The sequence below is a fragment of the Amblyomma americanum genome, chromosome 4 (assembly GCF_052857255.1).
Source record: "Amblyomma americanum isolate KBUSLIRL-KWMA chromosome 4, ASM5285725v1, whole genome shotgun sequence".
NCBI lineage: Eukaryota > Metazoa > Arthropoda > Arachnida > Ixodida > Ixodidae > Amblyomma > Amblyomma americanum.
In genome coordinates this window covers 164,766,178-164,827,125 of record NC_135500.1, presented here as the reverse complement: position 1 = coordinate 164,827,125, position 60,948 = coordinate 164,766,178, and the positions used below count along the sequence as shown (strand labels likewise).

General features: G+C 46.4%; 3 protein-coding genes across 4 annotated transcripts; all 3 read right to left on the bottom strand.

The window, feature by feature from the left end:
- Nucleotides 1-229: 229 nt before the first annotated feature.
- On the bottom strand, nt 230-16,608 carry LOC144128615 (phosphatidylinositol 4-phosphate 3-kinase C2 domain-containing subunit alpha-like). 2 transcript variants are annotated; one of them, XM_077662148.1, is made up of 3 exons: nt 16,385-16,608; nt 15,735-15,886; nt 230-6,711 (listed from the first exon to the last, which is right to left on the bottom strand). In XM_077662148.1, exons 2-3 carry the CDS (start codon nt 15,835-15,837, stop codon nt 1,898-1,900), a joined length of 4,917 nt encoding a protein of 1,638 aa, XP_077518274.1. In that variant the 5' UTR covers nt 15,838-15,886; nt 16,385-16,608; the 3' UTR covers nt 230-1,897. The 2 variants fall into 2 exon arrangements, with proteins under 2 accessions (XP_077518274.1, XP_077518275.1); XM_077662149.1 differs by lacking the exon at nt 15,735-15,886 and having other exon boundaries at nt 16,385-16,601.
- Nucleotides 16,609-24,941: 8,333 nt separating this feature from the next.
- On the bottom strand, nt 24,942-27,577 carry LOC144129901 (uncharacterized). Its single transcript, XM_077663960.1, has 2 exons — nt 27,101-27,577; nt 24,942-26,173 (listed from the first exon to the last, which is right to left on the bottom strand). Exons 1-2 carry the CDS (start codon nt 27,575-27,577, stop codon nt 25,229-25,231), a joined length of 1,422 nt encoding a protein of 473 aa, XP_077520086.1. The 3' UTR covers nt 24,942-25,228.
- A 14,395-nt stretch (nt 27,578-41,972) lies between these two features.
- On the bottom strand, nt 41,973-54,575 carry LOC144130431 (uncharacterized). Its single transcript, XM_077664352.1, has 3 exons — nt 54,462-54,575; nt 46,602-47,027; nt 41,973-43,715 (listed from the first exon to the last, which is right to left on the bottom strand). The coding sequence occupies exons 2-3, from the start codon at nt 46,989-46,991 to the stop codon at nt 43,377-43,379; spliced, it is 729 nt and encodes a 242-aa protein (XP_077520478.1). The 5' UTR covers nt 46,992-47,027; nt 54,462-54,575; the 3' UTR covers nt 41,973-43,376.
- Nucleotides 54,576-60,948: the final 6,373 nt, after the last annotated feature.

Here is a 60,948-nt window from a genome sequence, read left to right as displayed (position 1 = left end):
CATGGACTCTGATATTACCAAGCCCCCTTCCATTCACAGAACAGGAAGCAGTTCCCTCTTTGGGCTTGTCAAATGATATGCTATATGTCAAGCTCTACAATTTGACTTCAGTTCAGCAGTTGTATTTCATATGTCATGAAGAGATCATCAAATTACGCTGAACTGCTTATTTAACTGACGACAAAGCTATTAATGCAAACAACAGAGTAACAACAGGCTGCGCAAGTGCTGCTTGTAGCAGAAAAATTTTATTGACATATTTTACTATAAAAAGTATAGGAACACAGATTGGAGTGCAGAAACAATGCTGAGTAACATGAGTTCCTGACTTTTAATGGCTCCGCAGTGCAGATGAAGGCACTTAGTACATGATTACTACCAAAAATATTTAGTCATAGAGCACGGTAAAATTTTACTCAAACAAGAAGCGACGCCTGAAGACAGGAATGAATTTTATAATGCAGCAAGGAAACCACAACTGAGAAGATAATGCAGGTCAGTGGCAATTTCGTATCCTTGCACAGTAATTGATGGCCTTGCATGCAATATAACCCGATGCAAACAATGGAAGCAAAGCTTAGATGTGGACACCCAGCGAATATAGCTGTGGGAGAATGCACACACTGTGTATAACATATGCTACTTATCACATGCGTTTGTGACGAGACCTAATTCAGCTGGATGTGCACACAATATTTGTGCTCAGCAGACTCGCTGCAAAAGTAGTGAGAGTACAAATCAGTTTTGAGAAGTAGCAAAGTACGTTATACGCATTCGTAAAACATGGTCTAGGACTGACATTAGAAAGGCTCCATTCATAGCAGTCTCTGCAAAACGGTGTGCTGAACTTAGTGTGCAACATTGCAGCACTTGACTCAAAGAACAATTTTGTGAAAAATTCTGCACCTGCCTCGCTTTACATGAAAAATGAGCAATGCTAGTGCAACCATCCGTGAAGCTGCGTAGACACAGACACCATCTGCGGGGGAAACACTGAGAAACAAGCCACAAAACACATTTGGATGACTACATACGAAAAATAGTGTCTCCACAATTCTTTGTACATAGCAAAATAAAAAAGAAATAAGCAGCATTAAACTGCAAAAATAGCTTATTTGGGATTCAGCTTTAATACTACAAGGAAGAGAGGAGGAATGAAACTTCAGTTGAATAATATAGTTGCCTCAGTTGCCAAATTACAAGTAAACTTTTAGGAAATAAAATGTTAGTAAGTGACTGTTACAAATGAAAACAAGGCAAAAGTTATATGGTAAATAGCAAAGGCTAAAAAAGACGGAAGGATACTTCTACTATCATAAGAGACCTGTATTAATAGGAGATGTAAAGATGGCTCAATGAAAAAGTCAAAAGTCACCCGATGACTTTTGTAGAAAAATAGACTTTAGTACAACACTGTACCCCTTGAACATCAGCCACAGCACTCCTGGCAAAACACACAAGACATGAGCACAAACAGGTCACAGAAAACCACAGGTCACAGAAAACCAACAAGCAATACCATGCGATGTTATATCAGCAATGATTTGTGAAGTGTAAAAAGTGAACCTCAGTGGCATTCATATAGGAAAGATGCTTTGCAGACAACAGTGAGACAGAAAATGATGCTGCTACATGAAAGAAAGCACTTGCTGTATGCATCAATGATTATATTAAGTTTTGCTACCTTTACTGTACACAGCTCTGTCCACATGTCTGGTTGTCTCCATGATTGAACATGACTCAATCGGGCAATACATAGTTCTGTAGCGCTCTCAATATTTTGAAAACGGCACACAAGCTCTAACATACACCTAAATACAGCACTGCTCTCAGTTCTGTGATCCCACATTTGTACAGAAGAAAAAAAAAAGAAAACACCACGCGAAATGCTGATGCATCAATGCCACTTGTACCTCACGGCATTCAGGTGGTACCAATGTGTGCTCTCCCTAGTAAGGTCCATGCGTGACAGATCTATGATGGCAGCTCCCAGAAACTCATTTTCCTGAACTCTGTCATGGTCCCAAGCAGACACCTCTAAGACCCGTTGTGCCACCAGACCAATTGGGAAGTTGTACCCAAGCATCTCCATGAATGTTGGGTGACTGTTTTTGAACACCACCTTGGTCTTCCTCTTGGTCACTTTGTCTGGGTCCGGGTGAAGGTAGGTCTTGATATAGCAGTCTGGCAGCGACTTGCGTTCACAGGCCAGGTTCTCTGCATGCATCACCATGATGGAGAGGCAGCCAGCCTTGTACATAATGGACAGCTTTATGCGGCCGACAATGCCTCTTGACAAGTTGACCCTCTGACTGATCTGGCGCATGTGGTCAATCTCACTTTCGTCTTCCGCCATGCCCTCTTGGTCTCGAAGCAATGGGTGGAAAAAGGTGTATATCAAGCTGCAGTGGGACACCTCTTCGGCCATCTTGGTTAAAGAAGCAAGGAACACATCCAGCTCCTGCATCCTCTTCTGTGCCACTTCTCGCGTGTTGCTGCGGCCCACAAGTGAGCCCTTTGGCAGTGGATAAAACTTGGCCAAAGGAAACACACGGACCAGCTTTTGGTACAACTCCAGGAATTCGGGGTAAGTTCGGACAACGTGCATGGGTTCCACCTGACATTCCCGGCCTACTCGGACTACGTATGTGTAGTGCTTCTCGGGCTCGTAGCACTTGCGGTAGCACACCACTTTGAGGGAGACAATTTTTCCGTCAGTGTCCTTGGTGAAGGTTCGAGGGACAAAAGAGAGTAGCAGCCCGTCGTTGTGGTCCCCAGTGAACCGAAGCTGGGCTATGTTGTGGATGAAGAAGTTGAGCTGAGTGAATCGAGAGCGCAAGCTTTCCTCGATGAGCCTGGTGAAATGAGCTGTTGCTTCACCCTCCGAGCTTCCCAACAACAAGGACTTCTGGACAAAGTTTACAGCATCTGCCGTGACTCCTGGCACTCCAGAAGTGACCATCAACTCGAAGAGAGTGATGAAAATGTTGCTGTTGCGGCGAACGATATTGAAGGCTTCACAGCACAAGTCAATGAAGTGCTGGAATTTCTTGGTGGGTTTCTCGCCACCGTTGATGACATACACCATGTCAGAGGTGAGCACGAAAGGTGCCCTGTCCCGCCTGAAGTTGCCAAACATCTGTGAGTCACCCAGGAATTTTCCGAAGTCAATGTGAAACATGTGGCCAGATGCCTTCAGCATGATGTTGTCATTATGCCTATCACAGATGCCAAGGATGTAAGTGGCAACGCAGTAGCCTGCGCAAGAAAAGGTGAAGTTTTCCACTGCTTGCTGGTACTCCAGTTCAGAAGTGTTGTGCCTCTGCAGCCACTCGGCAATGGGTCTGTCCTTGAATGAACCCGTGAGTCCATGTTCGGTCTGGATCCTTCTAAGTGTCTCGGCTTCGGTCACCATTTCAACCATGCCCTTCCTGTTGCCAGTGGCAACACAGTTAAAGGTTATGATCTTAAGGTCTAGGCCTTCTTTCAGCCAGAACTTGTCCATGATCCTTATCATTTGGAGGGTTAACATGTCCTGCCGAAGGTCATCCCCTACCTTGTAGATTACCTCAATGGGCTTCGCTCCTAGCTCTGCACTCCTGTAGACAATTTTCAGTGGCAATGTATTAGAAGTAAAGTAGGAGCAAGACTTGACATCCACACCACACACTTCCATTGCAGGGTTCAGAGGTAGACAGGAAGGGTTGTCTTCTATCATGCTGTGGATCTGTGCCATGTCTTGCAAGAGCTTGTCCAGGCGCAGTGATTCGCGGGTATCTTTTATGCCTTCTGCAATGATACACAGCTGATTCAGGTGCTCTTCTTGCTTCTCTATTATGTCTCTGAAAGACCTGCCAACAATGACTAGCAATGTTTGAACCACAAGCTTCATTCGCTTCAGCGTGAGTGGATTGTCCATGTTTTGTCTGAGCAACCAAAACATCTGGTGCGCCACGCGAACACTTGTCAAAGAGCGCTCCAGAAGGAACCATGTGATGGGTGCATCTTCCCATGTCTCATAACGCAGTGCCTGGATCAGCTGAGGGAGGTGATCACAGAGCTCGTCACTGCCAATGTCCTTGATCCACTTGACGGCTGTCTTGCGCACTTCATAATCAGGAAACAGAGGCAGCAACAATGTCAGTGCGTTGATGGGAGAAGGAGGACGCCACTCTGTCAGAAGGAAGTAAAGGTCTGGTAGAAACGGCCAGCTCCAGCTATGGGCAGATAGCAGTACTTTTGGTAGGAGGTGTGGAACTTCAAGGATGTAGTGACGGTGGTCCCAGAAAAACTTTTTTTCTTCGGGGCTTGGCACAGTGAGAGGGTCCTTCTCGAGCACATCAGAAAGTTCTTGGATCACCACACTGTCAAGAGCGTAAGTGGTCGCTTTGCAAGTAGTGATGCTGTCCCCCGGTACCTCGGGAAATACTACGCAGCAGTCAAACTCCGGGAATTGCAGACGAAGGACTGGACACGAAAACGCATCATTGCTCTGCGGGGGACCACTGTTCTCATCGACTTCTGGTGACCAAAACCCGAGAAAAAGACTCCCCTGAAGTAGCTCACGTTGGCTGTTAAACAATGCCTGTCCAGTCCATGCTAAGAGTACACGCTCGGACGCTGGTGTCTCCGGTGGCCTGTTCTCGGCTGACGGCTTGACACCAAAAAGAGCAAAGTATATAGCAGCTTCTCGTGGAAGGTTCCGCATAAATACGCTCAGCTCAAGCCATTCATCAAAAACAATGAGCTCAAAGAAGTTGCGACTTGCCTTCACACTGCGAGTTTCTCCCTGGCACAAAATATGCGAGCCATAGCGAAGCTCACAAGCTATGATGAACTGTTCATAGTCAGAAACCCAATGTGGCTTCAGCTGATGAATGCTGCCTACATTCACAAGAAAAGTGTCATGGAAAGTTGTCACAGGCCGTACTTCATTTCGTGCTTGGGTTTCATTCAAAGGAGCCAACATGAAGTCGACGCGAAAGCTGCGGCAATAGATTTTGACAAGAGTGCGCAGAGCAGACTGCAGCTGCAAAAGGGAGTAGAAAACAACTTCTGCCACACGGTCACAATTTCCAGGAGTGGAGCATGGCGTTTCGTCTGCCTCCACATAGCTGTCGTGGAACCCGTTCATCTCTGGCATCTGACTACAGATGTGCTTCAAGCCTTCAACAGCATGCACAACTTCCACCACCTCGATCCTTGACAGTGTGGAACAGATGGCCTTAACTGCTTGGATAGCTCCATTTGGTTGCAGACAACCGGCTGATGCTGCTGACTGCACTTTCTTGGCTTCTTTGAGGAAAGTTTCTAGCAATATAGAGACTGAATCATAAGAGACCTGGCCAGAAGGCTGTGGAAGAAGGCTTGAAGCCTTTACTTCGAAGAACTCACTATCGTCCCTTAAGGTCCGAGCCCATGGTTTTTTGAGGTCTCTAACGTCCATCAGAGTAAGGCAAACTGGCTTCATGAACTTGCAGCACTGGTGAATGTACTCATACTCTTTGAGTGTAGAGTCAGGGGTAAGGTACTCTGCGAGCCCCTTAACTTTGAGTACGAAACTTTCCAGCACAATATCAGCTAAATCGTCTTTCAAAGAGCATATTGTATTGCTGATAACATGCTCTACGCTGGTCCCCACATCGCATGTGAAGCAGAACGGTCTCTCTGAAAAACTTGTTGTAACCTCCAATTTTATGCTAAGACTCTTCCCCCACTTGTTTTCCAAAGTGGGACTGACCACAAGGCCGGCATTAGTGTGATGGTCGTCATATGTGAACTCTGACCTCAGCTGCTTGGCCTTAGCCCAAAACGCCTCGATCTCCTCCCCTTGTGAAACATCGTGACGGATCACTTTCAAAGAGCCCAGGTTCATGCTCGGGCCTTGACTCTGAGATTGAGCAGTCTGTGCCGAGGCAAGCTTTTCAGCAACAACAGGGCTTCTACTCGCTGGTACAGTCGGTGGCGGCGGCTGCTTTTGCACCTGTGCTCCCTGCTTAGGTGGTATCTGGGGAGCAGATTCCACCGCTTCTGCTTTCTTCTCCTCTGAAAGTTCTTTGGTCACAGGCTCCTCAGAACGTAGGAAGTCTTCCAATTCATTTTCTCGCAGCGGATCAAACAGGTCAAGCAAGTCGTCCAATGAATTGCCCGATTTCCTGAGGCTTTCGCGCTTCCTCGCCAGCTCAGCATCCCCGCTCAAGTCGATGAGGTTGTTGTCTTGTTTCTTTCGAAGCATGCTGAACATGCTTTTTTCAACCTCCGTCCGAGAGAGCACAGTTGAGACGTGGCTAGCTGCGTGGATAGGAGAGGGGTTGCAGCTGGAAGACAGGTTGTTGAAGTTGGGGGCTGAGTTGTTGTGGGTCATCTCAGTGCCCAGGACTGGGCCAAGGCGGCTTGGAAACTGGCCAGCAGCTCCGAGCAAGAATGGCTGACAAGCAAGCTGGGTGGACACGAGTGCACTGGCCGTTGTGAGCGAATGGTGCCTCAATGTGGTACTTCTGGAGGTCGCACCTTCGAGGAAGAGGGCCTCTATCGACTTAATGCTAGTTTTGGCATCCCCTTCTCCACCGCCCTGACGGTGCATGAGCTTGAGGTAATCTGAGCTAGTCCAAGTTGATGTAGACGACGGCGCCGGAGGTACGGATGAGAGGTCAGCAGCACCGTTGCATTTCCCAAAAAAGACACTTCTACGTGGTGGCAAAGGAGGTGGCCCTGGAATTAGAAGAGAGATAGGGGTTGCATTAATAAGGATGCACTGCATAAGGATCATACTACTTTTGTCACAGTTACAGGACACTAATTTTAGTCTGTTAACACTTATAGTGGGCATAACAGCCTTTAGCCATTGTGTGTTTGTCTGTCTGAAGCCTGCTTTGTGGCAGGCTACTCACCTGACCACTGGTTGGGAGGCAACTAGCCTAGGTGTGTGTATTGTGCATACAAGGAAAGGGAAAAGAGGGAAGCAAACAGTCACCGAAACCAAGAAGTGTAGGGGATGTTTTCTTTTTAATTTGTGGTGTTGATCAATTAGATTTACAGCATTTATCGCTTATTATTTGAAAGCTGAAGAAAAACAACTAAACAACCAAACCAAGCCGCTGGGATCTGAACTCATGAACCTCTGAATTTCACGTCTGATGCTCTACCAACTCAGCTACGGAGACGGCTGTCCATTCTTCTGCTTTCTGGGGTATTTAAGTGTAGTGTAAAGGAACCTTGAGAGCGTTCAACACTACCACCCTCGTCCATAGCGGCGGACGTAGTACATGTTTGTACCACTGCGAGTGCCATGTGAAATGTGATCGAATGGTGATATATATATATAGACCAAAAATATTGAAAACATAAAAACAACAAGAAAAGGAGACCAACATTTGAAACCATTTATTGACGTTTTGGCCATGGAACAGGGTTAAATTAATTATGCTCAGGAAGAGCAACCTGGATCTCAACCCAACCCAACCAAACCAAGTCCCATCAATGGCAGCACCTGCCTTCGCAGGGCAGTGGTGCATCACTTAACTGTTGCATCACTGCACCAACAGTGGTATGAGGACTACCAGGGATCTATGAATTTAAAGGAGAGAATGTCGAACTCCATGTATATGAGCATTAACCCATTATCACTATCTGAACGACTGCCATCCGTGAACACTAGATCTGAACACCGGAATCGAAGTGAGAACCAAAGTACTAGCGCACCTAATTTGCATTTGGCCTCATCACGCAAATTGACCAACATCTTTTTCTGTCGTTTTATCAGCCCACTATAAAGTATAGCACTCTAAATAAAAAACGAATTTATGTTGTAGCAGAACCACTCACTATTGACTGGTATTTAACACTCTTTGTACAACTGGCAAGTCCAGCTCATCATTTTTTTAAGTTCTGAACACTAATCCAGCCTTGAAATTTCCCTCTCTTTAATTAATCCTAACACTGCTTTAATCCCAGCAATGCTAACAATTAAAGGGTATGAGGAGGACGAGGAGGATAAAGAGGAAAAGCAGGCAGAAAATTACATAGATCAAAATACACTGAGACTGCATGGACCTGCATGAACAAGTAGTGCACGAATGTAGTGCCAGTGCACCATAATTCTGAGATTGACGATGAACTATACGACCATTATACTTATGTCTCATTCATGGCTATGGTATTCTTTGAAAAGGCCCTGAAAAATGTCCACTGGAATGTTGATTTCCATGCCATTTATGCATGCAGTTCCTTCCTTTTACTACAAAAGCAATGCTACAATCACCCCCCCCCCCCCCCCCCCCCACCTTGGAAACCTGACTTCTGTTGAGCCCAAAAGAAGAATCTCCACCCTCCAGAAGCACCACCTGCCACCGAACCAGCTGCCTGCACCCTCCACAAGGCTTGCAACCATTAGAAGTCCACCAGACATGGCAGTAATTAAATTACTGTAATGAAATTACAGCAATTAAAGTACTTTTATCAGTAAGTTGCAATGTAATTCATTACTTTTCTGGACTGGTAATTTAGTAATGTAATGAACTACTTTGGAGCAGTAATTTCATAGCAAAAGTAATTAATTACTTTTGCTGAATAATGAGCCCGTGCTTCTCCTTGTATCTGCCATGCTTTGGCCTTGCGTTTGTAGGGTTGAGCGTCTACTGAGCAAGAATAAATTGTGAAGGGCATTTAAGACTATTTCCATGCTTTGAAGACGAAAGACTATTTCCATGCTTTGAAGACGAAAGACTATTTCCATGCTTTGAAGGTGGAAACATTCATTTTTAATTTATATTTTCCTTTCTTTCGAATGACACAGCCACTCATTAGCATAGTCATAAATAAGACAACGCATCCATTAACCATTATTCGCCAAGTAGCAACATGGTTTTGTGGCCCATGGGTTGCGTGCTCGCCTCGCAATCTTAAGGTCCTTGGTTAAATTCTCTGCACCTTCGGAGGAAGCCTTTGTCTTCACTGATGACGTCACTGGAGGTTGTGGACCACTTTTCCTGGACACTGACAACGACACTAGGTATCATTGCTAATGGTCCATATAAGGCTTTCACCTTAAAAACGCTCAACCAGCAATAGCCAGCACTCCAGGGAAGCGGCGCACGCGGATGAGAGGAGATGTGCACGCAGGCGTCAGCGCTGCCTTTGAGAACAGTCGGTGTAGCAGCCACAAGACTGCTATATGCACTGCATACGGTCTCACACGCAAACGCGCCGCAGGGCCACCAGGAGTGCTCCATGACCATGGCACCTTCGCGCAGACGCACTGCGAGTTCTTGAGCAAGTACTTCCCTCCAGGTTGCTCCATAGTAAACTGTCACATCGCTGCACTGACAAGAAGTCTCAACTGACATCGTATAAGAAAGCTGGTTGTGAGTTTTCAGGAAAATTAGCTTTTGTGGAAGCCCTATTTTTAACTCAATGGAAACGTAGGCAGCTGCGTCACCGCGAGATGAAATTTATATCCGCCAACTTGCCTTCAGAACAAATCAAATGAACAGCAGAACTGGCAGCTTCACTGCACCCCAGTGCACTTCCGGGACGATGAGCGTGAACAAGCAGTCAATGCACTTCTGCTGTTTACGCGGACGACAAATTCTTCAAAGTAAGGATGGTGGAACCATATTACGCATTGAACGATGCACTTCTGATTGAAGAGTGATGTGAGAAAGACCTCCTCTACGTCAGCGAAGCGGCTGTTCAATGGACTAGGGCTGCTTTTCTTTAAAGAGGGGCAAAATATTTCCGATGCCTACTCTGAAGATCAGTGTGAAAATTTTGCAGGAACTATGACTAATGAACAACTTTTTTATAGCGTCAAAACTAAAAAGTAATTTCAAAGTAATTTTCATTACTTAAGGTAAGTAATTGTAATGTAATGTCATTACTTTTTGAAACCAGTAATTTGTAATGTAATTTAACTACTTCTGCAAGATTTCTAGGAAAGTAATTAGCATGTATGAAGCCTACACCATAGTGTAACGGAAAAGTGTCAGTGAAATCGAATTTAAAGATGCAGTGGTAGAGCCAACTTCAATTAAACATGACATTTATAGCTTATTTGAAGACTAATGAAAAGGAAGGAGCTGTTGGAATGCCATACACTAAAAGCATTGCAAGACATGGTTTGAAAAAATTCAGAAACCTTTAAATATCTTTCCAATATATACATATTTTTTCCAATATTAAGAGCAGTTAAATTTAACATAGTAATAACTGTAGAAGAATAATGAAAGGGGGTACAAAATGGGTTTCAAGTCAATCAGTTGACCTCAGGAAGGCAGTGGGCACTGAAATATGACACTTTCATAAAATGCATTTGCCTAGCTGGGCGTTAAGACTAATGCACTCATTCTGTAAAAAAAATTTCACAACCACACCAAGTTTGCAAAAATGTCATTTGTGCAGAAGGCCTCCAGAGGGCAAAAGCCAATACCATTTTAATAAACAGTCATGTCACATTAATACAACCTTGGTTAATATGAATGTCTCGAATTGCGGAAAATTTTCTGGAGACCAAACTTTTTCAATGTATTTATGCCTAATCAACACGGAAACTTGCTCTCTAGAGACGACAGAGACTAGGTTGGGCAGGAAAAGTAAAGAAAAATAAAGTGCCCGGCCCGCACCACCAGAAGGCACCACAGTAAGGGAGAAATGTATGAAGCCTACTGCGGCTCACATATTTTCGTCCCGTTAATATGGACAGTGATGAGAATAAAATCCCGAGTGCCTCTGCCAGATGTTCAGTCCCTTGTATTTTGAGGGCAGAACATCACCAAAAGGCAGTGCGGATGTGCAAATGCTGTAGTATTGGCCTTTTTGTCTGAGTGTCTCTTCATGCTTTTCAGTGGCTAGGTGCCCGGTCGAAGCGCCTCACCATTTGCCAGAATGCATAAATGGCTGTGAAAAAATTTTTTTGTGCGCTACTTTGAAAACAACATTCAGCAGCTGTAAGCTGAGTGAGTACACAGTTCTTGGGATGCGAACAGCCGTAGCAGGGGAGACTTCCTCACACCCAGAGGCCATCACGCGTCTCATGAACCACTAGGCATTCCAAATGTGCTAAAACCTAGAACCATGTGATTATAAAGATAATGGTGATCCATATAATGCACCTGGAGCTTCCAGAGTTCCACTTCACTGCTTGCCTATATGCAGAAAAAAAGTCCGTAATTATAAAGCGTTTAGTGCGGTATAACTACTGTGAACATATTCTGATTTTGGGCATATGTACATATGTCCTTGAAGCCTGCCTGCACGAGGGGTGTGGGCAAATTACCCAGTGTGTACACATGGCAGGCCTTCACCTGGGTAAAAGGTACGCCTGGGTGAAGGCATTCAAGGTAAATGCCTTCAGGTTTGGCTTGGTTTATGCGGGTTTAACGTCTCAAAGCGACTCAGGCTATGAGAGACGCCGTGGTGAAGGGCTCCGAGAATTTCGACCATCTGGGGTTCTTTAACGTGCACTGACATCGCACAGCACATGGGCCTCTAGAATCTCGCCTTCATCGAAATTTGACCGCTGCGGCCGGGATCGCACCCGCATCTTTCAGGGTAAAGGCCTTTAGCACGTAACGACCTTAATTGCCCATCGTAACTAGTACTACTGCAGGATATTTTGCACTGAGCCATGCTAAACCGTCTGCTAATTTTTTTTTTCTCTCCACGATATCTTATTGTAGACGCCTCGCTTTACATAAAGGACATTTTTGCTTGCGAACCAAAGTGTTCATATTAACGAGGCACAGCTGTATTTGCATTACAGTAGAATCAGTGGCGCAGAGAAGCAAGCACCAACATTTCTAGTAGAGCATGCAGTAACATACTGTTGGGAGCCAAGCAGCAACTAAACTTTAAATTGTGGGATTTTAATGTCCTGAAGTGACACATGGGCCGAAGGGACACTGTAGTGGAAGGCCGAGGATTAATTTAGACCACCTCGGGTTCTTTCCCATGTGCTGACATCACACCGCACACAGGCGTCCTTTTGTATTTTGCCTACATCGAAATATGGCTACCATGATCGAACTAGTGATCTTGGGATCAGCAACCAAACGCCAAATGAGCCACTGTAGCGGGCGACACCAAAGTTAACTGGTAAGAATATCTACTAGATATAATAAAATGAGCATCTACTCTGTGAAGGTAATGAAGGCCTGCTCTTTTCTTTCCTTCATATTCCAAACTATTACAGTTCTCGGTACTGTGAAAGCACTGCCAGCAGTACTTCAAGTTTCCACACAAAATAAAATGAAACACGCTCTCCAATCTCCTTTTCCCATCTATTCCATTTAGCATAAGTCATTTTCTGTGCAGCAAGCTGGTGAAATTTTCTGGGAACCACAGTCTTTGACCAGGCTCTAGTTTTGCTGCCTGACAAGGGCATGGGTCTACTGCAGACCCAAACCAGCGCTGGTTACCACTCCAGCGTACTTCTCATAGTTGCATAAGACGCGTGAAAACTATGCGTATTAACTAGGACATTAATATGTCACCAAACCCAAGCAACAGTACACTGCAAACGAGCACAAAATTCATTATCGAGCTTAGCTTCTTTTGGTTGTGTCCTGGCATCACGTTGTAAACTTGACAAATATACAGGAAATCTGTAGGCAGCATCCATAGGAGAATCACAGGCCAAAATATAAATATTAAAGCAGCTGACCACCATGCACTACAGAAGTAGGGATACGAATCTTCAGGTCCTGTTATTTTTTTTCTAACAACAGCGTGGAGGACTTGGGAATGATAGAATTGAAGATATAGCTCCAGTGAGTTTTACACGACTTATTAGAGCACTGTTTTTCGCCCCCAGCTTCAGTTTTTGAAGGGCTCGAACAATAATTACACATTCACTGCTCCATCCTCAGATGCACCTGGCACATGCTTCTCTCAAAAGGCAAGATACAATGAAGTCAGTTGTTGACCCTTTTGACTGATTGGCCCTTCCGAAGAGTATGCTGCAAGGCACAGATTCACATTGTGTCCTCAATAAATATTTTGTCAGTTAAGTCCTCGCTCAGTTCAAGCCACAATCAACATGCCTTATACTAATGCAAGCCAGCAGTTTTTTTCTTTTTGCACATATCGCTTTGTCTTTTTTTTTTTTGCTGGCAGATTTGTCAAAACAACATCAGTTCGATGTCCAATGCAGATTGCTTTCACGGACGCTGAAAGTAGGTTACAGAGTCCCTAAGGGAGGGCATACCATCACATTGATAGAGCGAAATTAACAAGGCAACGTCCTTGCTAACAGTAGCTTGCAGACAGCAAATTAAGCACTGAAATACTATGTGTTCATTACAGAAGCCTTTATTAATGCAGTAAAAATTAGTTTGTTTTTGTAACAGCTATTTATGTCTCCATCAGAGCCCAATCTTGAAGTGCCCTTTACAGTTTTGAAGCTTATTGTGTTGCCGTGATCACAGCAAGTATGATGATCAATAGCTGAAATTTCACTGCTGCAAAATTCAACGAAATTTTGGGTGCATATACACATGCATCCAAACATACTAAAGTATGTGAACACCTTTTCAGGAGCCAAACCATGTAAGAAACCCCCCTTGGTCTTCTGTACTTGTGATAGCAGGGTTCTTCAGACAATATAAAACTTTTTTTATGCCAACTTCCTGGATTCTGGCATACAATGGTCGCGACCATGACAATCTCACACTAATGAAATCTGCAAACCAAAATCTGGAATATCATAACTCTAACTCCTTGTGCAGCATTGCTTGTACATATGGTTCATGACAATTTTTTTTTTTTTTCTTGTAGCTCATGTGAATGCATGCCATTACCCCAGATTAATCAACAGCCTCTACACCCGCAGAATTCAAAGCTAAAACAAGTCACAAAACCTGTTAAGCTGACGGTACTAATACTAGCCATCCAGACGCAACCGAAACAAAGTGACAACCGAAAGTGCAAGTACAAGCAATATGAAAGGGAATGTGTCAGCCCATGGAAATGCGGGCCTATAGGGAACGTGGGACTTTCATAAGCATTGGGGGGTGTGCCCTGTTGTGCTATCGAGTAGCCTACTTTACGAAGTAGTATGGCAGTTATGCATGTGTAAGTATTATGTTTTGTGCACACACCAGTTTTATAACTGAAGGCACTGCTCCAAAAATTTGAATCGTGGCCCACTGCGATAGCAACAGAGTATGTTTCCAATGTTTAGAAAAGTGTACAACAGCTGTATCTTACCGGTACTCACCTACGAGGCAGAAACGTGGAGGCTAATGAAAAGAGTTCAGCTTAAGTTAAGAACAACGCAGCGAGCCATGGAAAGAAAAATTCTAGGTGTAACGTTAAGAGACTGGAAGCGGGCAGAGTGGGTGAGGGAACAAACTCGGATTGACATCCTTGTCGAAATCAAGAGGAAGAAATGGGCTTGGGCAGGGCATGTAACGCGAAGGCAAGATAACTGCTGGTTCTTAAGGGTAACGAAGTGAATTCTAAGAGAAAGTAAGCCTAGCAGGGGTGGCAGAAGGTTAGGTGGGCGGATGAGATTATGAAGTTTGTAGGGAAAAGGTGGATGCAGCTGGCAAAGGACAGGGTTAAATCGAGAGACATGGGAGAGGCCTTTGCCCTGCAGTGGGTGTAGTAAGGCTGATGATGATGATGATGATGATGATGATGATGTTTAGAATGGCCACAAGCATGTAATCGGCCCGCAGAGTGACAGGCTTCATATTGCTTCTACCTGTACAAAAAATGTGTTTACAGAACAGTTCCATGGGTAATTTAAGATATGAAGTACATAATGTGACCATATTAAAGCCAATGTAGCAAACAAAATGAGCTTATAACAGCAATGTCGGGAGCACACGGCCACAGACGAGTTACTGTGGTGAAAGCCCATCTTGGTTTACCCATGGAGATGAAAAGCACGTCATCATATGTGTATGTGCATGCATCCACTGTTTATTTAAAGTGTTTGCTGAGGTCAGCAACCCCTATAACATAAGCTAGCTTAATATGCAGCACGCACAAAAGCTTTTGACACTGTATGCACACAGCAACAATAAATGCAACATGCCCACAGTAAACAGGAGGCTTCTAGCATCAGCCAGTGGTCACCAGATGGACCGCAAACAGCCAAACTAGACACAGGATGCTTAACTGGTGCCAGATGCCCATCACCAAACAGCAGGCAAATTGAGGTCTCCCAGCCTACCAGCGCCTAAAGCAACACACCCAGCCAGCAAGCACAGGTCTGTACATTCGCAAAGCAAGAAATTCAGGCTGAACTCCGCTGATGGCTATCCCGATTCTCTCTGGTTCAAAAGGCACTAAATTCCTCTCGCTATTTTTTCTTCACTGTGTAATGAGGTGTTAAGTTATGCTAATTGATTTGTACTTCAAATAGAGTGCAAATGTATGGACGATCAGTGCCTATAGTGCTTTCTTGCTCTTTTTTTTTTATTTCGCGTATGCCTTTCAGACGCCAAAGGAATTAATGCAATGCAGATGTTTATTTGCGCGACTATTTACAAACTGTGATTAAGTTTTAAGGCCTTCTGCGCTGTACTGTCACACTTCAAAAGAAGGAAGGATCCGCATAGTGCAAGTGTGCTTGTACGCGCTTTGAAAGAACGGCACATTAATACTTAGAGGGAACACTGCGGCACCGACAACGCCGGCGGTAGTACTTAAGTAGCTGTTGACATGTGAACACACCTGTTGTCACAGCTGCCACCGCGACACATCGCTTGTACGCAGAACAGCGGACTCACCCGCTAGCGAAAACATCGCCGACGTCCCCGGCCCTCCGACATTCGCGGAGAACGCCTTCGGTGGGAGGTTCGGCGGAGGAAAGTCTCGGCCCCCGTCAGCCATAGCATCGGCATCGGCCGCTCACATAGCGAACGCCATGGCTCACCTCTGCCTACAAAGCAAAGCACACCGGAATCAGCGAAAGCTTTCATGAACCCTGCTTCCCACAAAATTAACTCAGGCCAGACCACTACCGGACAGTTTCATTCACCTCCCCTTGCGCGCGTAATGAGCGGCAAAAAGACAACGAAACGGACGAACGACACCAGTCAACAAAGAGCTGCGAGTGACCTAGGGCGCGAAGGTGAAGATAAGCTCAAATTCCTTGATAATATTTCGTAATTCCCGGCGAGATGATCGTGAGGGCAGAGTTTCATACGATATCAGCAGCTGAATGAACTATGCATATGCGATGGACCGCGACAGCACCAAGCGGCATCTCACATGACGCACAACAGGCTACAGAAGCGCACATGGCTAGAAAATCCGGATATACGATAGAGGCAGGGGCCACACAGTGACATGGCGCTGTGGCGGCAGTAATCAAATGAAAGGCATCACCGCAGCATGACACGCAAGTGCGTTTTGAACTTAGAAAAGCTAGGCTTACATCTTGAGAGACACGGTCCTCCGCTGAGCAAAGAGCCGAGCTCGGCTGCGTAAATGCGACGACGAGGTGTCAGCCGAACTCCGTCTTCATCACAGACACATCACATGTCTATAAAACTTCCAACCACGCTTCAATCGGCTGGTGTTCAAAAGCGTTTAAACACATCAATGAGCCGACAGCGACCACAACACTCCCCACAATAGCAAATGTTACTGACGGAAAAGTTGCAAAAACAACAAAAGAAACGTGGTGCCCATAGTGGCCAACAGAGGTTGTGATTTCTGCTAAACAAAGACGCTGAGCAGTTTGTGTGGTGTAGTAGAAGAAGGGCGCTCTTCCCCTTGCCCTTCGTTTGGAGATGCTTACGTACCCGACTATCGAAGACATCTGCGGCATATTTGCAGTCACTGCCCGAACCGCGATTAAAAATAACCAACGTGATAAATGTAAAAACAATAAACGAGTAATTTTTTTAATGGTCTGTAAGAAGAAGGGAACACGTAGGTGGCGACATTCAGCGCGGCAAAATTTTCTTCTTAATTGCAGCTTTTAGCATAGTTCGGCACAGAATGTCAAATCCCGAACACGGAAGTGGGCTCAGGGGTCTTTAGAAAGGTAAAAGCTGTAAAAGCGTTGAAGAAAACTGAAAGAAGGGCAGACTACAAGATTTAGTTGCACGTTTTCGTCTTGCATAGTAGTGATCGATGCGTAAGACGCCACATGATATTCGCCTACGACCACGGAGGAAGGAAAGAACTATCTCCGTGGCTACGACCGACAAATACTTCATATTTGAATCTCGTCTCTCACCTGTTTCAGTTTCAGCATCAGAGCGGCGTCATATGTACAGTGAGGCAGGAAGAAAACTGCAAAATAATGCGTGCTTCTTCACTCGTTGTGATTCCGGCTCTTGAGGCAGGCCAATTTTGGCGTTGCAGTGAATTAAAATGAGGAAGTGACCATTATATCGCAGTTTGTCTTTCATGCACATCTATCACTAAAATGAGGAAACCGAAACCAAAACGGATGATGGTTTGGTTTGGTTTGGTTTATAGGGGTTTAACGTCCCAAAGCAACTCAGGCTATGAGAGACGCCGTAGTGAAGGGCTCCGGAGATTTCGACCACCTGGGGTTCTTTAACGTGCACTGACATCGCACAGTACACGGGCCTCTAGAATTTCGCCTCCATCGAAATTCGACCGCCGCGGCCGGGATCGAACCCAAAACGGATGAGAGACGAAATCTTATTATAAATTATTTAGCGCTAGTAGGCGAATACCATGTGGTGATTGATGTGTACGAACGATGTCTATCATGTTTATAATCCTTGGAGGTGCGCTGACGTAATGTGACACGTACGAGTCAGCGTGAGCTTTGAAGGGAGTCATGCGGGTCACGTATGTGCAAAGGAATCAAGCCTATGTGTGAGTATTTTGTCGCTGATATGACCCCACTGACAATTATTGGGGCACGTGGCAATTGATGTCACATGGCTGGTGACAGTTCTGATTATGACGTCATTTCTTCTGAACGACGCGATATCTGCATAACCCAGGTAGCACCGAAAAGTTACAACAATGTTTCTGAAAGGTTACAAATTAACAATGAAATAGCCTTGTCTTTACCTTAATAAAACGTTTAAATAACATTAATGGAAGTTTTTCTAAAATGATAGACTAACCTTGCAAAAGAACAGGCAGGCCCGCCAATCGTGAAGGTACACGCATCTTAATCAACGATTTGTAAAGCCTAACAACGAGGGTGACGCGATATCTGCATAACCCAGGTAGCACCGAAAAGTTAAAACAATGTCTCTGAAAGGCTACAAATAAACAATGGGATAGACTTGTTTTTACCTTAATAAAACGTTTAAATAACATTAATGTAAGTTTTTCTAATATGATAGACTAATCTCGTCTCTCACGTGTTTCTGTTTCAGCAGCCGAGCGGCGTCTTATGTACAGTGAAGCAGGAAGAAAACTGCAAAATAATCCCTGCTTCTTCACTCGTTGTGATTCCGGCTCTTGAGGCAGGCCGGTTTTGGCGTTGTAGTGAATTGAAATGACGAAGTGACGATTATATCGCAGTTTGTTTTTTCATGCACATGGATCACTCACTCACTCACTCACTCACTCACTCACTCACTCACTCACTCACTCACTCACTCACTCACTCACTCACTCACTCACTCACTCACTCACTCACTCACTCACTCACTCACTCACTCACTCACTCACTCACTCACTTTCGAACGGATATCATGGAGTCACTTGTGTGTTCAAGCCATCAGTTATAGTGGTTAATGGGCAGTAAGCAAGGTACTGGCAGAAAATGAAAATGGTTTGGTTTATGGGGGTTTAACGTCCCAAAGCGACTTAGGCTATGAGAGACGCCGTAGTGAAGGGCTCCGGGAATTTCGACCACCTGGGATTCTTTAACGTGCACTAACATCGCACAGTACACGGGCCTCTAGAATTTCGCCTTCATCGAAATTCGACCACCACGGCCGGGATCGAAACCGCGTCTTTCGGGCCAGCAGCCGAGCGCCATAACCACTCACATCTCGGCGGACACCTGAACCGCGCAGTAAGGGAACGGATAAAGGAGGGAATGAGTGCAGAAAGGAAGAAAGAGGTGCAAGTGTAGGGCTCCGGAATAATTTCGACCACCTGGGGACCTTTGAAGTGTACTGACATCGCACAGCCCACGGGCGCTTTTGCGTTTCGCCTCCAACGAAACGCGGCCCCCGCGGTCGGGTTCGAACCCGGATACTCCGGATCAGTAGTCGAGCGCCTTAACCACAGAGTCACCGTGGCGGGTGTACTGGCAGTTGCCGATCATCTTTTCTTCAAGGACCGTGGCAAAAGGTCTGGAACACGATGCTTGAAATTAATCTGTAATGTTGTTTTATATTTATGATTTATCCCCCGGTGGTCGAAATTATTCCGCAGCCCTCCACTACGGCACCTCTTTCTTCCTTTCTTCTTTCACTCCCTCCTTTATCCCTTCCCTTACGGCGCGGTTCAGGTGTCCAACGATATATGAGACAGATACTGCGCCATTTTCCTTTCCCCAAAGCGCAATTATTATTATCATTATTATCATTATATAACATTTAAAACACAATATTAGACCAATGTTTATTTTGAACATTAAACTAATGATCACAATACGACATAAATCACTATTTGTTAATTTGTAACAAAACATTAAAACACAGCATTAGCACAATGTTTACTTTCAATGTAAATTAATATTTACGAACATCATGCAACGTTGTGAGTTTTCATATTAAAATAACGTTTCACAACGACATGTAGATTACATAAAAACTTTGTAACATTACCTTAATGTTTGGGGCTACCTGGGAACATCTTAACGACTGACACTAAAATATCAAGAGGAGGACTGTCTCAAACCTGTTTTCACTGGTTTTATCTGACGGTTGGTACGGCGTATGACAGAATAGATTAAAGCCACAGAGTACAAGAATCGAAACGTTTCTCTTCGAATCTGACTCAGGTCATGAACGCGCTTTTGCAGCTCACCTTGATGGGCATAAAAGTCAAAGAGCAAATGTACGGAATGCTTTATGGTGCTCATTCCCGAACCAATCTCGTAAATATTAGAGGCAACCACACATATCTTTTCCCTTGTCTGGCTCCAAGGTCGATGTCCTCCGCAGCCGCCACAGCTGCGCTGCTTGTCAAGTGGTAGAGAGAGAAGGCACCAATCAGCTAATTTGTGTAAACGCAAGCTTAACTATAGTCCGAGGTCAACTAGGGGTTCCCGGGGGAATGGGAAATGGTGTGGGGGAGGGGGATTGTTTGGTTTATGGGGGTTTAACGTCCCAAAGCTACTCAGGCTGCGAGGGACGCCCGATTGTGTGTTTAGAGACAATTCTCAAGGTTTATGTAGGATTCAAGGCTGCTTGGGCAGGCTGCGGCTGGGGTGGTCCAGAAGTGATAATGGACGTGTAACACTGGGCTGGAGTGAGATGTATAGTATTTTGCGCAGTAGGCGGATTGATGGTACCGGTAGGGCGGGTGGGGAAAGGGTAGTGCTTGGAGTGCCTGCCTGACGTCCTTGTAGGTAGTAGAAGTAAGTGGTTTTTTAATAAAATAATAATAAAAAGGAAGGAAAAGATTTTTGCTATAGCCCGGGCATCTGCCATCAATACTGAAGCACTTGAGCTGGGGCAGTGGAAATAAAGGATAGCAGGCAGAATGGAGAAATGAAATGAAAGAGGTGAGGGGACAGGAAGAGAGGATCAGGGGAGAAATAATATACACTCCCTGTAGGTGCTGATGCTGCGTTTGTGCTGAAGGGCGTCTTCCCATGTCGGCGGAAAAGAGGAGGGGTTTTGCAGGGCTAGTTGGTATTTTTGCATTATAAAAAAACAGCGCTAGAGACGCGAACGAAGAAGGAACGAGACAGGCAGGGGCGCGGTGCGTGATGTCGCTGCCGGGATCGAACCCGCGTCTTTCGGGCCAGCAGCCAAACGCCATAACCACTCAGCCACAGCGGCGGCGTCATGGAGTCTGTGTAGTTTGTGTGCAGCCTTGATTGCTTGGTTCGATTACTGTGAGATCTTGTATGCTCATAAATATGATCTCCACGACCATTTAGAATCCTCTATGCGCTTATTAGCGAGCTAGTGGTTGTTGGGGAAGCAGAGAAGTAAAGGTGTAGAGTTTGTGCCATGATGGCGTGCCTGCAATGAAGGTCATTAACGCGTATGCCTCTGCCTGTTGATGGGGCGGTATCTGTGTAGACAATGGTCTGTGTCGAGGGATGATTGTGACAATAGAGAGAGACGAAGCGTAGGTTGGAGTGGAGGGGAGGCCACGTGGTGGCGGCGTATATACGAGTGTATAGGGAGGACAGAAAAAGATAAAATAAGAAATCTATTAGCCTTAGGGGCTGAATAAATGGGAGTTGCATATCAACTTCCCTGAGTACTGCACTGTCAAGATCACCCGACATCGGAGCTTTTTTCTTTCTGTATTCTCTTTATCGATAACTTACTTAAGGTACTGATAACAGTGAATAACAATCAGTGCCCGTCAGATATACCAGCTTAGCTAGCGGTGCAACCGCAAAGCATGCACACGGGTGTGTGGAGCTCAAGGAAGGCAGCAGCTTTCCCTCATATGAATGGGGAGGTGCATAGTTTGTCCAATACTGATGAAATGTGCCTCTACGGCCGCATCTGTACTCATCGCCCAGAAGCATCCAATCCCTACCGACCTAGCAGTTGACGCACTGAGGAGACATTTTCGACGCATATCCCGGGTTCCCTCTCACTATCTTGCCAGTCTACCTATTACCAGGCCGCACACATCGTTTACAAACGCCATTGATGCACATCGCGCCATTCTTCCGTCCCAGTTTACACCCGCCTCTAGGCTGTCCTCGCCTCTTTGGAGCCTGCACAATCCCCGCGTGCTTCTTTCAGTACATGGCATCAAGAAGATCGATTTATCGCCGATATAACTAAAAAAAGTCACTCTTGAATATTTCCATGAGTACCATGCAAACCGAGTGCACGTCTACACCGACGGCTCAGTGAACCTTACCAGTTCTTCGGACTCCGTGGTCACCCCCGCAAGGACTACAGAAATTAGAGTTGGGATAGCTCACCAGACTTCTTCGACGGGTGAAGAACTTACTGCTCTTCGTGTCGCCATTGAACACATCAATCACAAGCGCCCTCAACAGTGGTCTATTTTCACCGACTCCAAAGCTGCCCTCCAAGGCTTACAAACTTCTTTTCGCTGTGGAGTCCATGAACAACTGATCGTGGAAATCCGACAACTACATCACTGTGCCATAAATAAGGGCACTACATTATCTACCAATGGCTACCGTGGCTTCAATCCGGCCCACCACGACGTAAAGAAACTTTGCTGTGTCGGCTGTGGCTTGGTGTAGCTTTCACCAACCATTATTCGTTCTTAATCGGTATGGCTGATAGCCTTGCATGTGCCATCTGCGGGTATGACGAGACTATAGCCCACATTCTTTGTGACTGCCCTGCCTATAGCGCCGAAAGGCAGTCGCTCTGCCGTGCCCTGGAGCGTATAGATCCCTGCCCACTGACAGAAAGGAAGATTCTCGGCCACTGGCCGCGGCGATCGTCGGTGGTGAAGGCCTCGAAGGCACTGCTCCGCTTCTTGCGAACTTCTGGCCCGCACGATAGGCTGTGACTTTAACGAACGCTGACTTTGCATAGTGACTCTCCTTGCGCTTTAATTTTTTATCCCGTTACCCCTTACCCTACGTGCAGGGTAGCAAACCGATTATTCTTCCGGTTATTGTTGTTGTTGCCCATACAAAATGGCACATGCCCACACAAGGGGATTGGCCAAGAATTGGGGGGCACAAACCGGTTAACCTTCCGGATAACCTCCCTGCCTTTCCTCTTCTTCCTCCTCCTCCTCCCCTGGGCATGAACTGGAAATCACTACCATGAACCTTATTCGGTCGATTGGGGGGCACAAACCGGTTAACCTTCTGGATAACCTCCCTTCCTTTCCTCCTCTTCTCTCTCCCCCCCCCCCCCCCCCCTCGGGACATGAACTGAAAATCACGACCATGAACCTTATTCGGTCGATTGGGGGACATAAACCGGCTAACCTTCCGGATAACCTCCCTGCCTTTCCTCTTCTTCCTCCTCCTCCTCCCCTGGGACATGAACTGGAAATCACTACCATGAACCTTATTCGGAGCAAAGCGGCTTACTGACGTTGTGGCATCTTTCGTTCGATATTTAGTGTCTAGATAAGCAGCAGTAAGTCAGCTTCAGACAATAATAAGAGCATTATGCTTTAGTTTGGCTGCATTACAGGCTCGAAATAAATGTTCATACATATGAGCATTAAATTGCTATTTCACTTGTGCCACGAAAACTCCGTCATTGTTGACACATGCACCAAACTCGGCTCAGTAAAGTGTGACAAGCATTTAAGCTATAGTGTTTCTCAGTGTTAACTTTCTTTTTCTTTCGGCGTGTTTTTATGCGTCGATTACAGTATATATGGTGGTAACAGCGGCAATTTCTCTTCTTGCAATTTTGGCGGTTTTCGGCCCTTACCCTACAGCGGAATTCTACAGTTCAGTTTTTAAGCTGTAGTATGAAGGAAGTACTACATTGGCCCATGCAGTCTGACCCTGTATTTGGCGCCTGCACGAGGCCGGCGCTTACCCGCATATATACGGCATGTGTATCTGCGTGGATCTTATGCTAAGCATCTCGGCTAGTTTTTCTGCAGCGTACGTTGGGCATGTGTACATATGTGGTAATTGAACAGGCAATGCATACTGTGGTTTGAAGCGGCAACCAGATGATCATTTCACATTAAGAGAACGCCGAAATTAGCGTTCTAACTGTGTTTTCTACTAGCGGAGGAAAAACATCGTGATCGAGGGAAAAGACGACAGTTGTCAAGAAATTTTTGCGGTCATTCAGCCACTTTGTGCATTACATCCCAAAAACAAAAATAGTACTGCGAAACCATTGCCATTCATAGCGCCATTTTGCAATCACGATGCGGCCAAAAAATCGCGTTTAATCTAGACGTGAATCGACAGAAGCTGAATGCGAGCCGTAACGAACAGCTGCAATGCAGTGATATGCATACGGGAATGAAAGAAAAAAATGTTCTTCTGCTGCAAACGTTCGCCACAAAATATCCCGCATATACTTCACAGCATTTCAGTGTTCAAACACTGTACTGCTTTCATGCAGCTGGAATTCTTTACCACCGTCGCAAGAACAAAAATCCGAGCAGGAATGTATTCACGACGGGGTTCGTGGTGTCAAAAAGCACGTCGCCGAGAAACGCACAGGTTATAGGGCTCAAAAGCCTTACTATCCTGCCCAGCGCGTTTAATCACTGCTTTTTGCACTTTTTACTTAGTGGCAGGAACACCATGTTTGCCCTCTCGAACGTTCATTGATACGCACGTCGTGAATAGCAAAATATTCACATTTTTCACACATATCTTCACTCTCCAAATGGCTGAGGTCGCCCGTTCTACGAGGAGCCATCAGCGGCTCGCTGCTTCAGAAAGAGGCCGCGTGGCTCCGACATCGCCGCTGCAATGACCGAAACTTGAACACGCACGTGAGTACAAACTCTAAAGTGGAAACGTCACATCAGTTCAGTGAATGTACGGTCACACATGCACCAGCGATCAAAAATATAAATGGAGCGCACTTGCGTTATAATATTAACACCTACGTATATATCGTGTTTTATTTACTATTCTAGCTGTATTTTAAATGAACGCTGTTATACTTCGGCTACGTAGGGCAAAGCCAGCAAGGTGGGTAGTCTAACTTTATAAATACCACCGAATAGTTATCGTGTCTCAGTAGCACAGTAAATAACATCTGGATGAAACTTGCCTGCTTGGTCGTTGCACCAAAAGAAGTGCTATTAACACCAACACTTACGCATGCAAAACTTCACATTAAAGTGGTTGTAAAACGTTTTAATCTGCTTTAAAAACAGGAATAAGGTTATGACAGTACAGTTAAAAGCACGCGATAAAACGAATACGACTAACAGGTTGCACAGATGCAAAATTAGCTAACTTGGCAACGAATCAATTAAAAGGGTCTAGGAACAATAAACATTGATCACCGGATTCCAGGCGCATCACTGGGGAAGCTCCGGACGCAGTTCATTTAAGCAGTTTCCTTCTTGCGAACACGCTGCAGGTGTAGCTTCGTTGCAATGAACTTCTTTAACATTTAGAAAAGGAGAAAAAGAAGGTAACAAAATAACGGAACTACGCAAACATTTAGCCTCAGCGCTATAAGATTAAATAAACTCGCTACGGCTTGAAGTGAACGACGTCCAACTGTACAGATATGAACAAGCACAGCCCTATGAGCAAGAACACAAAGATGACCGTGCGCTTGGTTATCGGGAGGGCGCAGAGCTTGGCCTGCATCCTCAGGGACGACGTGAAGAGGAGGAACGTGTCCAGCTCGGACTGCGGGGCGCTGCCGTAGCCAAAGGGGCGCGCCATCAGCTCGAGGCCCACTTCCCTGACGTGATTGCACGTCGAGCTGAGGCGGCTGGCTTGGACCAGCGGGATGAGGACTAGCGAGAGCCAGACGAAAACGTTGAGCCAAGCGGCCAGGAAGCGGCCCCACTGCCTCCACGGCGTACCCAGCAGGGCGTAGAAGCAGAGCACCGTTCTCGAGGCGACCCAGGTCAACTGCAGAGTGACCCCCAGCGCTTGCCGCTGGTTGAGATACTTGACGCTCTTGCGGGCTTCTTCGACGCCTTTAAAGAACTCCAGGAAGGTGATCCGCTTCTCGCGTATGGCCTGCGACATGTTCTGTAGGTAGACGAGCACGAGCTGGCAGTGGATGGCGTAGCTCGTGGCGATGGTCATGCTGACGATGTCGTGGAAGAGCAGCATCAGCACGAGCGACATGAGCAGGAAGTAGTGCACGCTGCGATCGTCCTCGGCAACGTGGATCCGCTCGAAGTTGAGCGGGCCACCGGCATAGATGTTGAGCACTTGCGACGCCAGGGACGCGACGATCCAGAGGATGCCGGCGGCGTAGACGGCGTGCAGTCGGCGCGTTATGCGCTTCTTGGCTACGTTCCAGACGTCGGTGACTGTCAGTTGCAGGAAGACTTTTTCCAAGAGTGCCTGGAACTGTTCGCTTTCGTGGGAGCGCATGTGCGTGAGGGCGACGATGTAGGCGATGATCTGCATCGCCGCGGGCAGTATGTACACGGCAAACCAGCTTCCGCCGCAGGTCTGCAAATCAGTATATGACAAGCACTGAGTGCATGCATCCCACAACTCTCGCTCATCTGAAAACCGCAGACAATAATAATAATAATAATTGGTATTGGGGAAAGGAAATGGCGCAGTATGTCTCATATATCGTTGGACACCTGAACCGCGCCGTAAGGGAAGGGATAAAGGAGGGAGTGAAAGAAGAAAGGAAGGAAGAGGTGCCGTAGTGGAGGGCTCCGTAATAATTTCGACCACCTGGGGATCTTTAACGCGCACTGACATCGCACAGCACACGGGCGCCTTAGCGTTTTGCCTCCATAAAAACGCAGCCGCCGCGGTCGGGTTCGAACCCGGGAACTCTGGATCAGTAGTCGAGCGCCCTCACCACTGAGCCACCGCGGCGGGTGAAAACCGCAGACAATGGTTTCACTTTTTTGTGCATCCACGTCAGGCAATTAATGAATCGTGTTGGTTTCAAGCGCCGTCATTATACGCAGGCTCACTGCAAAAATTTCTTACACGTGACGGTAATCGAAAAATAACAAGGGGAAGACCTATTCTGGGTGCCGAAATATATGCGTAGCAGTGAACGAGATGAAATTTTTAACATTCTAAACACGACTGTCCCTTTGAAAATTGCTTCCGATGAATGAAAAATTCGAAACCATTATACTATATGTAGGAACGAGGCTTTCTATCGATAGCCTACAAAAATAACGCCACCTTTCCTTCTTAGTGTACTCTGGCTTAGGTGTTCGAATCTTTTAGTCTATACTAAACCACTCCTGCAATGTAAGCCCTATGCTCGTGGAAAAAGAAAAAAATCCGACTTATACGTATGTATAAAACCGTGGTACAAATATTTTACAATGTTGCGTTAGTACTCTAGACCGGAATCCGTCAACCTCGTGACCCCAACCTTTCGCGAAAGCAACAAAATATTACCACGTCAGTGTTCTGGACCCATCCGTGGTCCTTGAGGGATGAGGACTGGCTCTCCTGCGACCTGTAGTTTATTATGCCGTCCCTGCGGTAGCAGGACGCGTACTGAAGCACATGCCCCAGGATTAGGACGACGGAGATGACCAGGTTGTACGTCACGTTGAACGCCCGCAACGGGGTCTGACAGCTCTCCCGCTCGCCGGTCTCCACCAGGGGTCGCCAGCCGACCAAGGAGAGGAGCCGGAAGTAGTGGCGGAGCACGCTCTTGCGACAGAAGCTGAGCACTACCGACGTGGACACCTCCATGGGGCTGTGCATGTCCAGGAACACGCTCGAGCGGATGCCCACGTAACTGTTGTTGCTACGCACGGTGGGCGGCGGAGAACTGCTCGAATCGGACGAGTGTCGGCTGTCGTCGCGCGGTTCGCTGACCAAGGGCGCGTCTTCTGCTGGTGTCACGACGATCTCCATTGCACTCATCTGCGTGAGGAAAATAATGCAATATTGAGTCCCACGCAGTGGGGGCGCCAGGGATACTGAGCCTGCCTTAGCTTCAACGCAGTATGGAAAGCAGCGAACACTGTCGCGAAGGGAGAAATAGAAACAAAGGAGTTTGCTCGGTTTGGTTTAAGGGTTTGAACATCCCAAAGCGACTGAGGTTATCAGGAACGCCGTAGTGGAGGGCACCGGATAATTTCCACTACCTGGATTTTTTAACGTGCACCGAGGACCTTATTCGTAACACACCACTTAGGTGCTCAAAACTGTTTAGTCCTGACTCGCCGAGCTCAGCTGGTGATCAAGCTAGCGAAGCGTTTTAGGAAGTGTGCGGGGGTGATGGTTAGAAGTACGTGGTGAGAGCCGCTGCAGGCATGCGAATAAACAGTGTTCCAGGGTATATATCTTGTTAAGTGATGGAAACATTGTTGAAATCAAGGACGAGACCAAACTGCAAGTGCTGACTGCACAAGCGCTTACGTCATGCCCCAACTAGCTCGTCGAAAATTCCCTCCTTGGTATACTTATGGTTTTATAGGGTTTCACGTCCTAAAGACACTGAGGCTATAAAGGACGACGTAGTGGAAGGCTACGGATATTTCGACCTGATGGGGTTCTTTAACATGTATTTCTAATCCATCGCAATGCGACCGCCGCGACGGGGTCGAAACTGCGTATTTGGGGTCAGCAGACGCGCACCGTGTGTTTCACGCCAGTCGGGGTCAATTACGGATAGTTGGCGAGAGAGAAAAGTGGTAGAAGAAAGGCAGGGAAGTTAACCAGAAGAATGTTCCGGTTGTCTACCCTGCACTGGGGGAGAGGGATGAGGGGGGGGCGGGGGGGAGTAAAAGATTAAGAAGTAGAGCAATGTGGTCTTTATCTAGCACGACAAACCGTGACAAACACACTTAATGTCACAGGTCACCGCGGCTGTAGCCTTCACATATTTAGGGAAGCAGAACGCTTCGACCTGAGTAGAACACATCTTCAGTCCTCCATCACTAATACGAGGCAAACAGGCAGCGCAGACGTTCCAGTGTACAGAAAGGCTGCTTGCCATTGCGGCTGATAACGTTGATGACAACGTAAGCATCGGACTTCTCGGAACAATGAGGCTAGAAGATGTGTCGCGCCAGCTATTGGGCAGCTGCAAGCACTGGATTCAACAAATCCAGCATCTGCAGTGCATTCTGTGCAGCTCTCATGTGCAAGCTGGAAAGCAGCACACGCATGGCATTCACGATTGGCTTCAGCATTGCAATTACTTGCTCGTCTGCGACTTGGGCCGCTTTCTGACCCACTACCCGACCAGCAGTAGGCTCAACGCACTGGGTGCGCGGTGACAGTTCTATCATTGAGGGTGTCCAGTGCTTCTCGAGCGATGGCCAAGTCACTTGTCGGTCCTGGTCTTGGATCGGAGTTGTGCCTTGTGCTTGATTAGCGACAGGCTCAGTACTCTGGGTGCGCAATACCTGCTTGGTCACTGCGGGCGTGTGTAGCTCAGGCAGGGTCGGCCAAGGTCCGTCTGCGACAACCGTCTCTGCCTCGCCAGTAATATGGCTCCCGTTCCTTAAAGTGGAATGCGGAGGGGGAGGACTAGTTGCGGAAATTCTTGGACGACCTTTTCCAATGCTCACTACATTTTTAGAAGGCCTGGGACGACGGCGACGATGTCGTCGCACCTTAGCGGCAGCTTCTCTGTGAGTGGAGGTGCCTCTTGTCCTTTGTTTGAGTATCGCCTGTTCCCTTTTCATGCGAGGACAATCTTTTGAGGCGGCGTCATGAGGGCCGTGGTAACTGGTACACGTAAGGACTGTTGCCCGGCAAGCATCGCCACTGTGTTGCTGAGAACACTGTGGGCACACGATGGGGAAATTGCACACACTACTCACGTGTCCTATCTTCATGCATTCACGGCACTGGAGAGGCTTCGGGACGAAAGGCCTAACTGCATGCCGAAAGTGCCCAACCTTCACGTACGTTGGAATGCAGTCCCATTGGAAGGTCAACTTGATGCACTTTGTCCTCCCAAGACGCTGAGTTTGCAGTATGGCTACACCGTCGCTAGCTGGTTGAATCAAGGTGTGCATATCAGAGTCGCGGATGGCTAGGTCAGCGTCTTAAATGACGCCTGCCGTAGAGCCACTGCCTAGAAGGACATGGGAATGAACGCTGATGCCGCCGAGCGTTCTGATGTTGCTCAAACTCTCAAGCGCATTCCGGTCCATGACTTCAATGGCGACGACATTCCTAAAACAATTCACCCTCACATCTTTAATTGCTCCTGGGACGCGAGCTTCCAGGAACGCAGACGTGGCTGGCCTATTGATGTGGTTGAGATATTCGGTGGGAGTCTCTGGCGCAAACAGGACAGTATGTGGCGATGATCCTCGCACCGTAGTGGTCGTGGACGTAGTCGGCGACGACGAGTCCTCACCTTTGCACAGTCTCAGTTTGGCCTTCTTGCTTACAACTCTGATGAAGCCGTCGTCAGCCGAAGGGTCATCACTGGTGGCCGAGTACACCACGGTGGTCTAGCTGCTTGTGTCATTCGGGAGGCCAAGACGTTTCCTCTGGGCGACAGCGGCTGACCCACCGGACTGAAATCCAACAGCGTCCACTTCCATCATCGTCACCAAAAAAGAAGCAGTGGCTTCATTATACTGACGTAAATCAGAAAAAAAAAAGATAGTTGGCGAGGTTCTGCGTAAACTACGCGAATTCAGGAAAGCATTTTTAACGAGACACGGTTAATGGTCCTGCTTTGTAGAAAATTCGGCGCCGTCGTCGGCGTTCTGAGCGACAAATCCCTGGAGAAGCAACCTAGGTGGGTCACCTAGATCACGCGGTCTTGTGGCGTCATCACAACCTGCCGACCTGCTTAGCAGCAAACTGACCACGGTGAGTGGTAGCAGTTAAAGTAATGATTGGACGCGAGAGGTTGCTCGGAAAGAGAAACCTGGGTCTCTCAAGCCCCACCGGTGGCAGCACCTGCCACCGTAGGGCAGTGGCGCATCGCTTAGCCGCTGCACCAGGAGCCAGGAGAGGCATGAGGACGATCAAAGACATATGATTGTTAAGTTGAAAATCACCGATGCCTCATATATCTACATTAATCCGTTAACTCTAACGCGTCATACCCTTACAGCGGAGCTTAACTGTCCCTTCCAACTTTTTTCCTTGCAGATCAATTATTTTTGCTGCAAGAGGCTTTAGAAAATGCGGTAAATTGGCGGTGAAATCATCAGCCTGTTGCTGCGGTGCAGCTGTAGACGAGTTTTTGTCTCTTGGCGGTTCCAATATTTTGGAACCTAGCTCCTTACGTGCAAAGAAATTTATTTGGTGCTAGTCCCATTATTTGCATCGGGTCGATGCTTCTTTGAGAGGGGAGTAATGCCGCGAATCTTTCCCGTGTTTGTTCATTCTTCAAAGCTGCCGGCACACCGCTTTATCGCTTTGTTTGCGATGCAAGACGCGACCAGATTTGTTTCGATTGATCGCGTCCAGGCAGAGCTGATTCTACGTTGTTCCAGAATGTTCTAGTAACTTTGCACGCTTTATCTCGAAAGTTCGCTATCAGCTTTAAATTGAGCACGGCCGACAACGACGGGCATTCTGTTCGACGACCGCCGAGCACGCTTGTTGCTACGCCGCCGCCGAGTGATTCAGTCCATTGTGGGCTCAAGTCAGCACAAATAAAGAGTTTTGTTTAGACACCATTTTCGCAGCCTTTCTGCTCTCCGGACTGTAGTCATCACTTCGTGACAATGCTATTTGGCCTGAAAAGGGTAGGATCAGACATTTGAATATGGCTGCTACTTGAAGCCTGGTTCACAAATTCACAATCACAAAACGCTTTTGTTCGTGAGACCGGGTCGTTAAACTTCCCGGCTGGTGCGTGTTTGCTTCTGTGTTGTTGGCTACCATTACCAGGCAACACGTGGTCGACGGCTTGTCAAGAACTCAACTTATGAATGAACGTTTTCAGGATTCGAACCTAGGTTCGCATTAGCACTTCCTCCCATACACGCTTTAAAGAGCGCGTTGTCGATTTTGTATCACGATCTTCTCGCTGAGAATGCTTTGGAACGCTTTGGTAGGTGCTCTTTACGAGATGGAAAAAAAAGTTTGAATTATATAGTAATTACAGTAATCACTGTCACGCTGAAAAAAAATTCCAGGGGTGCACTTAAGTCTGCTTAGGTGAAGTAATGCAAAAGCGTTTCTCTCACTGCTGCCGATTATGTTGCAGCGTGTTCGTTTCTTTAAGCCTTTGCCGTTTCTAAGTCGTGTTTTTGCTCTACTCGGTTCTACCGCATCCGAAGACGCGGGTCCCGTTGCTAGAGCGTCTAGTAAGCACAACAGAGTACTAATTAATTATCTAATTAACTCAACCAAATACATCAAACGTGTGATGTAATTCACTAATTAACTAAATTATAATTCGGTCAGTAATTATTACAAAATTAATAAATCTGGTGGCTTGATTGAACGGAATCGAATTTACTTGTTTATCTAATTAATCAATTAATTAGACATTGCTTCATGCGTTCATTTACATTTTAATTCAGTTAATTAGATGATTAATTAGTACTCTTGTGCTTACTAGACGCTCTAGGAAGTGGAACCGCTATTTAATTAAATCACTGGTTATGACCTGAAGAATTAAACGAATTAATTATTTCATCACATTAATTATATATCTATTTAATCATTCATTTTGGTATCTTAGTTATTAAGTAATGCTGATTACATACATATTTAATCTTCTATTCTATTAATTACCCTTGTAATGGATGACTGTCAGTTCGTGCGGACACGCTGCACCGACAGGTCCTGTACACGCCACCCATGAGACAAGAAATGCTTTCGCATTGACACAACCTAATGACGCGTATAGTACGGATGGGCCACAGAGGTTCTCTCGTACTTCTGATAGGGCCGGGGGAATGAAGTTACCCGGAAGTTGGGCACATGAATGAAAACAAGAGATGTTTCACTGCTTCGACTGTGCTCTGCCTTTATATTTTTTCCGCTTGACGAAGTATTGGATATCGTACCAGCGTTAAGTATAAATAGTTCTCGACAAACTTCCGTTCACTTTGAGTACAGGAAGCAGTTATAGACCTGAAAAGGTGACGATCATGCGTTCAGCAGGCACAGGATGTGGACCGGATGGTATAACAGCTTCCTCTTCCTTATCGTGACCTTTGCGCCGTAATCACATTTCCTGCCTCGCGAAGCATTCTTTCTTCATGAGAGTGCTGCGTGTGCGTGCAATTTTACACGGAGGGATACAGTACGGAATCACACATGCAGCATTGAGCTTCCAATGTTTCCCTGCCAGCCAGTGAGTACGGAATAAAAAAAAGCAATAAAAGCAAGTGGCTTTACGTTTATGTTTAGTTCTTATTAGCGAGCGAGAAACGCGCAAAAGTTTTCTTTTACTTTTCTGCGTTTTATGTAAAGGGAAAAGGCTGATGCAGTAAATTGTACGCCAGTATGGAGAACAAAAGGTAACCGAAAAAAAAAGGATAAGAGAGAAAATCTTCAAGTTTGGTAATGTAAAGTTTTGTAAAACTAAATTTTCGATTCGGAAAGACACGTGTCTCATTGTGTTTCTGCATGTGTATGCTGTTTTTTGTCACCCAGACGGAACCGGAAATATCGAATTGCTGTGCTAAAATATGCTAGCAGTGTAGCATTTTGCGTTGCGAGGGAACCGAGACGTACCAGACGACTAAAACTGCGCAGATAATTTGTAACCTTTCCGAACGTGATGTTCCCGTCGTGAGGTAGCCACCCTGACTGCGTGACCCTAAGGGAGATATCGACGGAACGCGGACGCTTGCAAGGCGGCACATGCGATAACCGCTGCGGGAGCCGCGCTACTTGCGTGTCAAAATCTTCCGCTTGGCTCGTTAAAGACTGATCACTGCTCTCGCGACAATACATGATGATGATGATGATCGCTGAGCGGTTTTATTTCCACAAAGACAGATTTGTCTAAAGAGCGCCGTAGCGTAGGATATTTTTGGCCTACTCAAGGTGGGGCCAGCGGCCCATTTTGCACGAATTTCACCTCAGAGAAGCCGAGCACCAGACCATGGCAAAACTTGTACTCATTTGAAACCAGGAGCACTGGTGCACCTATGGTGCGGGGTTCGATCCCCATTTATGGAGAATGGTCAAACCACTAGGCCACCGCGCTGCGGCATTTGTCAGTACAGCGATCTCAAGAACGGTTTCAGCATCAACACGTAACGTTATTATTTCTGCTGGCAGACCAACTGACAAACCTGTTCCGTGGAAGCATTTCTTCACAAAGCTTTGTAATTTAAAACGTCTCTAAGACTCTTGAATGAAGAAAAGCCGATAATTTTGGAAATAACTTCTCTTGGAACACTAGGACAAGCACCTTGTCCTGAGTGGATGTTGACATCACGGCGCTCTTTTGACGACCGATATGACCAAAATTATCTGCAGTTCCTTCAGGTTGCTTGGGCTGGTGCAAGGATTGCACTTCACCAGACCGATTCCCTCACTGGCGATAACACAGAGGCTCAAGCGCGTTATTATCTTCACACAGAAGCCGGCTTGTTTTGCGCGCCTTCTAAGTGTTATAGCCACGGCCACCTGCATCGCTAAGATCGATAAGCGTTGGCAAGAGCGACTGTTGCGTTACTTTACTTCGGTCCTGAACTTCTGCCCTGAAAGTGGCGATTGTCTTCGCATGTGTCAGCTGTACACTGCGGCGTAATACGCATTAAAAGTGGGAAGCTTAGTTCATCTTGCATCGGCTCATGCAATATGAGGGTTTAATCTTCTGTTCAGCTAATTAATGCGCAGAAAACTGAGCGAAGGTGTCTGCCGTTCTGACCGTTCCTATACTGCATGGCAAATATACTTCATCTTTTAGAATTTGCTGCAGCGCAGGCTACTTGAGTGGGCAGAAATACATTACTCTTGGGCATTTCCTTGCCAAACAGAACGACTCGCATGCACAATTGTGAGCAGTGCGAAATTCTAAGTTATTCCGGCTGCCTTCAGACTCGCCTCTAAATTCCCTAGTCGCGACACGTGATCCCCTTTTTCCAGCATTACAGGCTACGTTTTCATGCTTCTTAATCTTTACAGTTTTGCAAGAGCACACGCAGTTCCATTTACTTTTTTTAATTGTGTCACCGCCGCATGGTTTATTAGCAGCACGCCTAACGGAGAGCGGTCTATCATTGATTATAGTTTATTTGCTGAGATAAAACATCACTATGATCAATAACACAGAGAAAACAAGGAGTGAGAGTGTAATCAAAGGTAAGTACGTAAGTTTAGCAGATGTCGATTGGCACCGCCAAAAGTAAACTTGCCCGCCGAAGCAAAGACAGCAGCGAATGCAGATATGGGTGTAAACAAGAGAAGTTTTTTTTAGCTATCGGAGAGACAACACTTCGCCCAGCGCCGATCAGTTCGCCTAGATCAGGAGGCGGACCGTATATATAGGCCGACCTGCTGACGACCATGTCTGCTCATATTTACAGATCGATGTTCTAGCCCTATACTTTTCATCGTTAGAAGATAAATTCTGCTTTGAGATAGGCCAACATCTTTGCTCTTGATTACTTCGTCTTTGAAAGAAGTTCCCATCAGGATGGGCGGGGCAAATAGCCGAATACCCTAAGTCTTCACGAGGTGGTTGTTAGCGACGGTCGCGGACATCTACTGTTCTTCAGCCTTAATAACATTACAGCTGATGTAGACGCGTGCTATGTGGCGCATACATTTGTGGTAGTTGATAGCTGTGCGCACGTGTACTGTTTGTGGGCGCAAACGAGTGAGCTTTCCTTTCAAAATTGTGACAAGGGAGAATGATGTACTGAGTAGGGCCTCCGTGACAGACCCTCGCACATACGGTGAGCCTAAAAGGCATCTGAAGCAACCCGTTATTTTGCTGTGGTATTACGACCATACAAGCTGTCAAAATTTAGAGAGGACGCTTGCCACAACACCGTTGTTGAATCATAACGAGATGAAACGTTTCATGACGCGTTTTGCTGCAAGGCCAGCCAGATTTTGAGGTTCGTTCCCGATAGACTCCTGCCCAGATATTTTTCTCTCTTTTAAATCCCTGCCAGAAAAAGTTAGGAACGCAAAGCATCCCTGTCAGGGATTCAAAGCTGAGATCTAAGCTAGAGTGTGCATTGGCGAAGCTTTGTTAAAACGTGAGTAGCACATAAAACTAATAAAATGAAAATCTTAGGTAGTGGGGACCTGGTTGCGATTGCACGGCGACAAGCAAACGACGTGGGACCAAAAACTTCGAACTTTGGAAGCATAGGTTGTACCAGCGTACGGTGTGAGAAGTTCCATCGAGTGCCATTAAGGACATGGCCTTACCGGAAGGTTCTTATGAACTAAGAATGTCCAAGACGAAGACAAAAAGAAAATTACCTTTGCTTTTTGGTGTCCGCAGGTCACGGTTTTATGGCTGAAACGGATTGGAGGTTCACAATGCAGCTTTCGACGAGCGAAATTCGTACGTCGAGGCCATGCCCGCGCAGGTAGGTGGCGATGCCAGGGACGCGTTCATGTTGGGTGGTTACAAAAACGAGGGACGCGAAAGAGCAGCTGGCGTGGCAGCGGTTAACAGTATCGAAGAGACAGCCGGCAACGGTAGTGTATGTCAATATTGGCCGTCACCGCTTGGCTTGCCGCACAGACGACGGCTTCAGACATCGCGGCTGCTGACACCAGGTGGCGAAGCGAGGAATTCACCAGAGCTTTAAAAGGTGAGGCGCCTAAAAAGATGCCACGGATAGCAGTTACGGCGAATTAATTTGACTGAATTTTTTTACTGAAATTTACCTCTTATTAACTCCGTCGGAACGAAGTTTAGGTATCCTTAGGTAGGTATCGTTTAGGTATCTTAGTGTCACCCTCTGCAGCGACCTTTCTTGGCAAACACACATTGCCACAATCATATCTTCTAACAGATCCCTACGATTCATGAAACATCATCATCGTCATGCGCCGCAACACGTGAAGCTTCTCGCTTATAAAACCCTCATCAGCCCCAAACTTGAGTACGCCAACCCCATCTGGAGCCCACACCATGTATACCTAACAAATGCACTCGAATCAGTTCAAAACCACGAAGTCCGTTTCGTTGACTCTGCATATTCATATATCAGCAGCGTTTCCGCTCTAAAGACGAATTCCGGTCTTGAACGCCTCGCAGCCCGCCGCCGCATCGCCAGCCTCTGTTTGCTTCACAAGTTTTTCCATAGCTCTCTAAATCAACCACCCTAACATTACTCATCCGAACCGCATATCTCACCGCACTGCCCATCCGTTTCAGATTGCCCGCCCTGTGTCCCGTACTGCAACTTTTTCAGGCTCCTTTTTTCCCCGAACTGTTGTGGACTGGAATGCCCTCCCCACCGATATCGCTGTTATCACGCACCGGTCTGTATTTTGAGTTATATTTCATGGAAATGACTTGTACTTGTTGATGAATATGTTAACCCACCCCGTATATACGTAATACCCCCGGAAGGGCTCTTTAAGGTGAGTAGATTGAAGTAAAATTGGGCTTAAAATGGAAACCGCGGTAAGCTTAATTATCAAGGTCTCAGCATGCAGTCTATGGCGTCGATGGCATGTTTGTCCGGAACAAGCAAGCTAACGGCAGGGAAGTACCAGTACGCTATCTTTTTATAAGAATAGCTTTCTTGATTTCGCTTCCAGAACCTGGGCTGGGCCTCACTAACTGTGAGTTGTGCGTAGTGTTTTTAAGTAACGACGCCATGCAATTTGTGGTAGTATGGTGTGGCAGTACGGGGCCCTGCGCTGTCAGCTTCATCTTACGTCCCGTTTAAACACGCTGTTTTGTCATGTTTTCAAATTTGCGGCCGCTGTCTGAACTACGCACTGCTGTCCAGTTATTTCTGTGGGGAAACGGCGCACCTTCAGCGCAACCACGTGCTTGTCCATAGTTGATATCGCGGTATGCATTTTGATCTGTTCTTTTTTTTTTTTGCGACTGTCTGGGGAGAGTGTGTCCTGGAGTGGCGAGATAACACGCTTACACAGTGGTTAATACACGGGTGCATATTTGTTTCGCGACACACTGTGGGACGCTGAGCATCCGAGGACAATAATGATATTGCACTTTCTTGCGCTTTGCTTTTTATACTTACCTGCTCCGTCTTTCAGGATAACATTGTGAACGATGGTCAGGTAAGCGTGCGATAAAAGCGCAATTGATCTCGGCAGGCATGCTAAAGCATATTGTGTTGTGAGCAGTAAGCAACGCGAGATAATCAATTAATATGCACATATTTATTGGAAGACAATACGCTTTAACCTAATTTTTGGCAAGTGAGGAGACGTAGGGATAGTAACACGCCTGCATGAAACCGAGGCTATCGGCAGCCGCTAAACCCTTTGGCTTTTGCTCCGGCCCCCATACCCTCTACCACATGGTCTGGGAATACGCGGCTGCCCCAAGGCGGATTTATAGTGGTGGCGAAGGCTGGGCCGAAAAGTGGTTTAGCGCGACTGCAGCACAACCAGAGGATGGGGGGGGCAAAACACTCATATAAATAAATGATAAAACTACAAAATTGGAATGTAATCTGCCAATAGAAAAGAAAAAATATATTAGCACCTTGTTTTATGAAAGAGGCAAGTCATTTTATTAAAACCTGGCAAATTTTGTATTTTTGCAACACTCTTGACCTGCCCCCTATTCATGAGTGTGCGGTGCATTACAGCGCGTCTTTGCAGGCCTTGTTTCGATACCCGGCTAACCCGGCCACAGTGGCGATTTCTTATCGCCAGCTGTCTGCGATGACACGCCTGGTAAAGCGTATAAATTTAGCTCGCCGGTCTCAAAATGCTCCTTTTGCGAAGTTTTCGTCGTCCTTGCACGTCGCTTCTTTGTCACCGTTCGGTAAGATTTGCACCCCGCTGCACCGCTGCGGCAGTTTTCTCGGTTTTGTCGTTTCCTTCGGCGTGCGGCCAGTGCGAAGCCTTTTTCCGTCTTTGCACGCTTCGCGCTCTTCTTTCGAAGCGCTTAGCGCTTCATTTCAAGATGAGCTTGCGGCATGTGAAGAAACGATGCTCCGTGGTACACCAAGGCGGAACACTGCGACAGCGTGGATAGTACCATTGGTGTCACGCTACACCGATTCCCGCTGGACTTTCACAGGTGTGTCGTCTGCTCTAGGTATGCGCGATAGCTTCGATATGGTTTCGCCGGGCTGTTCGCTCGTGTTTCATAGCTGTAACCCGTTCGTGCGTACTTGGCTTCATGTCTTTTTCAATGTATGGTATTTGCTCCTACGTTGAGCACGTTTGAGGGCGCTAAAGCTGGCTTTAACATTGCCTTGCAGATGTAAACGCACCTGCTATATTCTTTCAGCTGAAGAAATTAAATGTGAAGAATAATCCCAGTGTGCTCTATGGTCTGTGTTGATGCGCCTACTTATGTCATGTTATGTTTGCTTCAATTGAAGCTGTCGTAGCATTGTTTTCTATACTTTTCAATTTCCTAACTGACAACGTTCGTGGCACTTCAGGGCTTTCTCCTTCTGCACTGTTACTATTGAGATGATTAGCCAACTTAAACAATACTGCTTGTGCTGCCTGTGACATGTGTTTTTTGTTTGTGTGCCAAGGGTGTGCTTTGTGACTGTATTTGTTTGGTTGCTGCAATAAACAATGAATATGAAACTATGAAAACCATACTTGCCGTACACTCTATTGCGAACTGTGCACTTGAGCCAGTGCTTTGTGCATCATACCTTGCATCATACCTTGCTGTACTCAAAAGCTCTCAAAAGTACTAGCACCAGTATTTGCACTACGAATCATGCATGCTTAGCCAGTGTTTGGAAGTGTTGCTGCCTTTCTATGCTGCCCCTCCTTTACCAGTCACTTTCATTGCGTTCCCAATTGCACATTAACAAGGCCATAACTAGCAGGAACTCGAGCACATTTGACTGGCAAAGGTTGGGGCGCGCTGAAAGGCAGCAACCTTCGAGAGGTACGGGCTCGAAAACGCGGATTCTACAGAAAGACCGCTTTATAATTCGCGCCAAAAGCATACGTATGCGTGACGTCATTCTACGTCACGTTTGCGTAGTTTGCCCCCCAAAATCCAGGGGGCGCTGGAGTGCCCACGAGCCGCCATTTTTTGGACCAATGGGCGTCTATGGAGCCTTCGCTACCAGTATACATCTACCTTGGCTGCCCTTCAGCCGCCCATCGTCAATCCCGAAGAGCCTAGTGGCAATACCGGCAGCCTCTGCCTTTGCCCGGGTTACCAGCCCGGGTGGTCCGCCGTGCGCGGGTGATTGCAGCCAGCGCTTGAATTCGGAATTAAAGGGAACCACCCTCGAAGTCAAGACATTATTAATGCCATACGATTGGAAGACCTATGGGACGAAAATTCGTCGTCCGAGATAAAATTCGCCCATTGGCTAGAGAAAAGCGACGTCGCCAGACTAGAGCATTTCCATTGGCTAGAGGGGAGTGACTTCACCATACCGGAGCATTCCCATTGAATGAAGCGAAGTGACCTCACCAGACCACTGGTTACATCACTTCCAGTAAAGCTTCCGGTAGAGGCATCAACAGGTGCTAATGCTATCCCATTGCCAACACATAAATGAAATTAGGTATCCCTGCGAATTTTTATGTTTCCTAGAAAAAGCGCGAGGCATATCTTTCTTGGCCTGAGTGACTGGTAATTTTTCGCAGGAGGGAAATTAATGACGTGCCTTGCCGCCGTTTTCCGATGTTTGCTGTGGATGCCCTCTTGCCCTGGACAGCTCATCAGCAGGTGGGGGATGGAAGTATCTCTTTTACAGTCTGGGAATCCGAAGTTGACCGCAAGCTGAGATTCGGTTACCGTTGCTGCGACTTCGGTATGCTGCAACATGAGTCATCTATAGCGAAAGCGATCGTTTATGCGTGCCTGTCGTGGCATGATGGTGAGCTGTACAGCGCACGGGCACATTAGGTGCGAGGGCAAGACGGTGCCTGTTTCGTAGATGAGGACTTGGCTAGCTCTTCGAAAACCAGTCGGTATTGAGTGTTGATCAGTGCGGATAGAACCCACCGTTTGTTTCTTCTCTTAAGGTTCGCTTGTGGGAACTTCAAGGTTGAACGCATAAAGAAGAAAAAAAAATGTGCTTCATTTCTGGAGCGCTTCGTGAAAACCCAGTCCAGTGCATCACATACGTCACTGCCGACAGTGCAGAGGACCACCCCACGCTGTGTTGCCTAGTCAGGCCATTGTTTTGCCGCTATCTTCAAAGACTTCTAGACATGGAGCGGCAGCTGGTCCTCGTGGCTTCAGAACACGCTTTATTCGACTACGAAAGAGTTTCTACCGTACACGAAAAGCCATGAATAATTGATTGCGTTGTGCTAAAGTTGTTCCCCGGAGCGTAATTAAGGTCTCGGCGGTAATTCCCTCCTGCGCTCCGTCAGGAAACGATAAAAGGTGCTTATGCACTTTGAGATATGTAATAAAAGAATTCACCCTCCAGCACGCCTGCAGTGTAGATAAGGAAACTATTCCGTCATAGGTGCTTCTGGCATTAAAATTGAAGGCGTGTGGAAAGGCACGTCGCGAACAAAATGAAGGCAACGTAAGCACTACACAAGAAGCAAGTTTACGCGCATATGCGCTGAACTGTCGGCACGTTTCCATTGCGTCCACATGAGGGGAAGGTAATCAGGACGGCCAAACACAACTGGCAAAATTTCTTATCTGTCAAATGCTTTCAGTTGTCCGCCTTGAGGGATTAGCGCAGATAACCTAGATTGTGCAGAGCAATTTGTGCAGTGTACCCATTTGTTCACTTTCTTGTTGATGCAATATAATAGAAACGTCGTGCTGCTGATAAAATACGGAATTTCCGCCTCGTAAATCTTCATACTCAAGTTTAAAAGAGAGGGACACAAGTTTTAATCCCCGAAAATTTTATGTTGCTTACTTTTTTCCAGAAAAAAAGAAGACTCGGCTAGCTTAGCAACGTGTCGCGTAGGTTTCGTGCGCCTTAAAAAAAAGAAAAGTGTGCGCGCGCACGCACGCACACGCGCACGGACACGCACGCACGCTGCTAAAGTACGTGGCACTTTCGGAAGAAGCTGACAAAGACGTTGACGAAGTCTATACATAGACAATACCCGGGTGCATAGCTAAATAAACTATCTGTGAAGAAGACTATCCTCCTCAGACCGAAGCGAACGACCCTTTTTGTCAGCGTCGATCAAAATATATTTGCGAAGCAAAAATATTTGCCTTTTGTTTTCTTTCGTGCACATCATTTCCTCCGTATGACGAATAAAAGCTCAGTAGTAGTAGTAATAACAATACCCTTTTTATTTCCTGTATTGTTTTTGGCGACCTCTCTGGGTGCAGCTCAATTCTAGGGTTTCATTAGCCGCAGATTTTCTGTACGCCCGGTCGATTAGCCATTCCTCTTCATCCGGGCCGACGCTGGACAGAGTAGCAGTTGGTACTGTGCGCCAATACGTGTTTCATTCCTTTTTAACCTTCGGGGAAAAGAAAAGCTACTATGCTGGGCACCAAAATGCACTTTAGTGTACATCTCCAACTAGCTCGCACCCAGCCGACACTCTGGGCTCACGTTCCTCTCAGCCGCAGGGAGAATGCCGGCGTATTGCTCTAAGTATAGGCGTTTTTGCCACGGCTGCCACTTTGTCCCAGATGCGTGCAGGGCAGCGGAATATGCCATGGAGGGCGGGCGCATTATTCTCGCCTCGCGTTTTACCAACGGCGACACGGGCCAAGGACGAATACGTCGCTCGATTAGGAGTTGCCGGCGAGGGAAATATCACGCGAGCGCGAGCTTTTTGCTCGCTGGCGGATTACCTTTCGACAAGCAGCGACATGAGGATAGGGGATAGGAGGGCGAAGGGGGGTAGAGTAGCAGACCATATTACCATCGCCTGGTTATACTAATACCCCGGAGCGGATGTTGCCGCTGGGTCCTATCCTGCGCAAGGAGAAATCTTCCGTCTTCTCCGCACTGAGCCGGTTCCGTGTCGCATTCTTCCTTCCTACTGACATATGTTGAGCATTTTTTTATTTCCAGGAATGGCTCTCTGAAGGATTTTATTCAGGGTAGTCTGGAACTTTCTTAATTTAATTTCCTTCTTGGAAACCAGTTCCAGTCCTTCTTGGAAACCATCGACATTCAGACGGCAGGCCGCATATACCAACTTAGCATGGTCGGCTGCCCGACCTCTATGCGTGCTGAAACTGTGGGGGCGAGACTTAACGAAAGAGGCCAAACGAAAAGACATTGAATATTGTCCCCATCACCTATACTGAGACAAATACTACGCATTAAATGTGACTTTTGATTTCACTTGAAGAGCAGTCACTTTATCTATGGCCAGGACAGCTAGATTTGCGGCTGGCCACAAGGACCCGCAGATGATTGCGTGGAGATAGCCTAACCCCCCACCCTCTTTTTTTTCTCAGATGTTTCAAATATTCAGGAGCGAATCATTGTTGTCTCTCTTCACTGATCTTATCTCGCTGCCTTGAAGAGCTGAGCAAAGCTCAGCACTGCTCTGTTCAAGGCTTTGTTGACTGTTCATAAAACAGTGGCTAGCTAGGACTAACCAGAAACTAGTCGGGCGAGATAAACCGCACAAGGAAACGCGTGTTAATGCGCCATCGTTTTGACGCCAAACTACGAATTCAGGAGAAAAGTGAGACTGCAGAGACAAAACATGTCTACATGGGTTTAGTGGTCACGTTCTTGGGGGCTCCGACGGACCGGCCGTCGAAGACGTATTTGCCAATGGCGTTCTGGAACGCGGGCAGTGCGTCCGCCAGCCGCCGTGCGAGCACCTCCTCCTTGCCGCCTCCGACGCTCGTGGTGACCGTCTGGGGGCCGTTGGCGCCACCCGTCAGCTGCGTCCACAGGTACATCTTAGCGATGAACAGGATGATGAGCATGGGCAGTGCCACCGCCAGCCCCACGACCAGAGTGACGAACGGTGCCAGGGCCGCCATCTCGTTGGAGGACATGGCGCAGTCAGAAGAGCTCGATGGCCAGCGGGGCCCTTGCTCCTGCGTCCCGGTCGGTGGGTGGGAAAGGGGCAAGATGAAATAGTTAGGCTTCCTCACGGCATGCGAACTATTACCCCCATGAACTGCTGTAATTTTTTATTTTTATGCAGACATTATCCCACAGCACCCGTAGATGTTAAAGCAGGGGGTTGCAGGGTAAAAAAATATATCCTCATTAATAAAGCACACTATATAGTTTCACTCACCCGATACCACTCTCCAATCGATTTGACAGAGGAGTCACGTGAAGGAGTGTTATTTAAAAATGAGTCGCTTTATTAACGCTGCAGCGTTAAGGGGCTCGTGTCGTAGAAAATCCGGCGTCGGCGGCGTCTTTGACCATGGGCGATAAATCTATGTAAAATCTCCAGAGAAGCAACCTAGAAGGCAGGTGGGCCACCTAGGTCACGTAACCTTGTAGCGTCGTCACAACCTGCCCACCGGATTGTGACCAAACTGCTCACCGTAGCAGATGGAGGTTAAATTAATGATTGGTCGCTAGAGGTTGCTCGAGCCGAGCAACCTTGGTCGTACAAGCCCCACCGGTGGCAGCACCTGCCATCTCAGGGCAGCGGCGCATCGCTCAACCGCTACACCACGGCTACAGGAGCGGTGTGAATAAGACTCTCCAGGGATCTATGAATGTAAAGTAGAGAATGGCCAATTCTGCATATAAGTGAATTGACCCATTATGCTATGGCGTCATTCCCTTAATGCGGAGCTTAAGCGTCCCTTCCAATTTTTGAATGGTGTGGTGGTCCCAGGGTATTATAAACAATTTTTCTACTGGAACACCCCTCGTGTACTTCGAATTCGCCATGTGATAAACTCTTTTGCTACAAGAATCGGTTGTTCACTTGGCATAGTGCTTGGACCACTTCAGCTATGTTAGAAGCCTCAGTATCTCGTATCGTATAAACGTTCGCGACACCTGGCTGAATTATATTGAAGGAGTGGAACCAGTGGACAGCAGAGCGATGGTGCTCGAGTCTCTTATTGAGTGTGCTGCCTCGTTTGATATAAGCGTTCTCTCGCTGTGCAAGGCTCCATCTGTTCCACTCTACCGACTAGAAAATTCGTTCAGCAGTGAAAACAGGCCCTGTACTTTTCTTGCTCTTCCTGACACCTGTTAAAGAATCCACTGAGCGTGGAAAATTTCTCAGCTTAAGTTTCGATGCCAATTTTAGCACACACAAAAAAAAAACTGCCAGTGAATGGACGCTCCAAGGAATACCAATGCGGGGCTGTTGGCATTTTTACCCTTTTGTTATCAGAGACAGAGTCAGAACGCGCTTGCGACGGCACCTCAAAGGGTTCAAGTACTGATTTAGTTATGGGTTGTCTTTAAACGTTCGCAATAACCACTGAATTAATTTGCTAAAGCGCGTGACGGTCCGCTCTATTAAACAATTACCAGAAGTGAGCCACAGCCGTTCTGTTTTCAACGGTAGCCAACCGTTTTGGCATTGTCTCCATAACCGAGTTCTTCTTTTTTTTTTTTTTGCAGAGACAAGTTAATCGTGTCAGCAGTTTGCTATTAATTCGAGGTGCTTCAACTATCTGCATGCCACCACTGCTTCCGGCTAGTATGAGAGCGTTGTCGAGATTACTACCCGCTAGGGCATATTATGCTGTATAACTAATCTCGTTCGCGGCAATAGAAAACAATACTTCCCCCTTTTTTTTCCTTCCTGAAGACTGGGGAATTTGAAGAATGTAAATTAATTTCCGCTTAATAAAGCTTTATGAAGGTAAGGAGGCGTGTCGTTGTTTCTTCGGCGCAGCGTGACAATATCATCAGCCGAACTACGCTCACTGCAGGTCAAAGGCCTATCACGTGTCTCTCCAATTAACCCTGTCCTGTGCCAGCTGCGGCCACGTTATTCCCTATCACCTAACTTTCTGCCGCCCCTGCTACGCTTGCTTTCTCTTGGAATCCAATCCGCTACCCTTACGGAGCAGTGGTTATCTTGCCTTCTCATTGCATGCCGTGTGCAAGTCTATTTCTTTATCTTCACTTCTACTAGGATGTTTTGCTCCCTGAACCACTCTGGTTTTCGTAAGCCTTCACGTTTCTGTCCCGAAAGGCTGAGTACCGTTGAGATACAGCTGTTAATACTTTTCTCTTGAAGAATGTCGGCAAACTGCCATTGACCATCTGAGAGAACCTACCAAATGAGCTCCATCCCTTTCAAACATATAGTCATAACGTACGACTCCGTATTGATTTGAACTTCCCGGAGTTGGTATTCCAAGGGGGCCGAAAACTAAGCTTAGAAGACTACTCTCTTGCATTTCTTGTCCGCTGGAATGAGGCACTTCTGATGGGCCCATAAGCTGAAGCTGCTGTCGATGATGATCGAAAATCGGCTGCAGGTACTGATGATGAAAAATTCGGTCGCCGGTCTCAGCAACCGACTCGCGAGGTGTTGCTCGTTAGTGTCTACACTATTTTGTTGTTAACACTCCGCTGACGCTGTTGAGGGAAAACGCAAAAGAAAACTAAAAAAAAAACAAACGTCCATAGTCTTTTCTTTTCTCATAGGGCGAAGAAACGACAGTGTTGTGTGACTATCACTTTCACTACTATCTGAAAAACTCCTCCACTGGTTAGACTATATCCCAGACCACTGAACTGCAGTGTCTGTAAAGCAGGTGAACACGAAAACTCTCCGATCAGTGATCATAAAGCAATCACATGACCACAGAAGGGGCGAACATCACCGAGTTGTGGGTGATGACAGACTTATTACTTATAATACCAATGACTTTCTGCTACCGCCACTATTACGGAGACAGTATCATGCGTTCTGGTAGACCTCCGTCTCACTAAAAGCGGTCGAGCTGCAATACTAAAAGGGATTAAGAAAAAAGTTCTCGACTTACGACTTGCAACGGCGTGTGCATTATGGTGTGGATGGGCAGCGGCTGTTCAAAGGAGCCGCCACCACCCGACGAGAACGTATGCAGCCCTGCGCCGTGGAGTCCACCACCGTTTCCACCCCTGTGGTTCGCTGGTAAAGAGTGGAGGACGTGGTGGTGACCGAGTGGTGGTGGTGGCGGTGGCGGCGGGGGCGGTGGCGCAACTGGCCCGAAGCCAGCGCCGTTGCCGCCTCCGTTGCCAGGCAGCAGGTCGATCTGCCAGATCTCTGTCTTCTTGGTGCCCGAGCCGGTGGACGACGATATTCCACTCGCTCCGCACGACGCACTCGCCAGGAGCACTGCGATGGCCAGGAGGGGAACGGCCGCCTCCCGCCCGGATGGCCACCCTTCCATATCACCGGTGTCTCGGGTCTTGATGAACAGTCCCTGCTGATGTGAGAAAGGGTGACGTCGATGCAATGAGTAACGGAAATTTTCTCTCTTCATACTTGAAGTATATGCACTTATGCGCTTTAATAGCAATAATACAAAAACGAAGGGGTCCAGAAATCATGTTAAATATAAGAAAAGTCAGATTTAAAGAGAGCCTGATTGACATGAGTAATATTAACGGGAATAAAGCGGCGGTTCTAATACACCAGACAGTACTAATTGAGCTAGTTGGAACTGAAGATATCGCACTATATGAGCGCAACATGGACAGGACTAAAATACAAGAGACAACGGTCATAAAGTTCTTTGTCTTTCGATTCTGTATGTGTGGCGCTGATATTTTTTTTTTAGGAAAACAAAATCATAACAACGCGTGTACATTAGCAGGCTGTAGATTCTTCAACTAAGCTATGGCCGAGACTGGCTGGAGTTGCATGCTAATTACTATTTCGCAATGCGCTAGGTTTTGACGAAAAACGCGACACGGACACAGAGGAACGCTACTGACGTTTCGTCTTTGGAACCTATAGTTTCTGTATGTGTCTCTGGTGCATGTCATCAAGACTTGGAAGCTTATCCAGGAACAGGTTTCAGAAGCTTACTCAGGACCCTATAAGGAACGCCTAGCTCTGCATTGAAGGGCACTGCACATGAGGATTCTGCGATATTAGTCTGGACAGTGTGAAATCCTTCATATTGGACTAGATACACAAATCTTTCCATCCCGTTGCAAAGGAGACTGCAGCATAGGGTCGAAAGTACCGAGTATGGGCTTTAATACTATAGAAGAGCTTTCTGTGATGTAAGGATTAGTTACTAACTCAGAGCACGATATCGGCATGCTAGTAGTGGCGCGGGATTTAAACTTTGTCCGATATTCTTTAATGTCTTACTGATGCATGACAGCAAACGTATAGTTTACCCCGTCGCACGTTAGTCGTGCGGGCTGTATGTACAGTTCGCGTGGCACGAGCTCCGCGGTGCGAATAGGTAAAGTTGGTTTAGCGGAGTGCAAGTGTCTGATTACACTATGCAAAGCACATAACATCCTGGAAGGAGATGTTAAAAGTTCTGCATCGTTGTGTGCTCGCGAATGCGGAAATTTTGAAGATCAGCCGTAACAAGTGGAGCGAAGAATTTTGTATCGCCTTTTGGACTGCAGAGGAAACAAAATGCCAATTGCATTCATGCGAAATTTTCACACCAACACTTTCGGGTCCGTACAGCACAGCTTACCTGGAAAACATTTAAGTGCATTCATGTCTTTACAGGTGCACATTGCATACATAGCCCCGTACAGCGAACACTGAACACTGCTCCGCATAGGCAGAAGAATAATTCATTCATCATGCCTAGGTCAGCTTGGAAAAGAGGAACAGGAAGAAGGATCAGAAGAGAAAAGAATGATTATCGATTTGGGTAGCTCGGGAGAATGCGAATTATGTGCGCAAGCACTGACCGCGTTTGCATGAATGCGACAGAATGCGGCTCGAGTCGATTTTTCGAGGGAAAGAGCGGGTTTTCAGAAGGAAAGACACGACTCGTCCCCTACTCTCTTCTGCAATGTTTTTGCTCTTTCCTTCAAAAAGTGGACTCGAGTCGACTTCTGTCGTATTCAAGTAAACATGGTTCATATCTGTCCATGCGATTCATACCGCAGAGTATGCGTTAGCATTAGCGCTCCTCCCACACTGGCGGATAGCGTGATCCAGTCCATCCATCACCGTTGGACACGCCGGATCCCCTCTTCACTGGCCCGATTCTAGCCAGCTATCGCAGTGCGTCACGCCGTACCCTCTCACCATTAAGAGTCGCCTCCCACTGACTCACCCTCTCCACTTTCCTCTTGCTCTTTCCATCTATTTACATTGTCTCCTTTCTCCCGAGGCTTCGCACGCCTCCGCCAACACCGGGCACTTTTTGCGCTGATGGAGGCTCTAATTCCAGCGCATTAAAATGAGAAGATAGCCTCGAAAGAGTGCATGATATTCTAGGAGCTCCTTTAAGATGAACAGAAGAGAAAGGCCGCAGTAATTCGTCATCATTTGAAAGAGGAATCGGTAGGGAGGAATTTTTACGGAGCGGTTGCTCTGAGCGGTTCGCTGGTTTTCCTGCAATTTTGTTTCCCTTAAATTAAATACAATATGTACGGCTTACTTCGTTACACGTGCAGCAACGTTGGCACACGCCTTTGCGCAACCCAGGCATGCTTGATTAGTGTTGAAATAAAGTTATGAAGCAGGATTAAAATCTGCTAACCGATAGCGGCTGCAGAATAAGCGACACACGAATGAATTCGCTTTGCTGTCGTCCTTGGCTTATCGCTGCGTAAACAGAGCTTTTACAGAGACTGTACCGAGCGCTTCCGTGGGCGCACAACTGAGCGTGGTTGGATCATTGTGCTCGTGTTTTTAATGCGGGCGTCATGCGCAGAAATAAGCTTTCGCGGTTTCTTTCACCGCTACTGTGCGTGCTTTGCGGACGCCGAGAGGGATAGCGAGCTGCTGTTTTTGTGGGTCGTTATATTGTGAGGTTCGCTTGATCATCACAGCGGCTAACAACATGCTCGTTGTGCCGTCCTGGCGAACAATGAGCGGAGCATCTTTTACTAAAATGCCTTGTAATGATTATGGCATGCACAGGAAGTTCAAACAAGAAATGTATCGTTAGAACAGCTCTTGCAGTCGGTCAATAAACAAACTTATTGTGCAATTTAGAGACGTACATCACAAGGTTACTTTGTTGTAGTGCACATTACCGCGTGTCGAAGAACCGACTGCGCTTGCGCCACTAAGCACCGTAAAAATACGGCGGGGGCGAATAAAGCGAATAATCTGCGCCTGGATGACAGGATTTGGGAACAATAAATAATATAAGGCTGCATCCAGTAACGCGAGACACAACATTAGTTATGCAAGAACGATTTTCTTGAGCGAATAAATGGTTTACCCGCAGAGTAGGTTAGCATAAAAAGAAAAAGAAATCTAGCGCCATGCGACATGAAACCGCTCTCTCTACTTACGACCGCCCCCTCCTTCCCGCTCTCTATGCGGATACCGCTGTCATGCACCAAGTGATTTTTTTTTGTATTCAATGTGGAATCATCAGTATGTGCACATAAATAAAATGTAGTGGCTGCGCGTACTACAGTAGGAGTATACCATGATTTGGCCATGGCTGCGACATATAGGGCTGGGTATTTCTTTTTGAAACCAGTTAAAATACATAGAAACAGAAATAGAGGCACCCTCAACGTCGACGTCGAATCGTGGACTTTCTTGTAGAAACTTGCGCTTGTACCATACTTCATGTTATCCACATTTCGTGCATTGTGGGCTTTGTTACTGGATCATGTGTCAAAGTATGTACTTGGTTAATATCGCAAGCAGGCAGCACGTTATTTGCAAATTCTGTCCCTAGTGTGACTTCCAGGTGCAACTTTATATCACCAAATGCGATCTTTTATACCAGGCTTTATGCACTGTTTGTTACTTCTTGAACATTCGCTGTACAGAAGCTAATTGATTCCGGCCTTCCTAAGCACAAGCGTTCGATTAAAAATTAAGGTATCTTTCTGTTCTACAACTCCTGCTGATAAGACGTGCCAACGTGTCCACGTATTATGCAAACGGAAGATTAATCCAGTAATACATCAGTAAAGTGGATAGTCAGAAGAGGAAAGTTCGCCCCCTACTTTAAATGACGTATCTGACATTACCCGAATATGTAGCAGCTTATATCTCATATGTTGACACATTTATCGGAAACGCAGAAGTATGGGCCTAACAAAGCACGTTATCGGAGAGTAATTGAGAATTATCATCTCAATCACGCGTAGCTCGTCGGTTAGTACAGTGAGAAGGACCCAACAGAAAGGGTTAGCCGCTAAGCCTAAACTCGGCGGCGAACAGCCAGTTAGCGTGCGCCGAGTGCCATGTGAACATCGTAGAGCGGAGTTTACCATTTACTTTTCGTTTTGCAAAGGCACGAGTTAATTTCGTACAAAAATCTCAGAATATCTGCAATTTGCGAGATTGCGCTCACTCTCCACGAAGTTAACAAGTGCATCAATGCCAATGGCCGCTCATGAATGGCAGTCGCCAGTCTGGCCCAGGCATGCGGAAAAGTAAACACGGAAACGGTATGCTGTAGCTCTCTTTTTATCAAGACAACACGTTATCTGTAGGTGCATGTGCGTATACTTGTGTGTGTGTGTGGGCTAAACTGTCCTTTCAGTCCCACAGCTGCCAGTCTATACGTGCGCAAAAAAGGATACGTGCACGTACACATGTACGCCCACTCTATGGGGACGTATAAGTCACCTAAAGAGTGGAATGCGATAGCATTAGATTTCATATTTGTCGCAGTTTTCGTTGCAACCGTGCTATGCTGTGACGGTTGTGACATTTGCATATATCGGATTTTTTTAAGATTTTGATTTCGGTTCACCATCTAAGTTTCTGTCTAGATACTACATTGCCAGCAATCCAGGGGCCAGGCTTCCACCTGTCATATGGTGGGCATGCTGGGATGACGTCAAAATATAACGTGACCTCTCTCGGCCAATCAGGATGGCTCATCAGGGCAAGTTGCGACGAAGCCACAAGGTCACATGGCATCCCTCGTTCAATCAGCGAATTTCGTCTCGAACATCGGCACTGTTTTGATAGAAAGACAATTCTCATGATGTCGCATTAAAGTTTTGACGCCACAGCCAGGACAATACAACGCGAAATTCAGTGACATCTGGCGCACAATTCGAATGCGTTTGACGTCAGGCACTGCGGTCTGCACTACACATAAGCGCACTGCGTATAAACGCACTGCGGGTAAACGCACTGCGGATAAACGCATTGCGGATAAACGAACTACGGATAAACGCATTGCGGAGAAATGAACTGCGGATAAACGCATTGCGGGGTATTGAAGCCGACGAAAGTTGCACTCCCATCTGATGCACAAAGCGGGGGATCATGCGACTAGCTCACCATTCCCCGCATTTAGCCGTAGTGTGTTTGTTTGCTTGTTGGTTTGTTTGTCTGAAGCCTGCTTTGTGACAGGCTGCCCACCGGACTTTGGGAAACCTGGCCAGGTGTGTATATGTGTACCGGATGTTTCAGGGAAGAGTTTAAGTAATTTTCAAAAATAAGATTTTGGTGGTAAAAATATGGCTTTGGCGACATAGTATTGCCAGGGTTGGCGGACACCAGAAAACCGGTGAATCGTTTTTACTAGTAAGCTGGCTAACTAATACCCAATAATTAGCTTTTAACTATTAGAGTTAGGCATGTCGTTGCAATTAGCGATTTGTAACCGGCCGTTAGTAATAATAATAATAATAATAATAATAATAATAATAATAATAATAATAATAATAATAATAATAATAATAATAATAATAATAATAATAATAATAATAATAATATAATTGGTTTTTGGGGAAAAGAAATGGCGCAGTATCTGTCTCATATATCTTTGGACACCTGAACCGCGCCGTAAGGGAAGGGATAAAGGAGGGAGTGAAAGAAGAAAGGAAGAAAGAGTTGCCGTAGTGGAGGGCTCCGGAATAATTTCGACCACCTGGGGATCTTTAACGTGCACTGACATCGCCCAGCACACGGGCGCCTTAGCGTTTTTCCTCGTTAGTAACCGCCATATCAGTATTTAGAATTTCTGAAACGCGATTACCCTCGGCGCTGTGGTCCAAAATATTTTGGCCACATCATGACAAAATACATGCATGCCAAATACACGCGCATTGAATGCGTATAATGCGCGTTAAAGACAATTTACCGGCTTCCCGGTGTCCGCTAACACTGGTAATACAACGACGCAAAAGCTATATTTTTACCCCAAAATACCTATTTTTGAAAATTACATAGTCTTCCTTGAGACGCCTGGTATGCACCTAGCAGCCTGCCCACCATGGCAAGCGGCAGCTAAATTAATGATTGGCCGCATGAGGTCGCTCGGGTAGAGCAACCTGGATCTCGCAAGCTCCACTGAGGCAGCACCTGCCATCGCAGGGACGTGGCGCATCGCTTAAGCGCCACGCCACTGCGCTAGGAGTGGTATATGAGGACTCGCAGCTATCAAGGAATCTAAAGTACAGAACGACCAACTCCGTATATACGGCCATTAACCTATTATCGCTATCTGAACACCGGAACCGAAGTAATAACCGAAGAGCTAGAGCACGTAATTCTCATTGGTCCAAACTACGCAAATAGACCGCCATTTTCGTTGTCGTATAGTTTCGAGGTTGTCATAATGCTTGGGCGTAGGCAGGGTCTGTGACCGCCGGCTATGACATCGCGTCTTACAGAAGAAACCCTATGCAGCCGAATCCATGCCCATCTGTCCCGCATTGCCATTTTAAATAACGATGCGTCCAGTTGGACTTGCTCTTATCCTGTGGACAATATCGGAAATCGGCTCTGTGCGCTTCTAAAGTGGCTTATCGCGGTTAAATATCGGAGGATGTTTGCCCCATTCGTTATGAACGTGTGCATGCAAGGTATGCGTGGAATCTCTTTGTTCTTATTTTCATCGGCAAGCACTTTGATCAATTATGCGAGTGTAGTTTTTTCTTTTACCCCATTAGTGATTTCGAATGAAAAAAAAGTGCTTCCGGGGGAGCGCGTAAACATCACGTCGTTTCATTATACAGAGTGCGGCTTTGATGTGAAAGAGTGTACTAATGAATATTTAATAAAATAATTAGTAGAGCCATATCTATAGTCGATTAAAATTATAATTATTTTGTTTTACGGGGAAGCTGACTCTTTTGCCTTTGACTAGCTGAATTGACCACAGCAAGCGTTTGCGTTCGTAACTAAAACCTCTTCAGATTCGCTTTGCTATTACCCAGTGTCATTTACAGGTAGTTTGTTCTGTTTGTTTTCTATGGTGAGACTTATTAAAAAAGAATTAAAAATAAAGGCTGTATCAGCATTGGTGCAAGCGTCGCGCTATAGGAATCAACAGACGCATTATACTGAGAAGTGCTGTCAGCGGTTTGTTGTGACTGAGGGCGCGGACTAGCAATTGAAGGGAAGGCCTTATTACAATTTAGTTAATTCTAGGCCTCTGCGTAATACTTTCCTCACTATAATAGGGATATTATAAGCTCAGTATTGTGTAGAACTCTTCGGCTGCTTTAGCCACCTTATCCATACTGCTAGTGACAATCTCCTCTTTGTCTCTTAACGAATAAATCTGGTTTTTGCCTATGCCTAGTTTCCTCTTGATCGCTCTTAGGCTACCTCCGTTCTTTAGAGCACGCTCGATTCTCTCCATATTTAACTTCTTTATGTCGACTATACCTTGCGCTTATTGATTAACTTTGATCGCTTTGATAACTCTGACTACTAAACTTGGAAGAACGCGAGCCTTCTGGGCGAACACACGACAGCTGCATCGGAGCCTTACCTCAAAAAGAATTCCGCTCCGGGCATTTGCGTTGAAACTGATCGAGCATACATTGTGGGCAGGGTCGAGAGAACAACAGTGCTTTGATTCTATGACGCCGCGCAGGTCTGGTATCGAAACGTTGACCTTCGGCGATTGTCTGCGGGGAAAAGAATGCGACCTGCGCGGCGGAGGCCGACTTTTGCAACCGGCGAATAAAGAGACGCCGCGGTTACGTGACCCATGTACGTCGCGCAGGGATTTGACGCGGGTGTAATGTGACACCCGGTTGCGAACAATGGCCCCTTTAAAGCGCGATGAATATGCGCCTACGAAAGGAAGGCTCTTGTTTGAACGCGAGCGCAGGTATCGGTGACAGTCCGCTGAAAGGAGACCGACTCGAGGAGGAGGCGTTTTTTACGTACCGCCAGAGTCCTTCAACGCTTTGAAGGACTCCGGTGCGGTAGTCCAGTACGCCAGTCCTTCAAAAACATTGAAAGACTTCGGTATGCTGCCTAGCGAGTATTACGTGGGCTGTGCTGACATCAGGAAAAAAAAGCAGGTAAATAACGCAGCGAGAGTAGGTCAGAACATTCTGCTGTTACATGAGCGCTTTAGGAGACGGGACAAGAGCTTCAGTTACTTCGTATTGCCTCTAAAGCTTCCATCTCACGCAGTTTTTTGACGTCTTCATGAAAAGATAAGATGCTTATAAACTGCTACTCTGGAGCAACAGCGAACTTTTTTTACATTTAGTGCCGACATTGAATTTTTTTCAAAAATATGTTTACGGAGAAAGCCTTCCTTTATTATTCATATGAAAATAAATATGTTCTACGGACACTTTGGAACAGCAATATATTAGATGAAGCAGGCTTGGAGAGCTTCCTGGCTATCACATGGTATTCAAAGCACAGTGCTGCAGAACGAAAATATGTGCTTGTTTTTTTGAGCTGGAAATGTCATTATCATTGCAGAGTGCTTTTCTTATTTGTAATACCTTTATTTTAGCCACAGGGCAAAGATATAATGATATACATGTAAGAGCGAACTTGTTATAGCTGCATAATGACGGTCTAGCAGTGAGCAGTCCGGATTACGGGCTCAAATAAGCTAAATAACACCTGCTTTTCAACGACAAGGGGAAGTGTAGCGTTCACGGATGCACGCGACTGTGACTTTCGGATGTGCCCTTTAACATTGCAGCGCAGTTTTTGTGCTAGGCAAATGGCGCTGCAAACTGCAGCCAAGCAAGAGCATCAATTTCCGTATCTCCGCTAATTGGTGCGGCTCTTGTACATCTCCGTACGCGGCACCTAAACATTCCGGTCTCTCTGTAGAGAGGAATAAATGCCCTCATCTAAAGGAATCAGGGTGGAAATATATATAAACTGCAAACAACTACATTTGAATATGCAGTCACTGCAATGTCATTGTGCACTATACGCCTTTTCGACTCACACTTATTGCGTACTCCCAGCGGCCTTTAGCAATGTAATAAACATTCGCAGATAAATAAACTATAACACGAAACAAAAAATTGCTATGGCCTAGCTCTGTTAGGCCAGGATATATGTAGCGAAAGCGCGGAGACGTCTGCATCGGAAGAGTGCATTTACTAGATGCGCCTTTATTCATGGTTAAAGCTTGAGCCGTCTTGACGGAGTGGTAGCGTCTCCGCCTCGAACGCCAAACGCCCTGGTTCGATTCCGAGCCTCGGTACAGCTCTCTTTTTTTATTCAGTGAGTGTGCGGGGGGTTTTAGTGGCTCCCATAGATCCCGCCACCGAATACGTTGGTTAGCGGTTAAGCGCAGGCTCTATTAAGGCGCGTTTATACACCGGCGTAACGCGCGCGCGCGCGCTGCAAGGCGACGTCACGTCGGCCAAAGCGAGATCCTCTATAATGTAACTGCGCTTGAGCGCCGACACGTTCGGCGGCTTCGGAGCACTCTGACCGCACTGGCGGAGGCTTGGAACATGTCTATATTTCGCGCCGAGTGCGCCAGCCGCCGCCGGCCCGGCCAGACCGGTTCGGCTCCGCTGCGAGGCGCTCGTTGTGACGTCATGTGCCTTCTCGGAGGACCGCCACGACGAAATCGCAAGTTCGCGGCCAGTAAAGCTTTCGCTTTAAAAATCACTGTAGCTTTCTTTACATGGCTGTTCGACAATGGAGCTTCAATTTCAGCCTCACCGTCATACCAGTTTCTGCGAAACGCTGGCTCGCAGTACATCGAATACTTTCCACTATATCTTACTTGTTTTTAATGGCATACTGCGACTGAAATATTACCCAGCGGGTTACCGCTAACCCAAGAGCCGCGAGTCACAATCCAGATCTGCGCCATATATCAAAGCTGCCCTAAGCGTTTCGGTTGACAAACCGAAAGGCACGGACGCCTCGGGTGACTATTCTCGTTTGGAAACACCATTTTTCATGTGGCAAGCGAATGGTAGGGTCTATTATTAAAGCGTTAGAAGCGTTTTCACGCGCACATTCTACCTCGCTGCACCGATCGTATAAATACAGCGGAAACAAAATTAATCGTGAGCCATTTAACCAGAATTTTTTTTCTACATATTTAGCTTTGCATTGACCGTCGCCTGCACTGACCTGTGCCACTATCATTTGATGGTCGGGCGATTTCGGTCTGCTGTTATAAATGTCTCCAGTTCTTTAATGAGGAATGCCTTAAAGCAAAGAGCTCGGGCGGAGACGCAGAAACGGGTAGGACGAGCGCTGGCTTTCAACTCTGGAAAGAATTTTGGCGTGTTCTGAAATAAAATTGAAAATTATTGCGCAAGCTGGTTCACTTCTGTGCATCCGTCACCGTTCTTTCGCGCTAGTTTTAGGTGCCCGCGTTGCCTAGACAAAGGCTTTTTCCCTACGAGTTGAATGAGAAGTCATGTTTGCCAATTCTGGTCTCCGGCGAATGTCTGGTCTGCTTCAAACGCATGTCGAAATTAACATGTATCTACGAACAAACTAATGAGGTCAAAATAAAAAACAAACAAACAAAGAAACAGACAGACAGACGGACGGACGGACGGACGGACAGACAGACAGACAAACAAACAATAAACAAACAAACAAACAAACAAACAAACAAACAAACGAACAAACAAACAAACAAAGAAACACATTGCGTAAGGAGATTGACGGTGCCATCTGAAAATAAAAAAAAGAGGAATTACCAAAGCACCAAAGAGTGTCGTACCTTTTAAGATCTTCGCAGATGTCCTCTTGCCCCCAGCGGTGTGGAATTTCAGATCTGCACAGAGTCCCGCCTAGCTCCAGGAATGCGCGGTCATTGGAGACGTTGGGGGGGCAAGGTCTTTTCGCGCATTGACCCCAGCGTGGAAGCTGCAAGAGAAGACGAAGAAAAAATACGTATAAGAAAGAACGAGGACAGTAATGTGTGGCAAAAACTCTGACCACTTTTGCTTCCTTCAAGAGACACAAAGCTACAGAAGCAAGGCACGAATGCCCGCGAGAAAAACTGAAATCATCACGCCATTTTTGCAGCAGAACTGCAATTACAAGAGACGCCGCGAGGCGCGCAAACTCCTCAGTTAACGGTCGCGGCTGTCGTCTTTCTTCCCGTTTATTTCTTGTCGCATTGGCTTTGTCCTCTTGTGACTTGGCTGAGCGGGGAGGTCGTGTTACCTATTATGTTGACACGAGAGACGAGCGAAACCCAATCGGCTTTCTTTGCTTTGCCATCACTGCTGAAGCTCCTTTGTTTAGCTATCGCTGCTCGAGGGCCGCGCTAACATGACGGAGTGCGCGTCGTTCTTCTACTGCGTTGCTCAGCGCAGATGATAGAGGACGGTGTTTGGAAAGAGGTTTCCTTCAGTTCGACGCGTGAGGGAATGCCTTGGCGCTGCTTCCGCAGTGGTGAACAAAATTTTCTTATGTTCTTTTTCTTTGCCTCTTTTCCTTCGTATTTCTTGTCGTATCCTTCCCTTTTTTCTTCTATAGCGATAGCTAACGAAGAACCTTGCACGACATCCAATGGTGGGCAGAGAATTGACGTCAAGGCCCTTGCATGCTTGTGTTCTTGCCCTAGCGCTATCATCGGATCAGGTGCATGTCGATCGGTGCTTTAAAGCGACCACATATTGTCAACGTAGAAAGGCAATGAAAAATAAATTTCACGTACACGCACAGTCGGCGTTCATTCACATCTGCTCGGGGTCTGCTTTGCGCGGAGAGAGGGATAGGGGTGTGCATATGCCCTTTGACCTAAGCTAACTTTAGAACCGTCAAGGGGCAATTTCATGGCGGTTCCCACAGATGTTGCTGTGAGCCACTTTACGAGGCAGCGTGTTCAAGAGCCTTGACAATCAGCCGAATATATCTTGCCCACGGCACAAATAATGTGAGAGATTGTATTCAAAACTTTTGTGCCTTGTGCACCACATTAACAAAAACCTGGCTTCAGCTCATAGGTGCCTAAACCCTTTTAAATGCCGCCTTTCCGTGTCATTCTCCTTGCGCCTGACATTTTTCAACGAACCGAACAAGCAGTCTTCGTTCAGGTCGTTCACCTTCAATCAGCGGAATGAAAAAAAATATATATTGCGAGGCCCTAATTTGCCAAGTAATGGGGCAGCTAGCGATGAAGGTCAAGCTGTTTTATGTTCATATGATGTTGGGTGGGGAATTGGCAGGTGGTACGCGTGCCACGGACAGTTTATGAAAGGTGACTATTGCTGCTCAGATGGTAGCACAAAAAAGGGCAGAGTGGAACAAAATGTGACATATGCTTGCAAATATTGCCCTTCTTTTTAATATTCATAGGTGTCAACAAACAAATGTAGCACTTATTTCGAACCGTCCTGGCATTCCGCTCACTATATATATCTGAAACATTCTGAACACAGTAAAATTTTGTGAGATTAAAAAGTTCGAAATGCCGCATTCTGCCGAAATCTCTGGGGAAAAATGCGCAATATGACAGGACAATGCGAGGAGCCCTTCAAAATAAAGATATTTTGCAGTTTTATTGTACCCCGTGGTCACCACCAAATCTTTCTGGGCCTATCTGTGCAACACACACTGGATCTGGACAGAACCAGGCACTGTTCCTTACATGACCTGCTACAGACTAGATAGTTCTGCAACCATGCAGGCTTTGCGTCAAGCCTGGATACGCGATTATTTTTCTTTCCCTTGTTCTCAATAAAATTGTTAATTTTCTTTCCCCTGTTCTCAATAAAATTGTTCTTACCTAGCATTCTACGCCACGGGTCCGGACTAGAAACTGAATAAATAAGTTGTCCATGTTTCTCCTGAAATGAAAGTTGTCAGTTAAGAGCTTCCGTCTACGTCGTCTTCTTGTCAGTTGTCGTTTTGCGCTGATTCACCAAATATCAACCTTTCTTGTCTTAATGTCATAGCTTTTTTTAACTCTTTGGCCTCCTCACAGTCTAAGAGACATGCGATTTGGTTCGATTCCCAGTTCATGAACACGAGGTTTTGAACGTGAGCTCGGACCGAGCACAGTTTTGTTCTGTAGTCAATATGCTGTTGAAGTATAGCCGTACTTGCTCGTCGGAAGAGTGCAGCGGTTAGGTTAAAAATTTTTTTTGCTCATTTCCTTCCCTTCATATTCCCTTACTTTGTTTACTAAAGTCGTTTCCTCTTCCACTGTGGCGAGCGTCTTTAGGGAACTAAAACTCTTGGTTTGTATTTGTGGTTTTTGATGCTCTCCAGTGCTTTCTTCATGTATTCGTCGTACCTCTCGGCAATCAATGTTTTCTTAATGTACGTTTAGACTACCCTAGAGAGCGCTAAAACAAGGGCAGAGCATTGGGGTAAGCACTAACACCATTATCGGTAGGCCCCTAAGTACACCAGAATGGTGCATTTTGCTCACGTGTAGCTAGCTGTTGAAATATTTTCCTCTTTAGAACATGAGATACAAACATTCTTAAACCTTGCATGAGATAAGACGAATAACCATGTCATATAACTAAATAGGCACACATGGTCATCCAGGAAGCTTGACTTCTTGGTGTGCAGATATTTTAAAAATAAGTAATGCAGAATTTCACACCTTTTTGACCGCTTTCTCGTTCACCAAGGCTAATTTCACTTTTTTTTTCTCTGCTTAAAGGAGGATAATAATGTCATCTTCAAGCTCAGTTGCAGTGAAAATGCGGTGGGCGACGGCAGCTAGATATTGCGTTAAATTTATCGTGCATGTAATAGTTAAGGGGAAAAAAGTAACAAAATTTTGCGTGCTGCCCCGTGTTTAGTTTAGTGAAATGAACCAAGAATTATGTTGAGACACTGCGACTAAATGTTCAGGTCCACTTTATTAGAATATTGTTATGTTGTATATACAGCTATTGTTATATTGAGATATTGTTATACTGTCATATTGCGATATTTCGATACTGATAATGTTTTGTTTTCTCGCTTACTCCATGCTTATCATCGGCCGCGCCCAGCGTCTGTTCCCGTTATTGATAACTTAGACGCGGTGGCTCTGAAGCCGATGA

Excerpts from the sequence above, each read along its gene's own strand:
- LOC144128615 (XM_077662148.1), bottom strand. The coding sequence starts at position 15,837 with ATGGCTGACGGGGGCCGAGACTTTCCTCCGCCGAACCTCCCACCGAAG. Across the intron at positions 6,712-15,734 it reads GGCGATGTTTTCGCTAGCGG|GGCCACCTCCTTTGCCACCA; the intron begins GTGAGTCCGCTG and ends TTCTAATTCCAG.
- LOC144130431 (XM_077664352.1), bottom strand. The coding sequence starts at position 46,991 with ATGGAAGGGTGGCCATCCGGGCGGGAGGCGGCCGTTCCCCTCCTGGCC. Across the intron at positions 43,716-46,601 it reads TGCACACGCCGTTGCAAGTC|GAGCAAGGGCCCCGCTGGCC; the intron begins GTAAGTCGAGAA and ends ACCGGGACGCAG.
- LOC144129901 (XM_077663960.1), bottom strand. The coding sequence starts at position 27,577 with ATGAGTGCAATGGAGATCGTCGTGACACCAGCAGAAGACGCGCCCTTG. Across the intron at positions 26,174-27,100 it reads GGGTCCAGAACACTGACGTG|ACCTGCGGCGGAAGCTGGTT; the intron begins GTAATATTTTGT and ends ACTGATTTGCAG.